At 37.8% G+C, this 72,089-nt stretch overlaps 1 protein-coding gene across 1 annotated transcript; it reads right to left on the minus strand.

Annotated features, from left to right (window-relative positions):
• Positions 1–32,506: 32,506 nt before the first annotated feature.
• LOC111901926 (7-deoxyloganetin glucosyltransferase) lies at positions 32,507–34,308 on the minus strand. The gene is made up of 2 exons (XM_023897783.3): positions 33,747–34,308; positions 32,507–33,628 (listed from the first exon to the last, which is right to left on the minus strand). The coding sequence occupies exons 1-2, from the start codon at positions 34,261–34,263 to the stop codon at positions 32,691–32,693; spliced, it is 1,455 nt and encodes a 484-aa protein (XP_023753551.1). The 5' UTR covers positions 34,264–34,308; the 3' UTR covers positions 32,507–32,690.
• Between the last annotated feature and the right edge of the window lie 37,781 nt (positions 34,309–72,089).

Here is a 72,089-nt window from a genome sequence, read left to right on the forward strand (position 1 = left end):
ACCACCTTTTTAAGATAGGTCATCATTTTTGTAGGGGTCTAGAATAGATAGTTAGATAGATTTTGTTTATCACACCTTGCATTGAGGTGCTTGATGAACTTTAAAGTGGGTCCCCAAATTCACATCTTTTGGGACCAAGTCTGTTTGTTTTTTTTTTGTTTTTTTTTTCTTTTTCCAGTAACACCCATTTTTGAGTCATATCCCACCCTTTTTAGTTGATCTTGGCACATTGTCAATGATTATTAGGTGTTCATGTTAGCCTCCATCCTATGTTACATGGTGAAATTCCTTAGACCTTCAAAGAAGAAAAAAAGTTGAAGAAAAATTGGAAAAAGTGAAGACAATAAAAGACAAGGAAGAAGATTCAAGAAAAACAACAAAAACAAAGAATAAAAATGAAGAAAAAGAACAACACAAAAAGAAGAACAAGACTCCAAGTTCAAGACTTCCCTTAAAAAAAAAACAAAAACAAAAAAAAGAATGTCAAGCAACAAAAGAGGTTGAAATCCAAATAACAGAAGTTCAAGATTGAAGATTTGAGTTGTTAGGTTTAGATTTAGGTTAAGTAGAATTTGTTTTATTTTATTTTATTTTTGATTTTTGGTGAGAAAAGGCCTTGACGATGAGACGATAGACTGTAAAGGACAGTACAAGGGAGAAGCCTCTGAAACCGGATGTTTGCCCGGAGGCCATGCTGCAAAGCCCTATTTCATTATTATACACTTTAGCCTGACAGGTGTAGGAATCATAGTGTATGTAGAGGCGCCTTTCCTTCATGCATTATGATCTGCATTGGTGATTTAAAGTGCCCCCACTGGGTGCATCTCTGTTTCCTTTGTCTTGCACACCGCGACTACATCCAACCGTGATCTATCCGCCCATCAAGTGGTTGAGAATGTGGTTTATGGCTCTAAAGCGGGGAACATTTTAAAGATGCGTAGGGTCCATGAATGACTAATTCTGACCATGTTGACTGATGTTGACCAAGTTCTATGTTATCTTTCTTTTTCTCTTTTTAGTTTAGCTCATCCCGAGCGCATTTTAGTCTTGTTCTAACTTGAGGACAAGTTAGGTTTAAGCTTGGGGTGATTTGATAGCCTATTTTATTTCCTTATTTTTATTAGTTTATTTTAGATTTTTAGCTCTTTTAATTGATAATGCATTGTATATTCTTTATTTTCTTTATTATGGATCATACTGGGTACTTTTTATTTTGCATAAGGTATTTTGCAGGTTTTCGGTGTTCGTTGCGGTTGCGGGTTGATTGGAGTCGGACTTAGTGGGCTCTCGAGGAATTATTGGGCTTGGCGGATCCATAAAAGAAGATTTGGGCCTTAAAAAGATAAAGGCTTGGATGAAGTGGGCTTGTGAAGATGGATCATGGATAATTAATTTGGGCTTGGAGCATCCATTTTTGTAGCTAAAAGATGATTGGCTAGTTTAAATCACATGGATATGGAGGGGACCAAGGGAATCTTTGGTAGTGGAAGGGTGGAGTGGAGGAATGAAGAGCCAATAGCATTACAACAACATTTGCGCGGGTGGAATTTTTGTCGCACGGGTACCTGCACAACTGCCCAGTTTGGGCATTTTGGTCATTTGGCACACCATAACCTTGGGGGATCAGATCCATCAGCTACACTCTCGATTTTTCACCATTGAAGACCTGTGGGAGGCGATTTTGGAGCTTGAAGACTCATTTCTTTTCATCTTTCCAAGATATTGGTAGTTTTTTTATGCAATTAGACTTCTGTGATTGTTTTTCTGTTGCCATGAGTGGCTAAACTCTCTATATTGGTTAACTTTGGTTAAAACCTTTGAATGTTTGTGGGTTTTTGAAGGTTAACCTTGTTTAATGCTTTGATCATGAGCTTGAGACTTGAATAAGCTATTGTTAGTTTATTTCTTTGGTTTGCATTGAATCATTGAATTAACTTAGAATAAGGGCTTTATAATGGTAAAAATCATCTCTAGTTTATGAATCATAGCTCCTTTATGGATGTGTAAGCATTGACATCCTCTAGGAATTGGGGATTCCTTCTTTCTTAAGGCTAATTAACTTTTTGGGTTCAATTGCTTCAATTAAACCCTTGATCTTGATTAAGAAGGTGTGTTGTGGGCTTCCCCAACCTCCATACTACCTAAGAGGAATCTTGGCATATCATGCTTCATGATTGCTATAACCAATTTGGGATGAATGATAAGCTTCATGTTGAATCCTAATGATAAACACACAAATGTTCATTGTGTTGAATTGCCTTAGTTAACCAATTCTCTCCAATATTTGAGCATCTTACTATCTTGCTTAATTGCAAGTTTTTAGTTATTCAAGTATTTTAGTTTTCAAGTAATCAAACACCCCTCTTTTAGTTTAATTGTAGTTAGTTAGTTTATTTACAATAGTTCTTTTAGATTGCATTGGTGATTGAATACAACCATTTCCCCGAGGACCGTTAACCCTTTTTACAATTATATTACGTTTTATTAGCAAACAAAAGGGTGTAATTTGCTTGGTGGGCTTGACATCCCATCACCATTCTAGGTATATCAATAATATACAAACCTAATTAAAAATTGAAAAATATCCATTAATCCATTTGATTTTTGGGATAAAGACTTAAAAAGGGTAATATATTTTTCAATTTATACACATTTGATCACTGAGTTTTTTTCGTCAATATTTACGCCTTCAACTTGTTAAACTGTACACATTCGGTCCTTATGACTGGTTACTCAAGGTTAGCCGGGAAAAATGACTTAATAAGGTAATATATTTCTCATTTTGTACACATTTAGTCCTTAATATTTTTTTGTTTCAAAATAAGTCCTTTTTTGTTTTTGTACTCATTCAGTATTTATGAATGATTTCTTTAGGTTTTCTCATGACATCTTACATTGGATAATCATTGACGACGTGTTTGGGGGGTTTTTGATGCTTATGTCCATCGCAATCTCAAATGCTTGATTATGTTGGTCATGTGGTTTGGCTTAGTGTTCTGAACGTCGTAACTTCTTCATACGATATTAGAATTTAACGATATTTTTATCCACGTGTTCATTTTTTGAGTCTACTACAACTCTCGTGAAGATTACTTTCGTTAAAATGTAATATATTTTTACTTATGATTTTATAAAAATATCCATACATGCATTCATAAAAAACGTATGGATATAAAGATATTAAGTAAAAATATATTACTTTTTAACGGGAGTAATCTAAACGAAAGTTATATTAGATTAACATACGAACGCATGGATATGAAGATTGTTAAAATCCAAGATCGTATGAAGAAGTTATGAAGTTCAGAACACATGACCTAAACAACCAAGTAGTCGATATCGCGATGGACATAACAATCAAAATGCCCAAATACCTCATTAATGATTGTCACAGGTAAGATGTCGTGAGAAAAACTACATAAATCATTTATAAGTATTGAATGAGTACAAAAACAAAAATAACTTATTTTGCAACAAAAAAATATTAATGACTAAATGTGTACAAAAATATTAAGAACTAATATAAAGTGAGAAATATATTACCCGATTAAGTTATTTTTACCGGCTAACCTGGAGTAGCCGGTCATAAAAACTGAATGTGTATAGTTTAACAAGTTGAAGGGGTAAATATGGACGAAAAAAAACTCAGTGACAAAATGTATAGAAATCAAAAAATATATTACACTTTTTAATCATTATCCCTTTGATTTTTATACATAACTAGGTGTGAAACCCATGTATTACACGGGTTGAGTTAAGAAAAGATTAAAAATTAAAATGTAAACAAAAAATATTTTTTAACGTACAACCTTAAAATAAAAAAAAAGAAACGTATTTATTGTAATTTAATATCATATATATATATATATATATATATATATATATATATATATATATATATATATATATATATATATATATATATATATATATATATAAGTATATGACTTTAATTTTAAAAGTTGAAACAAACCAAAAATTGACAAGTGTATAATATTTATTTCAAAAATACCACAAAATGACAAGTGTTAAAACTCATGAAAGATTGACTTATGGCAAAAAAAAAAACTTTCATTTATTAATTTATTAATGAGTATTAGGTTAGACGGAAAGCCTATGCTAAATTTTGAGAGGAATATCTAAATATGTAAATCCTTTGGAGAGGAATTCCTAAATATGGAAATCCTTTGGCAAACATTTTGTAAAACTGGTTGAGTTTTAAAATTTGGAAAAACATTTGCTAAGTTGGTTGAGTTTTGAAATTGAACCGGAACATGGAAGTCCATGTTTTATCTTTGAGATCTATATACATTTATATTTTGTTTGAATGTCATATTGACGAAAACATCTATGCTTTAGATTTGTAAATTGAAAACTTGTGCTTTTGAGTTTTGTAAATGTAAATACTTAATGACACGTCACATTTTTTGTGATTTTCTATCAACAAAGCATTATCAAAACCTCTATGCTTGAGTTTTGTAAATTGAAAACTTGTGTTTTTGAGTTTTGTAAATGTAAATACTTAATGACACGTCGCATTTTTTGTGATTTTCTATCAACAAAACATTATCAATTCAATGTTTATTAAGTTTATGTTCATCCATTGAGTTTATCACATTAGAGTCTTTTATGTATTGAATTACCGCAATAACATTCTTTTCTTTATTTTTAATATCAATGTAATTTCAATTTCCATATGATTTATTATTATTATCGTTAATCGATATTAACCATTAACCAAAACTATTAATCACCCAAATGATAAAATGTTGATTTGGGCAGCACTTCGTTTCTAGATATGACTTTCTTTGACGAAACAAGAGTTTTTAGTTGAAAACCAGGTTTTGTGCGGACAAAGTTTCAACTTGAAAAGATTATTTTATCTGGTCTTCAGAGCGTCGGGACATGCTTCGGGTGTCGGTGATGTTTCCTAGGCTTTGAGGGGTGTTAGGGTAAATTGAGAGATGAAAGAGGGTGTGAAAGTGTTAAAAATGTAAACAAAATTCGGAAGGTCTCACTTACACGAGTGCGCTGGGTGAACTTCGGTACACTGGGCGTACACCTTCGGACTAGCCTCGAAGTTTGTGCCCAAAACTTTCAAAATTTGTAACTTTCGCATACTAATTCCGTTTTTGACGTTCTTTATATCCTTTCGAAGGTGAAATTATGCTCTACAACTTTCGTTTAGACTCTGTCGGCTAATTTTGAGTTCATTTTTGAAGTTATATTTTTAACAGGTCGGGATAGGAAAAGTCCGTTAAAAATCCATAACTTCTTCATTGGACGTCCGTTCCGTCTGTCTTTTTATCGTTGTACTAATATTGACGATATTTTCAATTCTCGTTTAGGTTGCATCGGCTAAAAATCACTCGATCTTTATTTCGAGTTTCGGGTTGTGTACTACTATGCCGAATCTTAGAAAAATTATAACTTCCTCATACGAAGTTAGATTTGGACGTTCTTTTTATGAAAGTTGTCAGTTTAACGAAAACTACGACTTACATTTAGATTACAAAGGCTAAAATGTAGTTTATCGTAAACTCACTATTTACGTCATGTGGCATCGTGCTGGTTCTGTCGCGAAACTTCAATAAGTCATAACTTCTTCGTTATAACTCGGATTTTAGTGAGGTTTTCATCTAAATATTTCTAACGAAATAATCTACAACTTTCAGTAACATTATTTTTACTTATTTCTGTAACATCCCGAAATTCAGGTAAAATTATTTAACCTTTCTCTTTTGTCAAGTTGTCAAGTTTAGCCCTTGAGTGGAAATTGTAGCAAATGAGTACGCTGCGCGTACTCATGCACTTAATTTGGACGCGGACTCGCCTAGGTACGTTGGGCGTAGCGGGCCCATATGCAAACCCTAATATTTGGCTTGTGCACTATATAAGGGATGCTAAGGCTTATTCCTCAGCCACCATATCAGAGAGTGAAACCCTAAGAAAGCCTTCCTTCGTCCTTAAGGTTGTATGTGAGTGTTTTGAGCTGAAAGTGCCTTGGTGTGTTAGTGAAGAAGAAGGAGAAGAGCTTGTGGAGGCTAGGGCTTGAAGTGCAAGTTTGGATCTGAGATCTTCAGAGGAAGGAGCTTCATATGGAGGTATAAAGTTCAAAAGCTTCCTCTTTATTTTGGTTTGGTGTTGCATGGACCATTTCTAGGGTTAAAAGTCCCAAAGGTGGAGGCTTTATGAGTGTAAGGGACTCCATGGACCTAGATCTGTCCCATTTCAGTGATATTTGTGTTTTTGATCCAAAAAAATCCCAACTTGGCCGTTGTTATGGTGCCATGCTTGAGTTATGAGCTTTTCTAGGGTTGGAAATGGAATATTATGGGTGTTAGTGACTTGTCCAGCCATGCAAAGGCTTAAAGTCACCAACTTATAGATTAAGAGGCTTAGAAATGGTCAGATCTAGAAGTTGGACATGTGTCTTAACTGTTTAAGACCCCAAGAGCTAAGGAGTCTAAAACTGGGAGTTACGCGGGGCGTAATCCCAGTACGTGCGGCGTATGGGGTCGTGTTCTGCGTTTCTGTGAGGTCGCCGGGTACGCCCAACGTACAGGGTTGGTACACGCAGCGTAACCCGGAGAGTTGACTTTTGTTGACTTTTAGGGTTTGGTTAACTCTAGGGTCCTTGAGCCATGTGAGGGGTAAAATGGTCTTTTACCCTTCTAAGAGTACTAAGAGAGGGAATAGTCTAGCCTCGAGAGTTGTATTGATTAAGAGTGTTTATTTCATATGATTTGGTGGAGGCTAGATCAGATTTTTACCGAGTTTGAGATTACTGAGTTACCCGAGGTGAGTCTTCTCACTATACTTTACCAAAGAGTGGTAATTAGAGTTATGTGACAAAGTATCTTGTATGCTTTTGTATGATGTGATTTCTATGTGATTTGTGCTATGTATGATTTAGAGCTTACAAAGTTAGGACCGAAATGTCCACAGAGTTAGGACCAGAGGGTCCACAGAGATATGGGACTAGAGGGTCCCACTGAGACACATTAACCCGAGGGTCATACATAGTTATAGCCTCGAGTGGCTAATATGTGTTGTATGTGGTATTTTAGGGAACTCACAAAGCATTTATGTGTACAATGTTGTATTAAGTGTTTCAGGTACCAGTGAGGATCGCGGGAAGGTGCCGGCATGATCAGTACACACATGAGGAGTTTTTACACATTATGATCTTGGGTTGCGTTTCTAAGGATTGATATGTGATACAATGACATTTTATAATATTTATGAATGAAAGTGTGTTTTTAAAATGTGAAAAATTATTTGAAAATTTTGGGTGTTACAATTTCCATCTTTATATTTTTGTTAATTTTGATAATTGACTTTTGATTGGAATCTCATAAGACTTTCAATACTTCCTGAATGATTCTAAACATAGTTTTACTTCAATCTCATAAAACTATCTTGTTAGAACTCAACACTCAAATTCAGATATTATTTGATTATATTTACTTTTAAGCTATCAAGCTTACAAAACACGATAATTATACAAGGCTATTAACGTGTACAAATACCTCGTCTTTCTGAGGATTTCGTCCATGAAATTACAACGATTTAAACAAATGGGGATATTTCGCTCTTATCTCATTCTTATTTTCCCAAGTATAATTTGGGCTCGATGGTGTTTCCACTTGACAAGCACCAACTCCACTTCTTTATTACATAATTCCGTCGCTTTTTCGTTTACGATCTCTTCAAGCTCTTCTACATATCTTAATTTATTATCCAGTTTCACCTCGGATAATGGAACTGTTTCATCATATATGCTCAAACATTTACGCAGATAACTCACATGAAACACATCATGAATACCTGCCAAATCTTCAGGAAATTCCAAGCGGTATGCTTGTTTACCGATTCTCTAGATGATTTTGAAAGGACCAACAAATCTAGGATTCAATTTTCCTTTGTTTCCAAATCGCATAATGCCTTTCCATGGGGACACCTTCAACATTACAAAATATCCCACCTGGAATTCTATAGTTCGTTTTCTCTTTTCCACATAGGAGTTCTGTCGATCCTGGGCCGCTTTCATTCTTTCTCTTATAATTTGAATCTTGTCAGTGGTGTATTGAATCATTTCAGGGCCTCCAAGGATTTTCTGTCCTACATCACGCCAACATAATGGAGTACAACATTTACGACCATATAATGCTTCCTATGGTGGCATTTTGATTGAATTGTGGTAACTATTATTATACGAAAATTCGACACGAGGTAAGTACTTGTCCCAGTTACCACCAAATTCCAAGACACATGCATGAAGTATATCTTCCACTGTTTGGATTGTTCTCTCTGTCTGACCATCTGTCTGGGGATGATAAGCTGTGCTGAGAGCGATCCGAGATTCTAATTCACGTTGCATACTTGCCAAAAAATGAGAAGTGAAGCGAGTATCATGATCGGAAATAATCTTTAGTGGAACGCCATGTCTCGCAATAATTTCATCTAAGTATACTTGTGCATATGTTTCCATTGGAGCTGTTTCATGCATGGCAAGAAAATGTGCACTCTTAGTTAGTCAGTCGATAATTAGCCAAATGCTATCATTCTGTCTCACAGTCTTCGGAAATTTGCTAATAAAATCCATGGACAGCACCTCCCATTTCCACATGGGAACATTAATATTTTCTGGACTCCCGTATGACTTTTGGTGTTCCGCTTTGACTTGTAAGCATACTAAACATTCCTGTACGTATCTTCCAATGTCTCTCTTCAATCCAGGTCACCAATAATCAACTCGTACATCATACTACATTTTACTTGTACCAGGGTGTATTGATAACTTAGACTTATGGGCTTCATCTAAAATCTTTTGTCTTAATCCACCAATCTCTTAAATCCATAGCTGATTCTTAAATACTTTCAATCCACGTGGATCATCAAGTAATATATTAGCATAATGTACCATCCCTTCCATTTTCACATTTTCTGGCTTTAAGGTATCTACTTGCCATTTTTTAGTTCATCAAGAATAGTGAACTTTACGATAGTGTGGGTAATAACATAACACACACTATTATGATAAACCTTCCTGCTAAGTGCATCAGCAACTACACTGGCTTTTCATGGATGATACAAGATTTCATAGTCATAGTCTTTGATCAGCTCCATAGCTCGCTGTTGTCTCATATTCAAAGTTTGTTAACTGAATATATACTTGAGACTTTTGTGGTCAGTAAACAATTGGCATTTTGTACCAAAATGATAATGCCTCTAAAGTATTATGGCAAATACTACTGCAACGAGTTCGAGGTCATGGGTGGGATAATTCTTTTCATACTCTTTCAGTTGTCTTGAGGTATAGGCTATTACTCTACCATGATGCATCAACACACAACCGAGTCCCAATCTTGAAGCATTGCTATACACGGAAAAATCATTATCACCTTTTGCGAGTGATAAGATCGGAGCATGAGTCAAAAGAACTTTTAGAGTTGAGAAAGCGTTTTCTTGGGCTTTACCCCATTCGAACTTTACTTCGTTTCGTGTAAGACTCGTGAGAGGTACAACTATACGCGACAAATCTTTAATGAATCTCCAGTAATACCCCGCAAGACCCAAGAAACCGCGAAATTCAGAAGCATTATGGGGCGCTTCTCAATTCTGGATGGCTTCAATTTTGGTGGGATCTACTGATATACCGTTACCAGTAATCACATAGCCGAGAAATTGAATTTGGCGAAGCCAAAAATCACATTTGGAGAATTTAACATATAGTTTCTCCCTTTGAAGAAGTTTTAATATTTCACGAATATGAATGGCATGATTAGCTTCAGACTTGGAATATATTAGAATATCATCAATGAATACGATGACAAATTTATCGAGCATTGGACGGCATACCCGATTCATTGTATCCATGAATACGGTAGGAGCATTTGTCAAACCGAATGGCATGACAAGGAATTCATAATACCCATATCAAGTACGAAAAGCAGTCTTCGGTACATCCGTCTCGTGTACTTTCAACTGATGACAGCCAGATCTTAAATTAATCTTCGAGAAATAGCTAATACCCTGAAGTTCATCAAACAAATCATCAATGCGAGGTAGTGGGTACTTGTTCTTGATAATTACCTTATTTAGCTCACGGTAATCAATACACATTCACATCGAACCGTCATTCTTCTTGACAAACAGTACTGGAGCAACCCAAGGAGAGGTACTCGGTCGAATAAAGCCTTTGTCAAGTAATTCTTGCAATTGGATCAACATTTCCTTCATCTCAGCTAGTGCAAGACGATAAGGAGTCTTTGCAATTGGAGCAGCACCAGGTACAAGATCAATTCGAAATTCTACTTGCCTATCCGGAGGTAGTCCAGGCAAATCATCGGGGAAAACATTAGGATAGTCATTAACATCGAGAGCATCTTTTACAAGTTTCTTCCCCTTTTTTGAGATATCAACTGTATAGGCCAGATAAGTAGAACACTCCTTCGATATAAACTTGTGAGCTTTTAAGAAAGATATTATTTTAAAGATTTTAAGTCTTTGTTCACCGTAGACATAAATAGGATTGTCTCCTTCAATAGGAATGCATACTATCTTTTCATAGCGTAAGAGTTTTGCACGGTTCTTTGACAACCAATCCATGCCAAGAATAATGTCAAAGTTAGGCAAGGAGATAGGAATCAGGTTAGCAAGAAAATTATAACCTTCAATTTCTATGAGACAATCCCTATAGACTTTATCAGCAAGTAATGATATACTTCCCATAGTATCTACATGAAATGGTTGTGCGAGTGCATAACAAGCAATTTGAAAGGAATGCGCAAATTCACGAGACACAAGAGAATCTGAGTCACCAGAATAAAATAAGATATGACTAGGTCTAGAGTTGACGAGAAATGTACCGGTCACAACATTCGGGTCTTCACGTGCCTCCTCTAGTAATTTGGAATGCATGAGCTTTAGCTTTTTTCACTTCCTCCTTTTTAGTTGGAGTACTCTTTGGTTGTTGGACGGAAGCTTGGCATCCCGCCATTTGACTAGTAAGAGTAGGGCAGAAACGCTTCCTATGGCTAGTAACACCACAAGCAAAGCATGTAACATTCTTCATTGGGAAAACGAACTTCATGTGGCTTATTTCTCCATATACATAACAAACCACTGATCCTTTTTCTAATATGCATTCGCCCTGATCATTCTTTCCACAATTGCAACACAATGGCAACTGGAGAGAAAAAGATTGTGACCTACCACGGCGATGAGAGGTATAATGAGATTGCACTTGTTTACCAAGATCAGTTCGAATAGATTGAGCTTGTGGAATAGAGGAAACAGGAACAGTTCGATCAATACAAGGATGCTTCGGAACAGAAAGAGTGGCACCGCGTATCTCTAAGTCATGCTCGTGCTTTCGAACATACTCAACCGATTTATCAAATAACAGAACAACCCGATTAACCACGAAATTGTGGATTTCATTGCGTAGTCCTTCCATGAATAACTAAATTTTATCGTCTTCATGTAACGCCCGTGTTTCTGGGCTTGCCATTTTTAGCAATGTAATAGTCTAGGTTAACCTTTGTAACCCCTATTTGAAATAATAAAAATGTATTATTTGTGATTTATGTGTGTGTTCTTAATTATTATAATTTAATGAATTAAGAATAAGATAAGCGTCAAAATTAAAGTATTAGATATGCCCGATATCTTTGCATAAAGTTGTAGTGGTTGAAACAAGGATTCCGGAGATATAAGAAATGCCAAAATCCGAGTTATAACGAAGAAGTTATGACCTGTCGAAGTTTCGCGACAGAACCGGCACGACGCCGAGTGACGTAAAATATGAATTTAAGATAGAGCGATATTTAGCCTTAGCGATCTAAACGAAAGACGTAGATTTCGTTAAACCGAGAGCGTGCATAAAAGGAACGCCCAAATCTGACTTTTTATGAGGAAGTTATGATTTTTTGAAGTTTCGACGTGGCAGTATGCAGCCCGAATACTCGATTTGAGATCGAGCGGTTTTTAGCCGAAACAATCTAAATGAGAATCGAAGATCTCGTTGTTAGTAGCGAAACGATGAAAAGATAGGCGAGAACGGACGTCGGACGAAGAAGTTATGATTTTATAACGAAGTTTTTCTGTCCGAGCCTCCTAAAAATAATTAATAAAAATAAAAGTCAAAATGAGTCGACGGAGTCTAAACGAAAGTTGTAGAGCGTAGTCTCACCTTCGCGTGGATATAAAGAGCGTCGAAAACGGAGTTCGTATGAAGGAGATATGAATTTTTGAAGTTTAATAAATATTTAATATTTATTTTTATTTATCCTTCGATATTATCCGAAGAAGGGTTAGGCGGTCTATCCGAAGTACGCGCCGCGTACTGCTGTACGCCCCGCGTACAGCGAAGGGAACTCGAGTATTCCGAATTCGTATGCAATGACGTATGAGGGCCGATGACGTAAGCGCTGACGACCCCCGAGACGTACGCCCCGCGTAGCCTCGTACGCCCCGCGTACGTGCGAGGGTCCAACACTATAAAAGAGGATCCGAAGGAAGCTCATTTCTCATTCAAAATTTCTTCCTTCTCTCTAGTCCTTTGCCTCGTTTTGCGTGCCGATTGTATCCCGAAGCCCCGGTATTATTCCCGAGCCCCGAAGCGAGATCCGAAGCCCCGAGAATCTCGAAGAGCGTTATTCCCGAGCCGAAGCCCTGCCCGCGAGGAGCCCGGTTTTTGTGAAGATCTTCCAGATCTACGGAGAGACACTGCTTCTATAACCCGTAGTGCTGTCGGATCATCTTCTGATCAAGTGAGTGTGTAGTTACCTTCTTCCAACACATTATTATAAAGTATTTTATATAAAATACATGCTATGTGTATATATTTTGTTGTTATATGTGTGAATGTATATTCACTCTCTTCTATCTCATAGATCTGAGTTATTCTCTATGAAATATGTGTTATGTGTGTGTGCCTCATCTGTTATGTGAAATATGCATTGATCAAAGCATGCTATACATGTTTTTATCTATGTATAAAAATGTATATATTTATCTACTAATATGTTGGGTAGAACATGGGTAGATAGTTGGTGTGTAATAAACAGATGAGAGGCCTCGTTGTTGTTTGATTTAGTCATCTAGCGGAGTTTAGATGACGACCATTGGCTATTCTAGACAGTCTTGTGGAAACATTAGCAGGTTCGCCACCTGTAGGTGTTAATGAACTTGGGTGTTCATTCGCTGTACTCCATCCCCCTCATGGTTGCCTTATTTGACTTATATTGCCGAGGTACCCCCGAAGCATGTGTTGTCGCCCCGATGAAGTATTCTTAGACTAGGTCCCTTGTGTTAGTTGTTTTAGAGACATAAAGTGAGAATAACGGGAATGGGTAATTGGGTTATTGTTGGTTGGTGAAAATTAAATATGATTATTTATTGTGGGTTGAAAACCCTATATGCTCACCAGGCTCCCAAGCCTGACCCACTCAGTTTTATTTGTATTACAGGAAGTGGCGCGAGGGCATGAGATGGATGAACCATCAGTTGTTTTGATTGCAAGTCTGTATATGTTTATATTTGTTGAATGACTTGTAATTTATTCGTTTATGCTTATTGGTCTGTATCGGAACATGACACCCCGAGTTTTGATTATAATGAAAAATACATTTCTTTTAAGAAATGCTTTGGTAAACATTGTTTTATCATGTTTTGTTTTTGGGAACAAATTCCGCAACTCTTTCAAATCAAAAGGATTTACTCTGAAAATTATTTTAAAAGCATAAATGAAATCGGTGTTTTCTGGCCGAGATTTTGGGGATGTCACAGTTGGTATCAAAGAATTAGTTTAAGCGAATTAGGAATTTGTAGGATTTCTAGACTTAAACTTAAAATGCTAAGTGAAATGTTGAGATGTGTGTCTGTGATATTTTAGACACGAGCACTAGTTTATTTTAGGAAAATTGCCTAAAATGCTTTTATGTGCTAAATGTTATATGTTTGCCATATATGATATTATTTGTTCGGATCTATGGTCTGTTGCCGACCGGATCTGGAAACCTTATGTGTGTAGGATTCTAAGCGTACGTCTACGATATTAGAACTAGCATGTAAACGTTTCGGAGTGATAAGGATGATTTGATTATCTACCATGATTGGGGATCTAATTTCACCTTATTCGGTGTGTAGATCAAAATGGTGAGAACAAGAAGTGGAGTTGGAAATGCTGACGAAAACAGGAATCAACCACCAGTGATTGAACAAGTACCTGTCATAGCAGCAGCACCTGAGCCAATAACCATGGCTGGTGTGCAAATGATGATTCAGACGATGTTGGATCTTCAGATGGATGAAACTAGACGGTTGCTTCAACAAAATCGTGAAGAACTGTCAATTCGTGTGGAGGAGCCTGAATTAAATGAAGGGCACTCGGAAGGTGGAAACTTCAGTGGGTCTATTGGTCAAGCCAACCCACCGATAGTTAGGCAAAACAACCATGATGGAAGGAATGATGGAATGGGATGCAAGTACAAGGACTTTCTAACTTGAAAACCATCGACCTTCAATGGAAAGGAGGATCCGATTGGAGTTATGGATTGTATCTCCGAAATGGAGTTAGCCTTCATGACGTGTGGCTGCAGAGACAAGTTGCAGACTATCTATGCAGTGCGTTAGTTCCGAGGTGGAGCCGTTCGTTGGTGGAACACTCTAGGGAAGACGTTAAGCCCTAATGAGCCACTGCAATTGACATGGGCAGAATTCTTGGTGCAGTTCAAGCGCAAGTTCTGTTCGGCTCAAAATTTGTTGGAGTTGGAGAACAAGTTCCTGACATTGACGAAAGGAAGCATGTCAGTTGATGAATACACCAATAGCTTCACCGATAAGATGGAGTTTTCCTTGCGTATCGTCCCAGACGAGTTGACAAAGGTGGACCGGTATGTGAAGGGACTCCCATGGGAGTACGAGGTGCCAGTACGTCAGGCACTTACTCTAGAGGCAGCTATCTGGGCTGCTAAGTCTGTTGAGAACATGATCAAGGGAAGAACCGCCGACAAGGTTGAAGTTGGCGAGAAGAGAAAGTTTGAAGGAACTTCAGGTTCCAATAAGAAAAGTAAATTTTTGAAGTCAAATTCGAAGAAGTTTGGAGGAAAGGGAGGCGAAGCAAAATGGTGTGAGAAGTGCAAGAAAAAGCACTTTGGGAAATGTAGCGAGGATGTGACCTGCTACAAGTGTGGAAAGGTTGGACATTTTGCCAATGAATGTCCGAACAACAAAAGGATGTGTTTTAGTTGTAATGAAGAGGGGCATATTTTGAAAGACTGTCCAAAGAAGAAGGAGGCAGCTAGGCCCAACATTCCACCAAAGCCGAAGGCGAGAGCCTTCCAGATGACACTTGAGGCTGCTAAAGATTAAGCTGATGTCGCTTCAGGTACCTTTCTCATAAACGAATTACCTGCTCAAATTTTGTTTGATTCTGGAGCCAACTACTCCTTTATTTCGCATGAGTTTGGTAGAAAGCTAGCTTTGCCTATTGATAGACTAGATGATGCTTTATTAGTCGAAGTAGCTATTGGCAAGTTTGTACCTGTTAGCCATCGTATGAAAAACATCTTAATTGATCTGAATGGGAATAAGTTTCACGAGGAATTATTCCTTATAGAGCTTAATGGTTTCGACATCGTTTTGGGAATGGATTGGCTTAGCGCCAATGATGCCGAAATTTTATGCAAGAAGAAGATAGTTAAAGTAAACCCGCCTGGAAAAGATTCGTTTATGGTGTATGGGGACAAACGCAGAGTGAATTCTGGAATCATTTCTCTAATGAAAGCCAGAAAGTGTTTGACCAAGGGATGTACATCATATCTAGCATTCGTGATTGATGCTAAGAAGGAAAAGAAGGTGATGCAGAGTATTCCAGTGGTGTGTGATTATCCGGAAGTGTTTCCCGAAGACCTTCCTAGATTACCACCTGATAGACAAGTGGAGTTCAGAATAGACTTGTTACCAGGAACCACGCCAATAGCAAAAGCACCTTATCGATTAGCACCGACGGAGATGAAGGAGCTAATGATGCAACTTCAGGAGTTATTGGACAAAGGTTTCATTAGACCTAGTTCATCGCCCTGGGGAGGTCCGGTGTTATTTGTGAAGAAGAAAGATGGAAGTATGAGAATGTGCATCGATTACAGAGAGCTGAACAAGGCAACAATAAAGAATAGATATCCGTTGACGAGGATTGATGACCTATTTGATCAATTGCAAGGTTCGAGCTATTTCTCGAAGATCGATCTAAGGTCAGGATATCATCAGCTGAAAGTAAGAGAGCAAGATATCGAGAAGACTGCATTCAGAACTAGATATGGACACTACGAGTTCTTGGTTATGTCGTTTGGACTAACCAATGCTCCGGCAGTGTTCATGGATTTGATGAATAGGGTTTGTAATCCGTTCCTTGATAAATCCATGATAGTGTTCATAGACGACATTCTGATTTACTCGAAAAGCCAGGAGGAGCATGGCAGACACTTGCGAGAAGTGTTAGAAGTTTTGAAGCAGGAGAAGCTGTATGCGAAGTTCTCCAAATGTGATTTTTGAATTCGTGAAGTCCAATTCTTGGGTCACGTGGTCAACCAAGAGGGGATAATGGTTGATCCAGCGAAGATCGAAGCTGTGATGAAGTGGGAACAACCGAAAAGTCCCACGGAGATTCGAAGCTTTTTAGGATTAGCCGGATATTACGGAAGGTTTATCCAAGGTTTTTCCTCGATCGCTACTCCATTGACAGCTTTGACCCACAAAGGAGCTACTTATTCTTAGAGTGATAAGCATAAAGAAGCAATCGAGAGGTTAAAGAAGAAGCTATGCGAGGCACCGATACTTTCTTTACCCGATGGAGTTGAAGACTTCGCCGTTTATAGCGATGCGTTTGGGGTTGGATTGGGTTGTGTTTTGACCCAAAGAGAAAAGGTGATAGCATATGCGTCTCGACAGCTGAAAGAGCATGAAAAGAATTACCTGACTCATGATTTGGAGTTGGCAGCGGTAGTTTTCGCTCTGAAAATATGGAGGCATTACCTCTATGGCACGAAGTGCAAACTTTTTATTGATCATAAGAGTCTCCAATATCTCTTTAATCAGAAAGAATTGAATATGAGGCAACGACGCTGGCTAGAATTACTTAAAGACTACGACTGTGAGATACTTTACCACCCCGGTAAAGCTAATGTTGTTGCTGATGCTCTCAGTCGGAAAGTCAATCTTGAAAGGAAAAGGCCAAGAGCGTTGAGAATAGAAGTTGTCTCGACAATTGTGGAGAGTATAAAGAAAGCTCAAGAGGAAGCTTATGAGAAAAATGACCGAAAGGAGGAACGTTTGGGTAAAACGTTGGTATTTGGTACAAACGGTCATGGACTGAAGGTATTCCAAGATCGTATTTGGGTACCTAAGTCAGGAGGAATTAGGGATCTTCTGATGGAAGAAGCTCACAAAACCATGTACTCAATTCATCCTGGTAGCACTAAAATGTATAAGGACCTGAAACCCTACTATTGGTGGTCGACGATGAAGCTTGATGTTGCAAAGTATGTGGCTGAGTGTGTTACTTGTGCGAGAGTCAAGACACAACATCAGAAACCGTACGGGAGTTTAGAACCATTGCCTGTGCCTATGGGTAAGTGGGAAGACATTGCTATGGATTTTGTCACTAAACTGCCCAGAACAAAGAATGGTCACGACATGATTTGGGTGGTCGTTGATCGGCATGATTTACGTGAAGGAAATTGTGAGGCTTCACGGTGTTCCGTTAACGATTGTATCGGATCGTGATAGCCGTTTCACCTCAAGGTTTTGGAAAAGTCTACAAGAGGAAATGGGTACCAAGTTATGTTTAAGTACAACTTACCATCCGCAGACTGATGGTCAGAGTGAAAGAACAATACAAACACTTGAAGATATGCTTAGAGCATGTACCTTGGAATTCCTAGATAATTGGGATGAACATTTACCATTGGTAGAATTTTCCTATAATAATAGTTTTCACTCGAGCATTAAGATGGCACCTTATCAAGCTTTGTATGGACAGAAGTGTCGTACGCCGTCTTGTTGGCTTGAGGCTGGGGAAAAGCAGTTTATGGGACCGGAGATGGTCCATCAAACCGCTGAAAAGCTGAAAATAATTAGGGAAAGAATGTTAGCAGCTCAAGATCGTCAAAAGAGCTATGCTGACAAGAAGCGAAGACCGATGACTTTTGAGATTGGAGATTCGGTTTTGCTTAAAGTCTCGCCGTGGAAGGGACTTATAAGATTTGGTAAAAGGGGAAAGTTGAGTCCAAGGTTTATTGGACCGTTTAAAGTTCTTCAGAGGATTGGGAACCAAGCTTACAAGCTCGAATTACCCGAAGAACTGAATGGAATTCACAACACTTTTCATGTGTGTTATTTGAGGAAGTTCACGGGAGAAGTTCCCGACATAATTCCAATTTCTAAATTGAGAATTGATGAGAACAAAAGGTTGATTGAAGAACCAGAGGCAATTGTTGACCGAAAGACTAAGAAGTTGCGACGCAAAATGGTTGGGTTAGTGCTTGTCCGATGGAAACACACGAATGGGCCGAATCTCACCTGGGAGACGGAGAGTGACATGATGAGTCGCTATCCGCCTTTGTTTGCTGGTGTGTGATTCCGGGACGGAATCATTCTAAGGTGGAGAGAATTGTAACGCCCGTGTTTCTGGGCTTGCCATTTTTAGCAATGTAATAGTCTAGGTTAACTTTTGTAACCCCTATTTGAAATAATAAAAATGTATTATTTGTGATTTATGTGTGTGTTCTTAATTATTATAATTTAATGAATTAAGAATAAGATAAGCGTCAAAATTAAAGTATTAGATATGCCCGATATCTTTGCATAAAGTTGTAGTGGTTGAAACAAGGATTCCGGAGATATAAGAAATGCCAAAATCCGAGTTATAACGAAGAAGTTATGACCAGTCGAAGTTTCGCGACAGAACCGGCACGACGCCGAGTGACGTAAAATATGAATTTAAGATAGAGCGATATTTAGCCTTAGCGATCTAAACGAACGTCGTAGATTTCGTTAAACCGAGAGCGTGCATAAAAGGAACGCCCAAATCTGACTTCGTATGAGGAAGTTATGATTTTCTGAAGTTTCGACGTGGCAGTATGCAGCCCGAATACTCGATTTGAGATCGAGCGGTTTTTAGCCGAAACAATCTAAATGAGAATCGAAGATCTCGTTGTTAGTAGCGAAACGATGAAAAGATAGGCGAAAACGGACGTCGGACGAAGAAGTTATGATTTTATAACGAAGTTTTCTTGTCCGAGCCTCCTAAAAATAATTAATAAAAATAAAAGTCAAAATGAGTCGACGGAGTCTAAACGAAAGTTGTAGAGGGTAGTCTCACCTTCGCGTGGATATAAAGAACATCGAAAACGGAGTTCGTATGAAGGAGATATGAATTTTTGAAGTTTAATAAATATTTAATATTTATTTTTATTTATCCTCCGATATTATCCGAAGAAGGGTTAGGCGGTTTATCCGAAGTACGCGCCGCGTACTGCTGTACGCCCCGCGTACAGCGAAGGGCACTCGAGTATTCCGAAGTGGTATGCAATGACGTATGAGGGCCGATGACGTAAGCGCTGACGACCCCCGAGGCGTACGCCCCGCGTAGCCTCGTACGCCCCGCGTACGTGCGAGGGTCCAGCACTATAAAAGAGGATCCGAAGGCAGCTCATTTCTCATTCAAAATTTCTTCCTTCTCTCTTGTCCTTTGCCTCGTTTTGCGTGCCGATTGTACCCCGAAGCCTCGGTATTATTCCCGAGCCCCGAAGCGAGATCCGAAGCCCCGAGAATCCCGAAGAGCGTTATTCCCGAGCCGAAGCCCTGCCCGCGAGGAGCCCGGTTTTTGTGAAGATCTTCCAGATCTACGGAGAGATGCTGCTTCTATAAGCCGTAGTGCTGTCGGATCATCTTCTGATCAAGTGAGTGTGTAGTTACCTTCTTCCAACACATTATTATAAAGTATTTTATATAAAATACATGCTATGTGTATATATTTTGTTGTTATATGTGTGAATCTATATTCACTCTCTTCTATCTCATAGATCTGAGTTATTCTCTATGAAATATGTGTTATGTGTGTGTGCCTCATCTGTTATGTGAAATATGCGTTGATCAAAGCATGCTATACAGGTTTTTATCTATGTATAAAAATGTATATATTTATCTACTAATATATTGGGTAGAACATGGGTAGATAGTTGGTGTGTAATAAACAGATGAGAGGCCTCGTTGTTGTTTGATTTAGTCATCTAGCGGAGTTTAGATGACGACCACTGGCTATTCTAGACAGTCTTGTGGAAACATTAGCAGGTTCGCCACCTGTAGGTGTTAATGAACTTGGGTGTTCATTCGCTGTACTCCATCCCCCTCATGGTTGCCTTATTTGACTTATATTGCTGAGGTACCCCCGAAGCATGTGTTGTCGCCCCGATGAAATATTCTTAGACTAGGTCCCTTGTGTTAGTTGTTTTAGGGACATAAAGTGAGAATAACGGGAATGGGTAATTGGGTTGTTGTTGGTTGGTGAAAATTAAATATGATTATTTATTGTGGGTTGAAAACCCTATATGCTCACCAGGCTCCCAAGCCTGACCCACTCAGTTTTATTTGTATTACAGGAAGTGGCGCGAGGGCATGAGATGGATGAACCATCAGTTGTTTTGATTGCAAGTCTGTATATGTTTATATTTGTTGAATGACTTGTAATTTATTCGTTTATGCTTATTGGTCTGTATCGGAACATGACACCCCGAGTTTTGATTATAATGAAAAATATATTTCTTTTAAGAAATGCTTTGGTAAACATTGTTTTATCATGTTTTGTTTTTGGGAACAAATTCCGCAACTCTTTCAAATCAAAAGGATTTACTCTGAAAATTATTTTAAAAGCATAAATGAAATCGGTCTTTTCTGGCCGAGATTTTGGGGATGTCACACTTCAGTTGTAATATACTTTGCAAAAAATGGTGCTTTTTGATTGAATTAAGTCTCATAATCATTCACAGTCGTTCCTCCCTGTTTAAGCTCGAGGAATTCTTTCTCCAATCTTCTCCTTATGTCTAGAGGACAATACTTTCCTAGCAGACAAGTTTTGAACATTTCCCAAGATAAATTATCCTGGTCATACTCATTGAGAGCTTTAAATGTTGCTTCCCACCAGACTAAGGCTTCTACGATGAGCATTGTAGAAGCATAATTAGCTTTGTCTTCATCAACCACATGAGAGATACAAAATACTTTTTATGTGTTTTGGATCAATGTAAGAACAACAATGGGATTAAGAACACCTAAAAACTTCGTAGCACCATTACTCTTGAAAGTTTTGATTGAGGGACGTTTCACCTCCCCTTTTGAAGATTCTTCGGTGGCTTTCTCTTTACCTTTATCACTATTCTTTTTGTGTTCTTTGAGAGTCTGCCGAATAACACCAGTGAGTTTATCCATAAGTCGCTCTTTACGAGGGGATACTGGAGTATTTATTTCATTGGGATGAGGATCTCCAACCACATCTGGTGTATGGCTACTCACCTGTTCAACCATTGTTATGAAAATTTGGAGTAATATAGTATTTTAGAATATTAGGATTTATAATTACCTAATACTTTACTTAATTCTTTCGTATGTTTTGTATCCATATACTTACAATGAATCCATTCATATATTAAACTTCTGACGGTTTAAGTATAAATACCAATCCGTGATATTTAGTTCACTTAAACTACTGCTCTGATACCGTGATTGAGAGAACCACTACTTCTCTAAATCTTACCACATTATAACTCCAAACATGCTACATGCATATTCATAATATAATTTACAAAAGAGTGGATACAAACCAACTATGAAGATTTTTATAGATTTTATATATTACATAACTTCCCAGGAAATTATACACTAAGTACAAAAGTGATAATATTAAGTATTCTACATCTTCTTACAGTACATAACTATACCCGCTTATCGCCTGCAATAATTAAACACTAAGAGGGATAAGCATGTAATGCTTAGTGAGTTCAATAACATTTATAATATAACATTATTTCATATACGTATCAATATGACAGAAGCAAAGAGGGACAAAGAACAACAAAGGCATAAGTGTATCATAAGACATGCTTTCTATATCAACCAATGATTTGATTCAAAGATTTACGATCAATGAGACACAATGATTTGAAGTTGATACACTTCAATAAAACTTCAGCCCAAGTGGCCTAGCCACAATCATTACCATAGCAGGAGGAGACGAACACTTGGTCCCGAGGGACCAGAATATCGTCCACGCTATAACCCAATGTCAAGCCATCAGTTCTCCCCAGTAGCAGGAACGTCACAAATCCTGCTTTTTGCTCAACAACCTCCGATGTTCAACGCCTATTTCCAACAGTCGTACGTATTAGACCATCAAGCACGGCCATCGCAAGAGCCTAGCCAGAACTCATCTATAACACAAAAACTCAACACCTTCGCTCAACAGCCTTAAGGGGAAATTCCGAACATGCTCCAGTAGCTAGAGAAAAGCTCACAACTACAACAAAGCACACAATCGATCTCCCAGCAGCAACCATACATCATGTAAGCAACAATTTTTAATAAAGCATATAGGAACCCGTCTTACGCTCAATAATTTACGATATTCAGTGGTTTTCCATACTCTCACCTCGAAAAACCAGTGAGAAGCACCAGTTCTGCCTTTTTCTAGGAGCTTTTGTAGTATGAGATCCCACACTCGGCGATAATACCAAATATCCCCAAGTATGATGGAACAACTGACCCCGACGAGCACATCGAGACCTATAAGTGGACAATGACATCACTGAGGATGGATATGCGGTTCATGTGTACGTATTTCCCTGTTACATTATCCAGAAACGCCAGAATATGGTTCAAGGCGTTGCAACTGGGCAACATCATGAGTTTTGAACAACTAAGATACATTTTCCTCAACAACTTCATGTAACTAAGGAAAGGCAAGGGAGATGCAAACTCCATAATTTCATGCATGGAAAAAGAAGGAGAGTCGATATGGGAATATTATGATAGATTCATGTTGGAGATACTTAATGTACCAGGACATGAAGAGTTCCTTGTAACCGGTGACGTCGCCCTTGGTCTACTCCTCGACCCTTTGTCAAAAAAGATGTAGGAGATGGTACCTCAGTCGAGAGACGAGCTCAAATATAGAGTCGAGAAATACCTCCGGGATCGAAGGTGAGGAATGGTAGAAAGCCAATTTAAAGGCCGTCACCAATGTGTATATAAAAAAATAAGAAGCAAACTCCCACGTAATCCCCAATCATTGAGATCACTGATGGGATGTCAAGCCCACCAAGCAAATTACACCCTTTGATTGCTAAATAAACGTAATATAATGGTAAAAAGGGGTATCGATCCTCGGGGAAATGGTTGTATTCAATCACCAATGCAATTCAATAGAACTAGTGAAATTAAACTAATTAACGACAATTAAACTAAAGGGGGGGGGGGTTTGATTACTTGAAAACTAAAATATTTGAATATCTAAAAACCTTGCAATTAAGCAAGTTGATGAGATGCTCAAAGGTTGGGAATAATTGGTTAACTAAGGCAATTCAACACAATGAACATTTGTGTGTTTACCATTAGGATCTAATACAAAGCTTATCCTTCATCCCAAATTGGTTATAGCAATCATGAAGCATGATATGCCAAGATTCCTCATAGGTAGTATGGAGGTTGGGGAAGCCCACAACACACCTTCTTAATTAAGATCAAGGGTCAATTGAAGCAATTAATCCCAAGAAATCAATTAGCCTTAAGAATGAAGGAATCCCCAATTCCTAGAGGATGTCAAATGCTTACACATCCATAAAGGAGATATGATTCATAAGCTAGAGATGATTTCTACCGTCATAAAGCCTTTGTTCTAGATAAATTCAATGATCTAATGTAGAATCAATGAAATAAATCAACTATTGCTCAATGAAATACTAAGCTCGTGATCAAAGCATCAAATAAGCATAAGAATTGCAAACTAGAATCATAAACATGGAATAAATTGATAATCAACATAAATCCTTCAAAACCCACAAACATTCATTGGTTTTCAGCCAAAGTTAACCAAATAAGAGTATTAGCCACTCATGGCAACAAAGTAACAAGAACTATAATTTAATTGCATAAAGAAACTACCTAAGATTTGGAAAGATGAAAGGAAATGATTTAGCTCCCAAAATCGCCTCTTGCAGGTCTCCAATGGTGGAAAATCGTGAATGAGCCTCTAGATCTGATCCCTAAGAGTTATGGTGTGCCAAATGACTAAAATGCCCAAACTGGGCAGTTGCGCGGGTACCCGCGCGACGAAAATTCCACCCGCACAAATGTTGCTGTAATGCTATTGGTCCACCAAGCCACTCCACCCTTCCACTAACAAAGATTCCTTTGGTCCCCCTCCTTGTCCAGGTAATTTGAAATGCACCAATCATCATTTAGCCACCAAATGGATACTCCAAGTCCAAAATTTGAATTTTATGATCCATCTTCACAAGCCCAAATAATCCAAGTCAATAACTTTCAAAGCCCAATTCTTCCTCTTTGATTCCTCCAGGCCCAATAATGCCTCGGGAGCCCACTATGCCCGTCTCCAATCAACCCGCCACCGCAACAAGCACTGAAAAACCTACAAAATATCTCATGCAACATAACAAGCACCCGGTACGATCCATACTAAAGAAAAATAAATAAAATACAATGCATTAATGATAAAAAGATCTAAAAATCTAAAATATACTAATAAAAATAAGGAAATAAAATAAGCTATCAATCACCACAACAGAAGCCACGACAAGCACAACCGTCACTCGAGACACGCTTCTCACAAATTTCTCCCTTTTGGCAAAGATGATCCCCGTAGCCACCGAGATGAGGTGCATGTAGTTGAGAAAACACCCTCAAAGGTGAAGAAAGAGAAAGGGAAATATTGTGCGTACCACAAGAGCAAAACCCACGATACTGGAGAGTGAACAATCCCGAACAAGTAAGTGGATGAAAACACTTAATGGTTGACCTCACAACAATTGCAAAGGACTTGAAGTGTAAGTTCGAAGCTTACAAGAGGAATTCCTGAGATTGAAAAGTTGCCGACAAACGTCAAGTTAAGGAGGAGATTCTTACCATCGGGAAACTTCACGAGTGGAGTGAGTGCGAAGAGGCAGACGACACTATCGAGGTACTACTGAAAAACATCCTCAATATCAGCTTCTCATTAAAAGACCCATGAGTGCCTAGCTAGAATCCTAGGGATCAACTCGTGATAATGCCATACATGCATCAAAATCAAATTCATGAAGTGCTAATTGATAACGATAGTAGCACCGACATTCTTTACGAATACTATTTCCACCAACTCCTAGCCCCTAGGGAGAAGGCCTAAAACCTTCAACCAGGGGTCCACTCATCGGGATGACGGGACATCAGCTATGGACGATGGGCACCATTAACCTCCCACTTACCTTGGTCAGCCATGACTATAAAGAAACAACCACAAGCGTAATAGAGTTCTTAGTAGTACGTCACTTAACCGACGATGACACGCTCCTCGGACGACTATCGCTTTTTCAGCTCTAGGCTATACCATGAACAAATTACGGCAAGGTAAAGTTTAGCACAAGCACATGGTCAGCCACAATCGTTGCACTCAACCTAACAAAATGCCGCCAAACTATCTCTACATTAGAAACAGTAAACATTCCAAAGAAACGAACAACGAGTCATCACTTGAAGAAGAATCTGATCATGATGACTACCACATGAGACCAAGATGACAGGAAAAAGAATGCCTTGATTAAAGAAAATCTCAGGAAGGGGGGGGGGGGGGGGGGGAGGGCGTGGTAGCAGCAACACGACCACGTCGAAAATCGTAAAGGCAATTAGCATGAGCACTCACCCACCATCCGACAATAAGAAACCACTGTGGGTGCAAACAGGAGTGTATCGTTCATTCCATCTCGAGCGAGGATGTGCCACCCAACAATACCAAAAAGACCCCTCAGCCACTAGATAAAACACATAACAAGGTCTGGAGACATCGAGGCACAGAGCAAACAGTGACACGTACACTTAAAGATCCTATGGTCGAGCATGATCCCCAAGAGGAAACTACGAACACCGACACGACATCGTTCGGCAAGAAAATAAAAAAAGAGGTCAACCCACAACAAATCACCGAAGCCCCGGAAACCTTCGACAGGTTCAAATCGTGCTTAGATCTCCATCTATACAAGCTACTCCCTATCAATTCCCCAAATAACGGTGCATGGGGAGGCCTGAGAGTTGTGATAAGGTGAATAGGAAGCAAAAACCACTCGCCCCCATAGAGGAACCAGGCAAACAGAACCAAGGGGCGAAGGGATCTGAGAATCGTCTTCAAAAGGACAACTCAACGAGGAATGCTAAACCAAAAAGACCCCTCAGCCACTAGATAAAACACATAACAAGGTCTGGAGACATCGAGGTACAGAGAAAATAGTGACACGTACACTTAAAGATCCTATGGTCGAGCATGATCCCCAAGAGGAAACTACGAACACCGACACAACATCGTTCTGCAAGAAAATAAAAAAAGAGGTCAACCCACAACAAATCACCGAAGCCCCGAAAACCTTCGACATGTTCAAATCGTGCTTAGATCTCCATCTATACAAGCTGCTCCCTATCAATTCCCCAAATAACGGTGCACAGGGAGGCCTGGGAGTTGTGATAAGGTGAATAGGAAACAAAAACCACTCGCCCCCAGAGAGGAACCAGGCAAACAGAACCAAGGGGCGAAGGGATCTGAGAATCGTCTTCAAAAGGACAACTCAATGAGGAATGCTAAACCCCAACACGCGCAGAAACATAATTAAACCCCAGGGAAGCATGCCTGTGGAATATCCATGGTGCCAGGGCACATGCACCATAGGACCACCCCCATCGGAGACGTGCCTTACAACTTGAAAAGAGACATAAAACAATGTCACCACTTGGGTTTTCAAGCAGGTCGTTGCGAAAACCAAACTTTTGGTGATAACACCAACAGGACGAGATAACATTCGGACATGAGCAGGTTCAATAAGAAGGATGTTCCCAGGGAGTGTATGAGCAGGATTGTAGATGCACATCAAAGAGGAGTTCATGCCCCAAGAGCAAGGAGAAAAGCCCATACAAAACACGTTCGGGACAAGGGCAATGTAATCAAACTCCAAGCGAATAATCACATCCTAGTGGGCTAGCCTAAGACCCATGCCTTAGTTTATGTTATGATGTAGTCATCTCTTTTTATTTACTCACCAAACAATGTAGCTGTTTCCAAAACACTATTAATGAAGTGAAGGAAGTTGATTATAAAAAAACTATTAGAACGTTTTTTACTACTCAAACTTGATATCATTTACATAAGAGGTTGTGAACATTTACCAAATGGTAACAAGGACTAATCATATACATCATTTAAGTGAAACTGTTACGAGAATGAAATTATAGGGTTCAAAGGCTCATAACCTTTCCCTAAAACATGCCAACTAATCCCAAAGAGCCATAGCTCCTGATAATGACATGAATAAAGGCTTCAAAGGATCATAACCTTTCCATTGACACAAATATTACCAAATTCCCAAATGCCTCGAGGTGATGATTTTGGCTTGACTTAGAAGTTTAAGACTCGAGTGCGACCCTCTAAGACTCGGGACTTAGAACAAAGTTCCAAAAATGGTAGTTAGTAAACTTTAGCTAAAAAGGGATACCCTAACAAAGAAAACTGAATAGAAAGATCCAGTATAGAAATAATGATCTATGACCCAAAGAAAGGACAAAACCCAAGATCATAACATGATCTCCCATAATAGATCCAAAGGACCCTAAGTAAACACGGGTCCTAGAGTCATAAGCTGGGAAAATCTAGTAACATGGCTATATCGTCTACCCAAAAACTGCTTGTTGAGCAAAAACACCTAATTCCTTATGAAACAAGAAAATAATTATCTTGAGTCGACCCTCAACGCCAACATAAACCCGTGGGGAAGAATTGCCTCAGCAAGGAAAAATAAGGGCACATATTCACCAGTGACCAACATAAACGACCTGGGGATAGAAAAAAAACATTGCAGAAATAGAAATGACCATGTTATCAAAAGACAAAAATACTTGTCCTGCCAGACAACCCCCAAAATTGAAAACTTGTCCTCTTGAGGATATGTTAAGAGCCCATGTTATCGATTTTAATGGGAGTTGGGACTCCTGCCTTCCTCTGGTTGAGTTTTCTTACAACAACAACTATCACTCCAGTATCAGTGCCCCATCATTTAAGCTTCTTTATTGGAGGAAGTGTCGTATATTGTTAGGGACAGTTCGGTGATAGGGTCATGGAAAAGACCAATGTAGTACTCCATACGACAAAGCTTATCCAGTAGATTAGGTAGAGGTTACATATAGCTCAGTTTCGATAGAAGAGTTATGCCAACAAACGTTGCTCCAAGTTGTTATCACCCTAGAAGGGTGTAATACACTTTAAGAAGAGGGGTAAGTAGGGGCCCCGATATATTGGGCTGTTTCGAGTATTAACGATGGTAGGCAGGGTAGCATATCGATTGGATCTGCCTCAGGAGTTCAATCATATTCAAAATACCTTCCATGTTTTTAAACTTCAGAAGTGTGTGGCTGATGATTCAATAATTGTTCCTTTAGATGATATTCAGGTTGATGATGACCTGAATTATGGTAAGATGCAAGTGACGATTGTAGTTTGGAAGACAAAGGCCTTTCACAACAAGGTAGTATCAATGGTCAAAGTTTAGTGGCAGCTTCAGAAAGGTTCTGAATGAACTTGGGAACCTGAGGCAGAGATGCGAGAGCACTGCCCTAAGTTATTCGTAACATCGAACTTTGAGGACGAAGTCTGATTCAAGTGGGGGAGAATTATAACACCTCGATACCATGTATTTTCCATATCTACCCCTTAGTATGAAATTTCTTGCAAAATTTGTCTTATAGCTCACTTAATGAAGAGCTCGTGTTTATGTTAGTACGTTGGGCGTACTCAAGTGTACAGCGGGCGTACGTGCCTAGGGGTGGGGAAACCCTAATTTTTAGGGTTTGAGCTATATTTAAGCATCTTTATCTCCTCGACACCCTTTCCTTCACCAGCCTCTATCTCCCAAATCGACCCTTGCTAACCTTAATCCATTGTATTAGCATTTTGAGTTTAAGAGTGTGTATTTCGTGTTCTTGGAGGAAGGAGAAGATAGTGGAATCATCATGGAAGCTTAAGGTAACCTATATCCATAAGTATCTCACCCTCAAGCATCTATTGAAGGTATAAAGTTTGAAACTTGATGAGTTATTTGCTTAGATCTTGCTAGCCTAGAGTTTGTGTTCATTTTTGGTCCCTTAAGCTTGGTGTTCATGAGTATGGCTTACTTTAACCATAAGCGTTGTCCTTTCAGACGTTTTTAGGTGCTAGAAATTATTAAAAGGTGATCTTGGTCCCTTTCTGTTCTTTATGCATGATTTATGAGGTTTTAGTTTTGTACTAAGTTAAGGTTTGGTTGTTGGACTCATTCTAGCCAAGCAAAGTCATAAAGTTGAAAACTTTATGACTTAGAATATTATTTGGGACTAGATCTGAGATTTGGACGTTAAGTCTTAATGAATTAAGCACTTAACATAAAAGAGTAAATTCAGGCCGAGTAGGGTAGGCGTACCAGGGGGTACGATACACGTACTAGCCAAGAACCTCGTAATCTGGATGGATCGTGACTATGCTTAACATAGTGACTGAGTACACAGGGCGTACATAGTCTATGTTGACTTTCATTGACCTTTGACTTTTTAACATTGACCTTGAACACGATTTTGACCAAGTTTGACTTAGGGCAGTTTGGGTAAACAGAGTAGTAGATTGAGTTTAGGTCATTGCTTATTGTATAGGTGACCGGTAGAGCCAGCGGTTGGAGCAGTGATCTGTTCAACTATATTTCAAACTGTGCAATGAGTTTATCCCCATCGTACTCATGGGTCGAAGGCACCAATGCCAACCCCCTAGGCTATGTATCTTGGTATATAGGATAATGTTATGCTGATTATATGTTTGGTTGGTAGATCTGTATGATTACATGTACTTGCTAGTTATATGTTTATATGTCCCATATGTTGACATAGTATGACTGGGTTGAGGCTGTATTGCTTTGTGCAGTCGACCAACAAAGACGGGCAATCCAATCGGGAGATTGTGTGCCAGTGGTAATCCAATCAGGAGATTGTGGGTCAGAGTTGCAATCAAATCGGGAGATTGTGGCTAGGGTAATCCAATCGGGAGACTGTTAACCCAACATGCAATATGTATATTTTTTGGTTGTGTGTAGTATTGTGGGGGAACTCACTAAGCTTTGGCTTATAGTTTAAGTATTATGTTTCAGGTACTTCAGATGACCGGGACAAGACGAAGGCTTGATCGTACACATCCTTCAGATTTTATGAGATTTGATTTTGGGATACTTTGATTTGTGATTTTAACTTTTGGAAAGTATGTTTTGTAAACATTATGATTTTTGGTTTGGTTTTAAAAAATAAAAATTTTAACTTTATTTTTGGGATGTTACACATTAGAAAATTCATGATGTCCTTTTTTTCTTGTTATGTTGCCATCAATTTTGATAGCGAGATCAGAAAGACTGATAATGATGTTTTAACGCAAAAAGAAGTTCCTATGTCTTGAATAGTACTTCATTTAATATGAAAGATAACTACAATCCATACCAACAACATGACTTTTGTCTAATGGTATGGTGAGATATCATCATGTGTTGAGTGTTTAAGTCCCTTCTAAGACATAGGAGTATTTAAGTGGTAGTTTAAGAGTAGATTAAAGTATATATCGCCATTAAAAAAATCCATATTAATATCTTACATTAGTTGAAGGACCGGTTGTGTTATCTTGACATACATCATGGCATAAATCATAAATATACATGTAAGTTAAAATTTAATGCAAAAGTGGTCGTATGGTCACATTAATTAGTGTATGCTTATTCTAACTAGGATGGTACTTAAAAGGTCAAGCTGTATGCGTTTTATGCTTGACACCTCTCATATTATAGATTTGGGAATTAGCATTTCGGCTAACTTGACCTTAAATGATTTGGAATTTCTTACATTAGGCTATGGGGAGTGGGACTCAGCACTACTCGACAATAATGACATGAACATGAGGAACACCGCCCCTGAACTCGGCATGCCGAGCTCGAAAGGGTAAATCGACATCTCTTCGCTAAGTCTCTTTCTTCATTATCTCTTATTCCCTCCTTTCTTCTTCTCACTCTGCAACCCACCCCTTTCTTCTGGATTCTTCCCCTTGGTGGAGCTGATATGGAGTTCGCATGACTCCTTTCAGCCTTATTACTCACTAGCAATAGCCTGTGGGAACCACGGTTACAAAAATAATTATTTTTTTGTAGTAAAAACTCATAATTCTCAATCGATTATTTTCAATAAATTATTAATTAAACATGATTTTGTAGAATTTTTAATACAAAAATACAATTTATTATTGATAATCATAATTAGAACTTATTCAAGACAAATTTAATTTTCTCTTAAAAATCAGTGATCAAATAAATAATTACTTAATTTATTATCAAAATCAATACTTTTTTAAAAATAAAAATAATGAGAAAATGACAAGTGTCATTTTTATAGAGCATTTGAAAAGAAAATATAAATTATGAAAAAAATGACAAGTGAAATTAATAACTATTCTTTTATTAGTATAGGAAGATTTTGTAAAGACCTAATAACATTTATTCTAAAGTATTAATTTTAAGGTTTTCATTAAATAATGTTTAATTTGTTGATTACATCGAGAGCCTGTAAAATCTATACTTGAAAGTTATAGTTAACGTCTAAGAAAAGACATCGTTCTTTCTACCGGAGTTTGTTTGAGAGGGGCGCGTTCGACTTTTCTTCCTCAAAGTTTTATTTTAAATCATGAGTGAACATTGTTCTTTTTTATTTAGATACTAGTTTATAACCCGTGGAAAACAAAATTACAAAATTAATTAAAGTAAAAACCCAAGATTATGAATCAGTTATTTAAAAAATAAATAAATAAATTATTAATTAAGAGATATTTGGATGGTTATAATCGTTGATTTAAATAAATATATGACTTTATAATATTTATTAATTTCATTTTAATTTTTTTTAATGTAATTAAAGTAGGGAATTTAAAATTTTAAATTTAAAATAAATAATCAATAGGTTTATAAGTAAATGACATTAATTAAAAGCTTTAATATATAACACATGATAAAAAAAATTAAACTTATTTTTTCATTAGAATAACAAAATATTTTATTATAATAAGCACTCGGATCCATTTATGATTCCTCACATAGATGATATAATGAGACTGTGGACTTCACTCTTGTACACGAGGATCAGGACACACATCTTGAACATTGTTCCTATATTGTTTACAAAAAAAAAAAATGTCACATCAACCCTAAGAACATGAACGATTTCCAAATTAAGGCAAAATAATAAAATTACATCTACAACACAACATCGATCACTTTGAGCAATCAAATGGTCTATAATATGATAAACACACATGCATCATAGATAATGAGTTATTTTGTAGATGCATGTAGCAGCTGAATCACTTTATCCAAATTAACAATCGATGAACCAAAAGGAGAGGCACATGCTTTTTCGGCATTGTTCTTCAAGTCGATTGCATTCTTCCTCAACTCGTTCCCTCTTTCTCCATTCATCAACTCAATGACAAGCTTCGCAACTTCCTCTCTCTTTACATCATTGTCAATCTCCATGGCAACCTCCCACTTGTTGCAACACGACCAACAATTTGTTTGTTGGTCACCAAGATATGGCCAACAAATCATTGGGACTCCACCGGATATACTTTCAATTGTCGAATTCCATCCACTATGTGTTAAAAACCCTCCGATTGCTGGGTGATTTAGAACTTGTTCTTGTTGGCACCAACTAGCCAACATCCCTCTACTGTTTGTCTCTTCCAAAAACTCTGCTGGAAGAACGGAAGAGTCCCCCTTCACGAGGTCTGGACGTATTATCCATAAAAACGAATAATTGCTCTTTGCAAGTCCCCAACAAAACTCGACTAAGTGTTCATATGTCATCACTGTGAGGCTACCGAAGTTCACATAAATAACTGAAGATGGTTGTTTAGATTCTAGCCATTTCAAACATTTGTCTTCTTCTTTCCAGAGACTTGAACTGAGTGATGCTACAGATTCATCAACAATTGTCTTCTCTAGTAAATTTAAAGGACCGATTTCATAACATGGAGGAAATATCGAACAAAGCATCTCCAAAAGGTCATGGTCTAGTTCATGAAAGGTGTTGATGATGATAGCTGAAGCTCTTTTTGCTCTCTCTACTTGTAAGCACAAAAACTCACCCATGTATTCGTCAAAAGAGCTGGCGTTTCTGAAATATGAAGGCATGTCTTTTAGTCGTAAACCAGACATGGTGGGTGCACAATCTATCACGGTATCTAAATACCCATTTACTAAAGTACTCGAATCTGTAGAAAACTGATGAAATTAGAAACTAAAGTGCATACGCACATGAATGTATATATGTATAAACGCATACATCCATACATATATCTGATGTTCGAAGAAAATTGAGTGTATAATTACCTTTACGTGGCATTAAACCTCTCTCTAAAAGACTGGGATACTCATGAATACATATTAGACAACCAACACCGCTGGTCCATAGAACTATCTCGGGGATATCAAATTCGCTGGCCACATCATGGGTGAAGCCCATAACAGCGTCAGCCACTATACAAGTCACCGGAGAAGATGAAGCATTCAGTTTGGTAAGGAGACTTTTAAAGGGACCCATAAAATTTTTATCGAAGGACTTGCATAAGGATTCAACATCTTGCGTGGCATCAGGGTTCTGTGACGGAGGAAGGCCATCGGGAATCGTCTCGAAGCAGAAGGTAGGGAGGCCATGTAGGGCGTCGGAGCCCTGAGATTTGAGGAGCCGTTGATGGTTGAACTCGGTGTTAACGAAGGTTATATGAAAGCCTTTGGAATGGAGGATTTTAGCAACTTTTAGCATGGGGTTTATATGGCCTTGTGCTGGGGCTGGTAAGCACAAGGCATGTGGTTTCTTTTGTAAAGAACCCATGGAAGCCTTCTCCATTTTTTTCAAAATTCTGTTGACAGTATGCAGTTAATACATAATATCTTTCTATTTTTATAGCCACGTGGAAGAAGCAAAACACAATTTTTCTTTGATATAAATTATCAATCATTACTTAAAGCGACAGTTTTCTTCTATGTCAATTTTGTGGATTTTTTTGCAAAAATAGAGCACTTAAGTCTTATCCATTCATTTTCCCATAGAGTGCAGGGATAGTGTTATGGGCCACCAATTCAATAATGATTAGATGAATTTACATTAAGGCCCCTTTTAAGTTTCACTTTTACCACTTTAACTTATCTATAATTATATAATATTTGTTCATGAGCTATTAGTTTGTTTGAAATTATTAGAATTTAGAACAAGGTTTTTAGGGGAGGTGATAATCAGAAAATAATATTTAATTAGGTTGTTTGGGATGTGGTTATTAAACCGGATGTGGCCAACCTTATTATTCTCTCGAAAATGATCACGGAGACTAATATATGAAGACGGTTCCTTTTGGTTCTCTTGCGTTAAATTCATTCATAATCTTAAGCTTGATGGAACCTTGCCTAAAAAAACTTTAAAAGGTGTTTGGTTCAACATTTCTTAAATTTAGATTGAGTTTGAAGATAGAGAAATTAATTGGGTGAATACTTTCAAAAGACTAGTGGGAAAGGGAGAAAACATTTTTTTTAAATGATGGCTGGTGTGGTGCATTCTTTGAAAGATAGATGTCCTAATCTTTATGTCATTAAATTAATAAAGATTGCTTAATCATGGATATTGTGATTTTCAGTCCCAGTATGGAAGCTCAACGGAATTGGTTTTGGTTGAGGCAACCGATGAGGGGTCGAGAAGCTAACCAACCTTCCGATTTGATAAATCGTCTTGTGAATTTCCATTTTTCAGGTTGCGCGGACAGTTGTACATGGAGAGATGACAGTAGAGGCGGTTTTGCTGTCAAGTATGTGAGATTGTTGTTGGATACAGATGGAATAACAATTTGTGCTCTTTCAATTGGGTTAAGTGGATTCTTATTAAAATCAATTGTTCTGTGTGAAGATTATTAGAAGAAAGGATTCCCACAATGGTTGTCGGTGCCAACAAACTAAATAACCCTAGATATTACACACAAGATAACGTATAATGGAAAGTGGATCGAATCCACGGAGACTAGTTCCGTTTGCAACTTAATAAAAATCTTTCGTATAAATATTTATAAAATAACAATATAACTAAAGAGAGGGGTTTTTAATACTTTTTTTTGATTTAAGAAACCTAAGTTATATTCAACACTTGAAAATTACAATTCAACAAAAATGAGAGTTCGATAGAAATCAGTAAGACTTCCCATTTTTCAAAACAATTTTTTTTATTTTTAACTAAGGATAAAATATTGTTTCCCAAAAACAATGTCATGAAAAACATAAGTATCAAATACAATCATCCCAAAATATGAGAGTATCAAAGCACGCAGAATCACAGAAACTGTAGGTGAATGTGTACAATCAAACATTTGTCTTCCCGCGATCATCTGAAGTACATGAAACACAGTAAATCAACATCTGTATGAACGAATCTTAGTGAGTTCCTGCAAAATACCACATACAACATATATAACAATACAAAGATGTATCGGGTCTGTATCAACCCCGATTCCATATTAACTTCGAGCCTAGATCGATTCCATCTGGTCTGCCTCAACCCCGAGTCCGTAATGACTCCGGACACAGATCAGCTCTGTTGGGTGTTAGGTGTTGCATCATTGGGCTGTTTTGTATTTAGTCCAATATGTATACGATTTGGACATGTCCAACCATCTTATTAATTAGGGTTTATGTATTTATAGTGCATGCATGCACCGTACGAGGTTAACACTTTTATCTTTGTAAATCATTGTAAACCCTAATCACGCCTCTACAGTTGAAATTCTTCATCAAGTGAAACTCAGGTGTGACTTTTAATGATTCGATATATGTTTGATTATCATTGTGTTTTTGCATTACCTATTTGAATCTTATCGATATTTTAAATTTTAATCTCATCAACTGGTATCAGAGCAGGAGACTATGTAATCTATACGCATTCTTTTGTCAAAAGAAGTTATTAGGGTTTCCGATAATATTGGATCTTGTTCGGTCGTCATCTCTGTGTTCTTGACGTTGTCATTGTAATATCAATATTACCCTAAGTTTTTAGACGTCTGATTCTTGAACAGGTTTCGAAAATCTTGTTAAAATGTCGCACGACGATTCTCAAATCAATTCCATCAACAGTACTGGATCAACAACAAGGATTCCCATTCTCTTTCCCAGCGACTATGAAGTCTGGGCACTTCACTTTGAAGATTATGTTCTAGGTTTAGAAGATAATGGTTACTTCATCTGGCAAGCTATTACTATTAGAAGTTTTGTTCACTCTGGAACAAGAAGGGAGATTAAAACTCAGACCGACCTTAATCGACTTCTTCTTGATGTCAAAGAAGTTCCTCAAGATGAGAGAGACAAGCTGCAGAGCAACATCAAAGCAATGAGAATCATTAGATTCGCATTGCAGTCTAATACGTTTCCTCTTGTTAGTTCTTGTGATACAGCCAAAGCCATATGGGATAGGCTTAAAGAGCTTTATTCAACAAATGCAGATCTAGAGCATTCTACTCAAACGCTCTTGTTGTCTGAATTTGGTGCTTTCGCACAAAATGCTGATGAAAATCTGAGTTAAACGTTCAATCGCTACAATCATCTTTTGAGAATGATGATTAAGCATAGGATTGGACGAGAAACCATCGATCATAAGGTAACATTCGTGAATGGATTAAGGTTGGAATGGATGTCAGTGGTTTCAATGGTGAAAGCTCACGAGCAGTTCATAAATTATACGTTAGCAAAGCTAGTAGGGATCGTGAAATCACACGAAAGTGCAGTGAATAAAGAAACAAAATTTGTGTCTAGCATGGGTACATTGGCTCTAGTTGCAAAGGGGAAACAAGTTGTTGAGGATGATGCTGAGTCTAACCTTTCTGACTGTGAACTGACGAATGAAGAGTTCGCTCTAATGGTGTCGAATCCTAAAAGATCCGCAAAGAAAAAGTTTCCTTTAAAAATCGAAACTAGCAGGGAAGCTACAGTTCAGAAAAGGTAAAAGAGGATAAAGTGAATAGTTTTTATAAAGAAGAAGATAAGAAAGAGAAAAAGCTTGCAGGTGATTTAGTCTATGATTGCAACTATTGTCACGACAAGAATCACTTGGCTAAGGAATGCATGCTGAGAAGAATGAACGAGAAGAAGGAGGGAGAATATGATGAGGCGTAGCATCTTCGCAAGCTTGAGGAAATCAAGCAGAAAAAGAAAGCTTATAACGCTATGCCTGCTTTTAGTCTGCCCCAATTGAAAATGTAGATGAAACCGTAGGTCTCTCTAAAAAGACTTACTGGAGAGTTAAAGGAAGTTATGTAGTTGAACCTTTGAATAAGGTTAATGCCACCTACGAAAAGGGAAGTTCCAGTGGTACCAAGGATAATCCCACTGACAATTCCTCAGTTCATGAAGACACTCATGTGAGAAAGACAAGGGCCAAAATGAATGTTCACAAATCTACTGAATAGTTTGTAGCCCAAAAACATCAACGAAATGCCAGGTACAAGAAAAATCTACGGGAACGAAAGCAATTCTGGAGGTTAAGGAATCCTAACTATGTTCATCATGAAAAGCGTTTCCATCCTCAGACGAATGTTGGATCAGATGCCAATTCCAAAAGCCGAAAGGCCAATTCGCACGCAAATCCGAAAGCGCCTCACCTCGTCAGTCTAACAGCCCTGAGGATCTGAAGCACACAGTTCATCATAGATCCACTGTCTTAAAAACTACTTCTCATTCAAATCATAAATCATCTCCCAAAACCACCTTCGTTTCTAAACCAGGAGTTTCGCACTCTTCCAAATTCTCGCGACAAGATAAAGGGAAGGCAAAGGTTGCTTCAGAGTCTCACATTACTTTAAAATCTAAGGAGGAAGAGAAAAAGTTTGTTTTGAATCAAATAAGAATAAAAAAACTAATTTGAAAGATGATCATATTAAGGCCTTCACAATAAAGAAGAAATAGCAAACAACCTTAATAAAAACGAACTTATATGATTGAGCTCTCTATTGCTTATCCAGTTACTAAAAAAGGCTCACGAGGATGCAAACACCTTTGGGTTCCTAAATCTGCTTAATTTTTGTAGATTATATGTGACTAATAGTTTGATACATAATGGTATATCGACAATGATTGTTTGCGTCACATGACAGGAAGAAAGGAGCAGCTGAGAGAATACAGAGAACTGAAGAATGGTGGTCTTGTAAAGTTTGGTAATAATGTACTTGGAGAAATTAAAGTTTATGGCATGATAACTAATGGGAAATTCTCTATTCACAAAGTGGCATATGTTGAGGGGCTACAAAACACCTTAATAAGTGTTTCATAATTGGTTGTTGGTACACGATTAAAGGTATCGTTTGACGATGAAGCTTCTGAATTTATCGAAAAGAAGACGAAAACAGTTCTGCTTAAATCAAAATGCAAAGGCGAGGTGTATCCATTGAACATCAGTCTAATACGAGGGAAGCCTTCTATTTGTCTACTTAGTAAGGCTGCCATAGACGATAGTTTGTTGTGGCATAAGAGACTTTCTGTAACGCTCGTGTTTCTAGGCTAGAAATTAATATTGGCAAAATGGTCTAGGTTAACCTTTTTAACTCATTTAGAAGAAATGAAAAGGAATTATGTGAATTTTATGTGAATTATGTGTTTTATGCTTAATTATTAGGGTTTAATTAAATAAGAATAAAAATAAGCGTCAAAATTAAAGTGTGAGATAAGCCCGATATCTTTACATAAAGTTGTAGTGGTCAAAACAAGGATTTCAGGGATATAAAGAATGCCAAAATCCGAGTTATAACGAAGAAGTTATGACCTGTCGAAGTTTTGCGACAAAACCGACACGATGCTGAATGTCGTAAAAAAAGTGAGTTTTTGATAAGCTACTTTTTAGCCTTAGTAATCTAAACAAAAGTCGTAGTATTCGTTAAACCTAGAAGTTCGATAAAAAGAACGCCCAAATCTGACTTCGTATGAGGAAGTTATGATTTTCGAAGTTTCAGCTTAGCAGTAGACACCTAAAAACTCGAATTTTAGATCGAGCGATTTTTAGCCGACACAACCTAAACGAGAATTGAAGGTCTCGTCATTAGGAGCACAACGGTAAAAAGTCTGACAAAAACGGATGTCAGATGAAGAAGTTATGAATTTTTAATGGATTTCCTGTCCCGGTCTGTTAAAAATAATAATATAAAATTTAAAGTCAAAATTAGCCGACGAATTCTAAACGGAAGTTGTAGAGCGTAATTTTAGCTACGTGTGCATAAAAAGAACGTCAAAAATGAAGCTCGTATGCGAAAGTTACGAATTTTAGAAGATTTTGGCACAAAATTCGAGAAATTTCGCATAGATAAGCTTCATCCGGATGTGCCACGTCACCCTCGCCTCGCATGTGCCACATATCCGAAATATGCTGAGTCACCGAAGCCACCTGGCGAGACGTGTCTCCTTCCCTCGCATCCGAAGTCCGGTCCACTAGAGGTCCGACGCGTGTTCCATTCCTCGTGTCCGAGCCTCGTAGAGGGAGCCACGTACGAAGCCTCAGACTAGACCGCAGTCCAATCAGGAGGCGACAACGAGCCCCTCGCAGGTGCGAGCCATGCGCAGCCCACGTGCGAGCCCTCCCTGCGAGCCTTTGGATCTGCGACGCATGTCCTCTTTCTAGCCGTTGGATCAGAAGCCTCGCCCCTATAAATAGAAGCGTGCGAGACCTCCCGGGTAACTTTGAAAATTTGCCACTTTTAAACCCTTTTCCCATATTTTCTTCATATTAACATCCCGCAAAGCCCCGGTATCGATTGTAAAGCCCGGAATACGCCACGAAGTGCCCGAGAAGCCCGAAAAATTTATTTTTTCGGTTTCGAAGCCCGACTTTTGCAAAGCCTGGTTTCTCAATAAAACTCCCGGTTTTATTAGAAACGATCGTTTTAGGAAATGAATTGCTGCCCGATTATCACCAAATCATGTGAGGGTATAGTCACTTTAATTTTACACATAGATATGAAGTATTTACCTTATAATACGTGCTATGTGTAAATATATTAATTGTTTATTTGAGGTGACTGTTGAGTTGACGGTTTATACAAGTTTTAAAATGTATAAGTATTTTTATCTACAAATATGTTGGGTAGAACATGGGTAGATAGTGATGTGTGATAAAATAAAATTGTGGAGAGGCCTCGATGTGTTTTGAGATCCAGTTATCTAGCGGAGTTTGGATGACGACCACGGACTTTGTAGACAGTCCAGTGGGAAACATTAGCAGGTCCGCAACCTATAGGTGTTAATGAACTGAGAGTGTTCATTCGCTGTACTCCATCTCCATCATGGTTGCCTTTAGGACATGTATGGCTGGGGAAACCCCTTAGCGGTAGTGTCCATCCCGATGATATTCTTTAGGCTAGGTCCCTTGTGATAAGTGTTTAGGGACATAAAGTAAGGATAACGGGAACGGGTAATCAGGGTTATTGTTGATTGATGAACTTAGTAAGTTTATTATTATTGTGGGTTGAAAACCCTATATGCTCACCAGGCTCCCAAGCCTGACCCACTTAGCTTTTTATGTTACAGGAAGTGGACCCCGAGCATAGTCGGAGGACGACGAGAGATTTTTGGATTATAGGCCAGTAGTTGTAAATAACTGTTGAAAGGCTTATAATGTCTTGTTTATGCTTTTGATCTGTATCGGAACATGACATCCTGAGGTTTTGATATATATGGAAAATATATACCTTCTTAATGAAGGATTTTGATAAACTTTTATCATATGTTGTTTGGGGACCAATTCCGCAACATCTTTTAAAAAGATTTCTCTGATTTTATTTTAAAAAACATAAATTAAATTGGTCTTTTTTGGCCGAGAAATTAGGGGATGTCACAGTTGGTATCAGAGTATTCGTTTAAGCGAACTAAGAAATTGTAGGATTTGTAGACTTAAACTTAGAATGCTAAGTGATTATTGTGAGATGAGTGTCTACCGTATTTTAGACTCGAGCACTAGTTTATTTTAGGAAAGATGCCTAAAATGCCCTTATGTGCTAAATGTTATATGTTTGCCATATATGCCATTATTTGTTCGGATCTATGGTATGTTGCCGACCGGATCTGGGAACCTTATGTGTGTAGGATTCTAACCGTACGATTACGAGATTAGAACTAACATGTAAAAGTTTCGGAGTGATAAGGGAAGTAATATGTCTAACAAGGATAAAGACCTAAATTCGCCTTATATGGTATATAGATTGTAATGGCAAGAACTCGTAGTGGAGTTGCAAATGCAAACAGAAACAGGGATCAACAGCCTCAACCTCAAGTAGTTGAGCAAGTACCTGTTGTAAGAGCTGCACCTGAGCCAATGACGATGGCTGGGGTACAACCAATGATCCAGATGATGTTAGATCGCCAGATGGAGGAGACAAGGCGATTAGTACAACAACATAGGGAAGAGACTATGATGCCTGTTGAGCAGCCCGTATTGAATGAAGGGCAATCAGTAGGAGGGAACTATAGTGGGACTCTTGGTCAAGCCAACCCACCGATAGTTAGACAAAACAACCAGGATGGAGGAGTTGATGGACGCGGGTGCAAATACAATGATTTCATGGCATCTAAGCCGCCGTGTCTATCTGGGAGTCCGACACCGGTGGAAGTCATGAATTGGATCTCCGAAATGGAGACGATGTTTGAAAGTTGCGAGTACAGCAACAAACAAAAGACCGCACTTGCAATTCCTCTATTAAAGTCTGGTGTGTTGAACTCGTGGAAGTTACTAGCTAATTCGATGCCCAAGGGAGAAGCTAGTAAGATGTCTTGGGAAGACTTTGTACTACAACTAAAAATGCAATACTGCTCTGAGCAGGATCTTCTGGAAATTAATAATGAGTTCCAGAATTTAAAGAAGGGAAAGATGAGTGTTACTGAATACGTTGCTAGTTTTACTGAAAAGATGAAGCTTGTTCCTTACCTGGTTCCAACTGAACTCTCTAAGATCAACAAGTTTGCCCTCGGATTACCAACGGACTTTGGTCCGATGGTTAAGAAAGCAACCACTTTGAAAGCCGCCATCTGGGCTGCTAAGAACGTTGAGGTTCAAATCAGAGAGAAGGGTCTGGAGAGGGCGGAAGTTGGTGAAAAGAGAAAATTTGAAGGAACTTCATGTTCCAGCAAGAGAAGCAAATTTTCTAAGTTTAAGAAGTTTGTTGGAGGAGGAGGTGAAGTGAAATGGTGTGAGAAGTGCAAGAAAAAGCACTCTGGGAGATGTAGTGAGGAGGTGACTTGCTTCAAATGTGGAAAGACTGGGCATTATGCCAACGTGTGTCCATCCGACAAGAGGGTATGTTTTGAGTGCCATGAAGAAGGGCATGTTTATAAAGACTGTCCAAAGAGGAAGGATGCTGCAAAGCCCAATCTACCACCAAAGCCGAAGGCGAGAGCCTTTTAGATGACACTTAAGGCTGCAAAAGAAGAAGATCAAGTTATAAAGTAGTAATGTGATTAGTAACAAGTGGTTAGGCCTATTAGACGCATAGTATAGGGTAAACTTGAACCTTTGTGTAATCGTTTCAAGGAAATAATATAAACCCTAGTTTTGTCATATGATGAATTGAATGACTATGTGAAATTCTTGTATGGCGATTTGGAGAAACTGCGAGACAATACTTGGGACGAGTATGAGTAGGTGCGAATGGTAGTAGAGGCCTATACTACCGGAAGCACAGGACTCGTACTTGGACCAGGGAAAGTCACAAGGTTACCAAGGAGCTAGTATTTGATTCCGTCTTGTTCTAGTCTGTTGTTACCATCATTTCGGTAATGACTAAGAAGATGATTGTTATTCCGACCTTAGAGGTTATATTGAATCGAGTCCGACTAAGATGGGTATGTTACATGGTTCAGAGAACCAAGTTCGATGTAGCATGTGACTTAAGCCAGAAGATTGAGGTGAAAGATGATTAAAGTGATCAACAGAAGCATCGCACGCATTGTTAAAGAAGTTGATATTTAGGAATGATACATGTTGAACTGTGATTGTATCACATTAGAACATGAAGGAAGGTGTAGTTTGTTCCGAAAATTATACCAAGGAGATTTGAGTCTAAGTAGTGCAATATACAATGAGAGATCACTAGAGCATGACCCACCAGTCTGTTACAATAAATGAAGGAAAGTACTTATTCCAAGAAAAAGAAGGAGTCCTCAATAAGGATTTATTTTGTAACTCGAAGGTTAAAACTGAAAGTCCTATGGAGATCTGAAGCTTTTTAGGATTAGCTGGATATTATCACTGAATTATCCAAGGCTTTTCTTCGATCGCGACTCAATTGACAGCTTTGACCCACAAAGGAGCTGTCTATGCTTAGAATGAGAAGCATAAGGAAGCCTTTGAGAAGTTGAAGAAGAGATTGTGTGAAGCACCGATTCTTTCGTTGCCTGAAGGAGTTGATGACTTCGCAGTTTATAGCGATGCATCTAGAGTTGCGTTAGGTTGTGTTTTGACCCAAAGGGATAAAGTGATAGCGTATGCATCAAGGCAATTGAAGGAACATGAAAAGAACTACCCCACTCACGATTTGGAGTTGGCAGCAGTAGTATTCGCCCTAAAGATATGGAGGCATTATCTTTATGGCACAAAGTGTAAACTTTTCGCTGATCATAAGAGTCTTCAATATTTCTTTAATCAGAAGGAATTAAACATGAGGCAACGACGCTGGATAGAGTTACTCAAGGACTACGACTGTGAGATACTTTACCACCCTGGTAAAGCAAATGTTGATGTTGATGCTCTCAGTCGGAAGGTGAACCTCGAAAAGAAAAGGCCAAGAGCGTTGAGAATTGAAGTTGTCTCTACAATTGTGGAAAGTATAAAGAAAGCTCAAGAGGAAGCTTTAGAGAAAAATGACCGGAAGGAGGAATGTTTGAGTAAAACGTTGGTGTTTGATATAAACGGTCAGGGATTGAAGATATTCAAAGATAGGATTTGGGTACCTAAGACAGGATGAGTAAGAGATCTTCTGATGGAAGAAGCTCACAAGACCTTGTACTCGATTCATCCCGGCAGTACGAAAATATATAGGGACCTAAAACCCTATTACTAGTGGCCGACGATGAAGCTCGATGTTGCTAAGTATGTGGCCGAGTGTGTAACTTGTGCTAGGGTTAAGACACAACATCAGAAACCGTATGGGAGTTTAGAACCTTTTTTCGTACCCAGGGGTAAATGGGAAGACATCACCATGGATTTTGTGACTACACTGCCCAGAACAAGGAACGGTCACGACATAATTTGGGTGGTCGTTGATCTCTTCACTAAGAGTGTGCATTTCATAGCAGCCAAAGAGAAATGGTCTATGGATAAACTTGCGAATTCTTACGTGAAGGAAATTGTGAGGCTTCAAGGTGTTCCGCTAACGACTATATCCGATCATGACAATCGTTTTACCTCAAGGTGTTGGAGGAGTCTATAAGAGGAATTGGGTACCAAGTTGTGTTTCAATACAACTTACCATCTGCAAACCGATGGTCAGAGCGAATGAACGATTCAAACGTTGGAGGATATGTTGAGAGCATGTACCCTAGAATTTCAAGGTAACTGGGATGAACATTTACATTTAGTAGAATTCTCCTATAATAATAGTTTCCACTCAAACATTAGGATGGCACCTTATCACGCCTTGTGTGGGGAAAAGTGTTGAACGCCATCATGTTGGCTGGAAACTAGAGAAAAGCAGTTTATGGGACCTGAAATAGTCCATGAGACTGCTGAAAAGTTGAAAGTGATAAGGGAAAGGATGTTAGCTGCTCAAGATCGACAAAAGAGTTATGCTGACAAGAAAAGACAACCGATATCCTTCGATGTTGGAGATTCGGTTTTACTTAAAGTCTCGCCGTGGAAGGGACTTATAAGATTCGGGAAACGAGGAAAGTTGAGTCCAAGGTTTATTGGACCATTTAAAGTTCTTCAGAGGATCGAGAATCAAGCTTACAAGCTAAAATTACCAGAAGAACTAGAGAGTATTCATAACACCTTTCATGTGTGTTATTTGAGAAAATTCACGGGAGGTGTGCCCGACATAATTCCCATTTTTGAATTAAGGTTGGATGAAAACAAGAGGTTAATTGGAGAACCTTACGCAATCGTTAACCGTAAGACTAAGAAGTTGTAACGTAAGATAGTCAATTTAGTGCCTGTACGTTGGAAACATATAAATGGGCCAAATCCCACCTGGGAAACGGAGAGTGACATAGTGAGTTGCTACCCGTAGTTGTTTGTCGCTGTGTGATTTCGGGGACAGAATCATCCTAAGGGGGAGAGAGTTGTAACGCTCGTGTTTCTAGGTTAGGCATTAATATTGGCATAATGGTCTAGGTTAACCTTTGTAACTCATTTAGAAGAAATGAAAAAGGAATTATGTGAATTTTATGTGAATTATGTGTTTTATGCTTAATTATTAGGGTTTAATTAATTAAGAATAAAAATAAGCGTCAAAATTAAAGTGTGAGATAAGCCCGATATATTTACATAAAGTTGTAGTGGTCTAAACAAGGATTTTAGGGATATAAAGAATGCCGAAATCCGAGTTATAACGAAGAAGTTATGACATGTCGAAGTTTTGCGACAAAACCGGCACGGTGCTGAATGATGTAAAAAAGTGAGTTTTCAATAAACTACTTTTTAGCCTTAGTAGTCTAAATGAAAGTCGTAGTAGTCGTTAAACCGAGAAGTACGATATAAAGAACCCCCAAATCTGACTTCGTATGAGGAAGTTATGATTTTTCGAAGTTTCAGCTTAGTAGTAGACAGCTAAAAACTCGAATTTTAGATCGAGCGATTTTTAGCCGACACAACCTAAACGAGAATTAAAGGTCTCATCATTAGGAGCACAACGGTAAAAAGTCTGACGAAAACGGATGTCGGATGAAGAAGTTATGAATTTTTAACGGATTTCCTGTTCCGGTCTGTTAAAAATAATAATATAAAATTTAAAATCAAAATTAGCCGACGAAGTCTAAACGGAAGTTGTAGAGCGTAATTTTAGCTACGCGTGCATAAAAAGAACGTCAAAAACGGAGCTCGTATGCGAAAGTTATGAATTTTAGAAGATTTTGGCACAAAATTCGAGAAATTTCGCATAGATACGCTTCATCCGGATGTGCCACGTCACCCTCGCCTCGCATGTGCCACGTATCTGAAATATGCTGTGTCACCGAAGCCACCTGGCGAGACGTGTCGCCTGCCCTCGCATCCGAAGTCCGATCCACTAGAGGTCCGACGCGTGTTCCATTCCTCGTGTCCGAGCCTCCCAGAAGGAGCCACGTACGAAGCCTCAGACTAGACCGCGGTCCAATCAGGAGGCGACAGCGAGCCCCTCGCAGGTGCGAGCCATGTGCAGCCCACGTGCGAGCCCTCCCTGTGAGCCTTCGGATCTGCGACGCGTGTCCTCTTTCTAGCCGTTGGATCAGAAGCCTCACCCCTATAAATAGAAGGGTGCAAGACCTCCCGGGTAACTTTGAAAATTTGCCACTTTTAAACCCTTTCCCCATATTTTCTTCATATTAAGATCCCGCAAAGCCCCGGTATCGATTGTAAAGCCCGGAATACGCCACGAAGTGGCCGAGAAGACCGGAAAATTTATTTTTTCGGTTTCGAAGCCCGACTTTTGCAAAGCCCGGTTTCTGAATAAAACTCCCGATTTTATTAGAAACGATCGTTTTAGGAAATGAATTGCAGCTCGATTATCACCAAATCATGTGAGTGTATAGTCACTTTCATTTTACACATAGATATGAAGTATTTACCTTATAATACGTGCTATGTGTAAATATATTAATTGTTTATTTGAGGTGACTGTTGAGTTGACGGTTTATACAAGTTTTAAACTGTATAAGTATTTTTATCTACAAATATGTTGGGTAGAACATGGGTAGATAGTGATGTGTGATAAAATAAAATTGTGGAGAGGCCTCGATGTGTTTTGAGATCCAGTTATCTAGCGGAGTTTGGATGACGACCACGGACTTTGTAGACAGTCCAGTGGGAAACATTAGCAGGTCCGCAACCTATAGGTGTTAATGAACTGAGAGTGTTCATTCGCTGTACTCCATCTCCATCATGGTTGCCTTTAGGACATGTATGGCTGGGGAAACCCCTTAGCGGTAGTGTCCATCCCGATGATATTCTTTAGGCTAGGTCCCTTGTGATAAGTGTTTAGGGACATAAAGTAAGGGTAACGGGAACGGGTAATCAGGGTTATTGTTGATTGATGAACTTAGTAAGTTTATTATTATTGTGGGTTGAAAACCCTATATGCTCACCAGGCTCCCAAGCCTGACCCACTTAGCTTTTTATGTTACAGGAAGTGGACCCCGAGCATAGTCGGAGGACGACGAGAGATTTTTGGATTATAGGCCAGTAGTTGTAAATAACTGTTGAAAGGCTTATAATGTCTTGTTTATGCTTTTGATCTGTATCGGAACATGACATCCTGAGGTTTTGATATATATGGAAAATATATACCTTCTTAATGAAGGATTTTGATAAACTTTTATCATATGTTGTTTGGGGACCAATTCCGCAACATCTTTTAAAAAGATTTCTCTGATTTTATTTTAAAAAACATAAATTAAATTGGTCTTTTTGGCCGAGAAATTAGGGGATGTCACAGTTGGTATCAGAGTATTCGTTTAAGCGAACTAAGAAATTGTAGGATTTGTAGACTTAAACTTAGAATGCTAAGTGATTATTGTGAGATGAGTGTCTACCGTATTTTAGACTTGAGCACTAGTTTATTTTAGGAAAGATGCCTAAAATGCCCTTATGTGCTAAATGTTATATGTTTGCCATATATGCCATTATTTGTTCGGATCTATGGTATGTTGCCGACCGGATCTGGAAACCTTATGTGTGTAGGATTCTAACCGTACGATTACGAGATTAGAACTAACATGTAAAAGTTTCGGAGTGATAAGGGAAGTAATATGTCTAACAAGGACAAAGACCTAAATTCGCCTTATATGGTATATAGATTGTAATTGCAAGAACTCGTAGTGGAGTTGCAAATGCAAACAGAAACAGGGATCAACAGCCTCAACCTCAAGTAGTTGAGCAAGTACCTGTTGTAAGAGCTGCACCTGAGCCAATGACGATGGCTGGGGTACAACCAATGATCCAGATGATGTTAGATCGCCAGATGGAGGAGACAAGGCGATTAGTACAACAACATAGGGAAGAGACTATGATGCCTGTTGAGCAGCCCGTATTGAATGAAGGGCAATCAGTAGGAGGGAACTATAGTGGGACTCTTGGTCAAGCCAACCCACCGATAGTTAGACAAAACAACCAGGATGGAGGAGTTGATGGACGCGGGTGCAAATACAATGATTTCATGGCATCTAAGCCGCCGTGTCTATCTGGGAGTCCGACACCGGTGGAAGTCATGAATTGGATCTCCGAAATGGAGACGATGTTTGAAAGTTGCGAGTACAGCAACAAACAAAAGACCGCACTTGCAATTCCTCTATTAAAGTCTGGTGTGTTGAACTCGTGGAAGTTACTAGCTAATTCGATGCCCAAGGGAGAAGCTAGTAAGATGTCTTGGGAAGAATTTGTACTACAACTAAAAATGCAATACTGCTCTGAGCAGGATCTTCTGGAAATTAATAATGAGTTCCAGAATTTAAAGAAGGGAAAGATGAGTGTTACTGAATACGTTGCTAGTTTTACTGAAAAGATGAAGCTTGTTCCTTACCTGGTTCCAACTGAACTCTCTAAGATCAACAAGTTTGCCCTCGGATTACCAACGGACTTTGGTCCGATGGTTAAGAAAGCAACCACTTTGAAAGCCGCCATCTGGGCTGCTAAGAACGTTGAGGTTCAAATCAGAGAGAAGGGTCTGGAGAGGGCGGAAGTTGGTGAAAAGAGAAAATTTGAAGGAACTTCATGTTCCAGCAAGAGAAGCAAATTTTCTAAGTTTAAGAAGTTTGTTGGAGGAGGAGGTGAAGTGAAATGGTGTGAGAAGTGCAAGAAAAAGCACTCTGGGAGATGTAGTGAGGAGGTGACTTGCTTCAAATGTGGAAAGACTGGGCATTATGCCAACGTGTGTCCATCCGACAAGAGGGTATGTTTTGAGTGCCATGAAGAAGGGCATGTTTATAAAGACTGTCCAAAGAGGAAGGATGCTGCAAAGCCCAATCTACCACCAAAGCCGAAGGCGAGAGCCTTTTAGATGACACTTAAGGCTGCAAAAGAAGAAGATCAAGTTATAAAGTAGTAATGTGATTAGTAACAAGTGGTTAGGCCTATTAGACGCATAGTATAGGGTAAACTTGAACCTTTGTGTAATCGTTTCAAGGAAATAATATAAACCCTAGTTTTGTCATATGATGAATTGAATGACTATGTGAAATTCTTGTATGGCGATTTGGAGAAACTGCGAGACAATACTTGGGACGAGTATGAGTAGGTGCGAATGGTAGTAGAGGCCTATACTACCGGAAGCACAGGACTCGTACTTGGACCAGGGAAAGTCACAAGGTTACCAAGGAGCTAGTATTTGATTCCGTCTTGTTCTAGTCTGTTGTTACCATCATTTCGGTAATGACTAAGAAGATGATTGTTATTCCGACCTTAGAGGTTATATTGAATCGAGTCCGACTAAGATGGGTATGTTACATGGTTCAGAGAACCAAGTTCGATGTAGCATGTGACTTAAGCCAGAAGATTGAGGTGAAAGATGATTAAAGTGATCAACAGAAGCATCGCACGCATTGTTAAAGAAGTTGATATTTAGGAATGATACATGTTGAACTGTGATTGTATCACATTAGAACATGAAGGAAGGTGTAGTTTGTTCCGAAAATTATACCAAGGAGATTTGAGTCTAAGTAGTGCAATATACAATGAGAGATCACTAGAGCATGACCCACCAGTCTGTTACAATAAATGAAGGAAAGTACTTATTCCAAGAAAAAGAAGGAGTCCTCAATAAGGATTTATTTTGTAACTCGAAGGTTAAAACTGAAAGTCCTATGGAGATCTGAAGCTTTTTAGGATTAGCTGGATATTATCACTGAATTATCCAAGGCTTTTCTTCGATCGCGACTCAATTGACAGCTTTGACCCACAAAGGAGCTGTCTATGCTTAGAATGAGAAGCATAAGGAAGCCTTTGAGAAGTTGAAGAAGAGATTGTGTGAAGCACCGATTCTTTCGTTGCCTGAAGGAGTTGATGACTTCGCAGTTTATAGCGATGCATCTAGAGTTGCGTTAGGTTGTGTTTTGACCCAAAGGGATAAAGTGATAGCGTATGCATCAAGGCAATTGAAGGAACATGAAAAGAACTACCCCACTCACGATTTGGAGTTGGCAGCAGTAGTATTCGCCCTAAAGATATGGAGGCATTATCTTTATGGCACAAAGTGTAAACTTTTCGCTGATCATAAGAGTCTTCAATATTTCTTTAATCAGAAGGAATTAAACATGAGGCAACGACGCTGGATAGAGTTACTCAAGGACTACGACTGTGAGATACTTTACCACCCTGGTAAAGCAAATGTTGATGTTGATGCTCTCAGTCGGAAGGTGAACCTCGAAAAGAAAAGGCCAAGAGCGTTGAGAATTGAAGTTGTCTCTACAATTGTGGAAAGTATAAAGAAAGCTCAAGAGGAAGCTTTAGAGAAAAATGACCGGAAGGAGGAATGTTTGAGTAAAACGTTGGTGTTTGATATAAACGGTCAGGGATTGAAGGTATTCAAAGATAGGATTTGGGTACCTAAGACGGGATGAGTAAGAGATCTTCTGATGGAAGAAGCTCACAAGACCTTGTACTCGATTCATCCCGGCAGTACGAAAATATATAGGGACCTAAAACCCTATTACTAGTGGCCGACGATGAAGCTCGATGTTGCTAAGTATGTGGCCGAGTGTGTAACTTGTGCTAGGGTTAAGACACAACATCAGAAACCGTATGGGAGTTTAGAACCTTTTTTCGTACCCAGGGGTAAATGGGAAGACATCACCATGGATTTTGTGACTACACTGCCCAGAACAAGGAACGGTCACGACATAATTTGGGTGGTCGTTGATCTCTTCACTAAGAGTGTGCATTTCATAGCAGCCAAAGAGAAATGGTCTATGGATAAACTTGCGAATTCTTACGTGAAGGAAATTGTGAGGCTTCAAGGTGTTCCGCTAACGACTATATCCGATCATGACAATCGTTTTACCTCAAGGTGTTGGAGGAGTCTATAAGAGGAATTGGGTACCAAGTTGTGTTTCAATACAACTTACCATCTGCAAACCGATGGTCAGAGCGAATGAACGATTCAAACGTTGGAGGATATGTTGAGAGCATGTACCCTAGAATTTCAAGGTAACTGGGATGAACATTTACATTTAGTAGAATTCTCCTATAATAAAAGTTTCCACTCAAGCATTAGGATGGCACCTTATCACGCCTTGTGTGGGGAAAAGTGTTGAACGCCATCATGTTGGCTGGAAACTGGAGAAAAGCAGTTTATGGGACCTGAAATAGTCCATGAGACTGCTGAAAAGTTGAAAGTGATAAGGGAAAGGATGTTAGCTGCTCAAGATCGACAAAAGAGTTATGCTGACAAGAAAAGACAACCGATATCCTTCGATGTTGGAGATTCGGTTTTACTTAAAGTCTCGCCGTGGAAGGGACTTATAAGATTCGGGAAACGAGGAAAGTTGAGTCCAAGGTTTATTGGACCATTTAAAGTTCTTCAGAGGATCGAGAATCAAGCTTACAAGCTAAAATTACCAGAAGAACTAGAGAGTATTCATAACACCTTTCATGTGTGTTATTTGAGAAAATTCACGGGAGGTGTGCCCGACATAATTCCCATTTTTGAATTAAGGTTGGATGAAAACAAGAGGTTAATTGGAGAACCTTACGCAATCGTTAACCGTAAGACTAAGAAGTTGTAACGTAAGATAGTCAATTTAGTGCCTGTACGTTGGAAACATATAAATGGGCCAAATCCCACCTGGGAAACGGAGAGTGACATAGTGAGTCGCTACCTGTAGTTGTTTGTCGCTGTGTGATTTCGGGGACAGAATCATCCTAAGGGGGAGAGAGTTGTAACGCTCGTGTTTCTAGGTTAGGCATTAATATTGGCATAATGGTCTAGGTTAACCTTTGTAACTCATTTAGAAGAAATGAAAAGGAATTATGTGAATTTTATGTGAATTATGTGTTTTATGCTTAATTATTAGGGTTTAATTAATTAAGAATAAAAATAAGCGTCAAAATTAAAGTGTGAGATAAGCCCGATATATTTACATAAAGTTGTAGTGGTCTAAACAAGGATTTTAGGGATATAAAGAATGCCGAAATCCGAGTTATAACGCAGAAGTTATGACATGTCGAAGTTTTGCGACAAAACCGGCACGGTGCTGAATGATGTAAAAAAGTGAGTTTTCAATAATCTACTTTTTAGCCTTAGTAGTCTAAATGAAAGTCGTAGTAGTCGTTAAACCGAGAAGTACGATATAAAGAACCCCCAAATCTGACTTCGTATGAGGAAGTTATGATTTTTCGAAGTTTCAGCTTAGTAGTAGACAGCTAAAAACTCGAATTTTAGATTGAGCGATTTTTAGCCGACACAACCTAAACGAGAATTAAAGGTCTCATCATTAGGAGCACAACGGTAAAAAGTCTGACGAAAACGGATGTCGGATGAAGAAGTTATGAATTTTTAACGGATTTCCTGTTCCGGTCTGTTAAAAATAATAATATAAAATTTAAAATCAAAATTAGCCGACGAAGTCTAAACGGAAGTTGTAGAGCGTAATTTTAGCTACGCGTGCATCAAAAGAACGTCAAAAACGGAGCTCGTATGCGAAAGTTATGAATTTTAGAAGATTTTGGCACAAAATTCGAGAAATTTCGCATAGATAAGCTTCATCCGGATGTGCCACGTCACCCTCGCCTCGCATGTGCCACGTATCTGAAATATGCTGTGTCACCGAAGCCACCTGGCGAGACGTGTCGCCTGCCCTCGCATCCGAAGTCCGATCCACTAGAGGTCCGACGCGTGTTCCATTCCTCGTGTCCGAGCCTCGCAGAAGGAGCCACGGACGAAGCCTCAGACTAGACCGCGGTCCAATCAGGAGGCGACAGCGAGCCCCTCGCAGGTGCGAGCCATGTGCAGCCCACGTGCGAGCCCTCCCTGTGAGCCTTCGGATCTGCGACGCGTGTCCTCTTTCTAGCCGTTGGATCAGAAGCCTCACCCCTATAAATAGAAGGGTGCGAGACCTCCCGGGTAACTTTGAAAATTTGCCACTTTTAAACCCTTTCCCCATATTTTCTTCATATTAACATCCCGCAAAGCCCCGGTATCGATTGTAAAGCCCGGAATACGCCACGAAGTGCCCGAGAAGCCCGGAAAATTTATTTTTTCGGTTTCGAAGTCCGACTTTTGCAAAGCCCGGTTTCTGAATAAAACTCCCGATTTTATTAGAAACGATCGTTTTAGGAAATGAATTGCAGCTCGATTATCACCAAATCATGTGAGTGTATAGTCACTTTCATTTTACACATAGATATGAAGTATTTACCTTATAATACGTGCTATGTGTAAATATATTAATTGTTTATTTGAGGTGACTGTTGAGTTGACGGTTTATACAAGTTTTAAACTGTATAAGTATTTTTATCTACAAATATGTTGGGTAGAACATGGGTAGATAGTGATGTGTGATAAAATAAAATGGAGGAGAGGCCTCGATGTGTTTTGAGATCCAGTCATCTAGCGGAGTTTGGATGACGACCACGGACTTTGTAGACAGTCCAGTGGGAAACATTAGAAGGTCTGCAACCTGTAGGTGTTAATGAACTGAGAGTGTTCATTCGCTGTACTCCATCCCCCTCATGGTTGCCTTTAGGACATGTATGGCTGGGGAAACCCCTTAGCAGTAGTGTCCATCCCGATGATATTGTTTACGCTAGGTCCCTTGTGATAAGTGTTTAGGGACATAAAGTAAGGATAACGGGAACGGGTAATCAGGGTTATTGTTGATTGATGAACTTAGTAAGTTTATTATTATTGTGGGTTGAAAACCCTATATGCTCACCAGGCTCCCAAGCCTGACCCACTCAGCTTTTTATGTTATAGGAAGTGGACCCCGAGCATAGTCGGAGGACGACGAGAGATTTTTGGATTATAGGCCAGCAGTTGTAAATAATTGTTGAAAGGCTTATAATGTCTTGTTTATGCTTTTGATTTGTATCGGAACATGACATCCCGAGGTTTTGATATATATATATATATATATATATATATATATATATATATATATATATATATATATATATATATATATATATATATATATATATATATATATATATATATATATATATATATATATATATATATATGGAAAATATATACCTTCTTAATGAAGGATTTTGATAAACTTTTATCATATGTTTTTTGGGGACCAATTCCGCAACATCTTTTAAAAAGATTTGTCTGATTTTATTTTAAAAAGCATAAATTAAATCGGTCTTTTCTGGCCGAGAAATTAGGGGATGTCACACTTTCACACCTCAATTTCAAAGATGTCAACAATCTAGTTCTTGGTGATCATGTGCGAGGTCTTCCCCTCTTGAAATATGAAAAGGATCATTTATGTGCCGCCTATGAATTGGGAAAGCAAAGCAGGAAAAGTCATCCAAATATAGTGACCATGAAGGTTATTGAGTCACTAGAACTACTTTACATTGATCTTTGTGGCCCATCTGCAATCGAAAGTATACGTGGTAATAAGTATATTCTCGTAATTGTAGATGATTTTTCTCGTTTCACTTGGGTGTTCTTTCTAAAGGGGAAGTCTGAAGCAACTCCTAAGCTTAAATATTTTATCAAGAAAATTGAGTTACAACTGTGAAAGGTGGCTCGCAATGTTCGAAGTGACAATGGTCTAGAGTTCAAGAACCAAGCATTCAAAAAATTTCTTAATGATAAGGGAGTCTCTCACAATTTATCTGCTCCCTATACTCCACAGCAAAACGGGGTCGTTGAAATACGAAACCTTTCACTATGTGAAGCTGCTAGGACCATGCTTTCATCCGCAAACCTGCCTTTATGCTTATAGGTTGATGCTGTTGCCACTGCTTGTTTTACTCCAAACAGATCTCTTCTTAATATAAGATTTTCTGTAACTCCCTATGAAATCATCAATAAACAAAAACCTAACGTCAAATTCTTTCATGTTTTCGGTTGCAGGTGTTTTATTTTTAATTCCAAGGAAAAACGAAACAAGTTTGTTGAGAAGGCTAACGAAGACATTTTTCTGGGATATTCGCTAAAATCAAAAGCATATATGGTTCTAAACAAACGATCCAAAAGGATTGAAGAAAACTATTATGTCACATTCGATGATAATTACTTGAAGAAAACTCAAGCGAATGATTGTCAAGCAAAATAGATCTTTCCTCAAACGAACCAAGTGACCATTCCATTGGCTAATCTTTATGAAGAATCCATGCTTCTATTTGATGAACCTGAGAAGGCTATCTCTTCTGAACCAAAAGCAGCTGACAAAAAGGCCGATGAATTGAAGAAGATAATTGATGAAGCTACGAAAGACATGGACCATCAGCCATCAACTATGAATGTGCCTCAAGACACGAGCACTACATTCCAGGGGGATAATTCTAACTCCAATGCAAGTCCTTGGGAGGAACCTTTTGCACCAAAAAAATCCAGTGATCCTTTCTAGGGAGAGGATTCACCTTCAAACGTTGCACATGAATGTGCAGTCGAGGGGGAAGAAGCAAATCCAACCTTTGAGACTCATTCATCATTTAAGGGGGAGAATACAGGTGCGAATGATGATACATACATTCAATCAGAATTTGAAGACTTGAATGTTGAACTGGATCCATCTTATGATCCGAACTACCCTCCACTAACGAAATGGACCAAAGATCATTCAAAAGCACAAGTGATTGGTGAATCGTCTGCAAGAGTTCTTACAAGATCTCAACTAGCAAAACATACTGCTTTATTCTCTCAAGTGAATACTGCATGTTTAATTTGTTTGTCTCTAAGATAGAACCTAAAACTATCAATACTGCTCTCGATCACTCTGATTGGGTACTGGTAATGCAAGACGAGCTCAATGAGTTCGAAAGAAACAAGGTTTGGAGATTGATTATCACTACACTAGATGCATCTTTGGTTGTTTTGAAATGGGTGTTTCGCAACAAACCAGACAAAGAGGGCAATGTTATAAGGAACAAGGCGAGACTCGTGGTTAAGGGTTACTGCCAAGAAGAGGGTATCGACTATGAAGAAACCTTCGCACCTGTTGCAAGGTTGGAATCAGTTTTCATATTCCTAGCATATGTAGCACATAAGAATTTCAGGGTGTTCCAGATGGAGGTTAGATGTGTTGGATTAGTGTCTAAGTCCATAACTATTTTGGTATGTACTTGACCCGATGGTGCATGGTCCTTTTGGGTTTCCTTCACCAAAGCAACTTGATAGGATGAATAATGGAGAGAAATGATTAAATATGATTTATTAATATATTATGAGAATAATATATTAAAGGAGAAATCATATTGTTTAATTAATATTAGTCAAGAATTAATAAGAATTAAGTTTGTGACTAAAAGACATTAATTAAACTAAGGGACTAGAACTATCAATTGTATGATAGTTGAATATTGAGCTAATGGACTCCATATTAAAGAGGTGGATGAATTCTATTGGGAAACCCATTAGAAATCGTCCAAGGCCTTTAAGGAAGGAGCCCATGGGTTGCTTAGGGCTTAAGCATCCAAATTAGGGTTTCCTTGTTAGATAACCCTAATAGCCTCACTATTTAAAGAACCCTTATGCCCCAAAAATGTGGCTAAGCTTCCTTCTAGGGTTTTCACACGTTTTGGGCAGCCTCCTTCTCTTCTCTTCTTCATCCTCTTGCTCTTGGTGTTTGTGAACCATTAGAGGAGTGACATTTGTGACTCTAAGCTTTCTAAAGTCAATACAAGAAGGATTTGAGATTGTTATTGCTACATAACAATAAAGGTATGATCTAAGACCTAATTTATATGTTATATTGATCATCATATGCTAGATCTAGGGTTTATAGTCTTGGATGAATTGCATGTACAATAGAGAAACCTAGATCCAAGCATTAGGGTTTGCATGAGCACATAGGATGTTCTTATGGCTAAAACCCATCAGTGGTATCAGAGCCTTGATTGGTTTCTATTGTATTGATGCCTTGTGTGTTTATTCAAGCTACAAAATCAATTTTTGGCCAACCTTCCTAATGAACTCGGCGAGTACCACAGTGTACTCGACGCGTAGGCCTCAACTCGGCGAGTCCAGTGTGGTACTCGGCGAGTTCGAGCGTCAGAAAGAGGGGATTTCGTTATTTCTTGCTGTTTTTCTCATGGATACTTGCCTTATCTGTTTTAGATCATTAAAATCCGATTTTATACATATTTATGAGTATATCCTTGATTAAACAAAAGATAATTACCAATTGATTAGATAATAACTTCCTTATATGATTAAAGTTGGATTATTTGTATTAATTGAGTAACTTATTTTGCAAGAAATTGAAATTAGGTCAAATATAAATAATGATGAAATTAATTGTTTAATTTATATTATTTGTTATTTGATCCTTGTGTTATGAAAAGTTTCAATTTCCCCCCTTTAGGTTTTATAGTTTAAATTTGAACTCAAAAGTTTTGTTTTGAAATTTAAATAGTTGAAACCCTAATGTTTTGAAAAGGTTTCAAAACTTGCCCTCAAGTTTTGGAATTTAAATTTTGATTAAAAGTTTAATTTTGATGTACATTTAAATTCCAAACCCTAATGTTTTGAAATATTTCAAAACTTTACCTCAAGTTTTGGAATTTAAAAGTTGATTAAAAGTTTAATTTAGGAATGTTAAATTCTAAAACCCTAGTATTGTTTTGAAAAGTTCAAATCCCCTCTCATGGTTTTATTAATTAATTAAGGTGTATAATTAAAAGAGGTTTAATAATTCCATAAATTTTTGGTTTACAATTTAATTGAATTAAAAGTATAATTGTTAAATTTGACCACATAATATTTTAAAAGTGTAAAATACATCCTATACTATATATAACATTAAAAGTCTAACATTATATATATGTATGAGTAAAAGTCTGTCTTACCGTTAGTAGGCCTCATTCACGAAGCTAGTCTATAAGGGGTGTTTAAGGAAATTGCCTATAAAATGACGATTGAATGGGTATCTACTCTTACCCACCGCACTCTTGACTAGTGGAGGGTCGTTAGCCGAACAGGTAGGATAGGACAGAAACCTTCCATTATAAGTATAATGAAGTACAAAAGTAACTAAATGTTTTACAAATTCCCAATCTTAGTTACTTTAGGCAAAAGTGAATTGATGCAATTCCATGAAATTACACTTTGTACCCTTGTGAAGACGTTAGTGGAGCGTGTGTGGTTTACCGGCACACTAAATGGTTCTAAGCAAAGGTAGCAAAGGGTGACTCAATGTTTGTCATAGTTCGGTGGAGCATGTGTGGTTTACCGGCACATCGAATAGGTGACTGTAACATGTGAGGGCACCATGTAAGTTTGAATGGTTATTCACTCCCGCTTTGTGATCCTCGGCATCCCAGTCACAAACTAGAGGGGCATATCGAGATTTAAACATGCCGTTGAAATGTTCAATGAATCTCCAAGGATCTAGGAGTTTTCATAGATTTAAAACTTAAATTGCTTTTCGTTTTTCGTTGGTGGAAATTAGTGAATCGTAATTCACTTACCTTCAAATATTCCGCAACTAGATTATGGCATCCCTTTTCTAGGTTGTAGTGTATTGTGTTGGGTCCTAGGCTTAATATCTCATTTGGGTGACTTATTAAGGACTCAATCAATCAACTAACTTGAATTATTTTTCTCCTGTTTTGTAGATGTGAAAGTACAACAACTATGATCTTCCCAAATCCTGTGGAACAAGCATTCCACATGAAGATGATATTCCACGATTCGATCGAGGAACAAGAAATCATACTTCACTTCCTCCACCTCCTCCAATTATTCTCCCTAACCCACAAGATCGAAGAATTGAAAGGTTCAATGTCACTAAAGCCCTATTGGAAATGAAACATGAAGATGGTAAACCCGTGTGTGCCCACGTTCTAGGAATGAAATCACACATCGATAGGTTGATAATGTTGGGTGCGTCATTCCCTGATAAGTTGGCTGTGAACTGGGTTCTGCAGTCACTTCCTGAATCATATAATGAGTTCAAAAGAAAGTATTATATGATGGATCATGACGATAACCTCATTGACCTAACTTACATGCTCATTGCTGCTGAATCAGAAATGATTTGACAAAGCAATGGAGCATATTTGTTGGGAAAGTCAACCAACCATGATTCCGAGGACGTTCTAGGAGAACCGACCTGCGTTTGCTGTCAAGAGAAAGGGTGTTGGATACAAGTCTGCCCTAAGAGCCTGAAGAGTCCAAAAGATGGGAGAGTCAAAGAGTATGATTGTGCTTCAGGTAAAATCCACTATCTAACTCCATTAAGTTCCTATTCGTTGATTCTTAATACATGATGTGATAAGATTGCATTTGAATGTTATGCAGGATCAGTGAAAAGAGAGGAAGCTTGATGAAAGAGCAAGATAAGTCTAATCACGAAGAAATGGATCTCGATCGCATGGATTTGAAGATTAGATTTTGAGCTTAGAAAGTTATGATAGAGTTGTTAGGAATTTTTCTTTTGGCTACATAGTTTTTCAGTTGATTTTGCATTGTAAGGACAAATGTTTTCCGCTGCTTTTATGAATAAAATAAATTTTGGTTTGACTCATTTATTTATTTATTTATTTTCCTTCCAATGAAATCATTATGAAAAATTGATGTTCATATATTTCTACGAGTGGATGTGATACTTAATTATGATAATTGTGGAAATGTCAAGAATTTACCAAATAGGGAGAGTTTCTCATCACCCAAGTTTCAATTGGACAGAAACTTGGAATCATGCAACTCGGTTGCACGATGAATGAGAAATTTCACATTTGTAAATTAGATTAATTCATTGACCAAGTGTCAAGTGAAGGACTAAGAGATCGAGTACACAAAGTTGTGTGTTGATCAAGTCCACCACAAGGGTAACAAAGATATTCATCATGATTTACTAAAGAATTAGTAAACATGATTATACTTATAAGATTAAGTGTAATTCAGAATTGATTGAAAAAGGTTTAAATCAATAGCAGAACGAATAAGAAGAATCAAGTAGGCAGAAAGATAAAAGTTTCTCTATTCTAAGAAGAAGGGAGAGTACCTTTTATGCTTTATGATATGTCTTAATGATTAAGAACCATATCTCATTTGATCCTCTAAGTGAGTCTTAGTACAATTGTATGTCTAAGAAGAGGGATCAAGAATTGAAGAAATGGTTAAATCAAGAAGTCAATCATACTTCATTACAAAACAAGTCTTAGAGTTAAGATTGTAATATTGAGTGACAAGTCTTAAGAAGGTTTATAACATTCATCAAATGTAGAATTTGGAAAAAAGGTTTTCCTATTCTCGCACATTTGAAATTGGAAAGTTGTGATGTCTTGGATAAGACAAAGACCAACTAGGACCAATTTTATGAAATGTTTTGTCTTGATAAAGGCTACACTAACTCTTGAATATTTGTTTGTCAAGAAATGTTTATTGACAAGAGAATCTTATATGTCAAGGAGTCAGTGGGAGTCTTAATGGTCTTGAAAGGTTTCAAGAACAAATCAAGAATAAACCTTATCGATCATCACTAGCACACGAGTAGAGGTTTACAACCTATCGTGTTGACATTACCTTGTTTCTATGCCGTTCCAATTGAGTTAATTATGCATGTGAGCCATATGAGTTCTCATTTGAATGAATAAAAGGCAAGGACCTTGATCAATTGAAAGTACATTGATAGGAAAGGGTGAGCTGCTTAACTACTTGGAAGACATGGTGGGCAGCCGTGTTACCATAAGGCAAGAAATCAAGATTGAGAAGGTTCGGTCCATATGAGTTTGGATTTGTCGCAAACTTTGGTTTTGAAAAATTCACATGGATAGGAACACATACACCATTAAAATCTAAGTGTCATAAGATTCCCTCCTTCATGAAAATGAATCTGAGGAAATGCTTTCAGTAAGGAAGATTTTAAGAAGATAGTGATTGTGAAAATTGTATTCTCGAATTCGATTATGGTTACGGTATCCCTTTCCATGATTCGATTTATCAGATTTGGAAATTAGTCTAAATTGTTTAAGACACACATATAAACTACCTAAGGCAAAGGTGTATAAGTTTAAGAAGCCTTGATAAAATATTATCAAAGCATTGGGTATTAGAAATATGAACTTAAAGAAATTCAATAGGCATTGTTTTTCTGAAAGTTAAGCTGTTTCTGAATACATGTCAAAGCTAGTGGGAGCATAAGTGTTATGTTTGTAATAATCATCGTGATAGTGGGAGCATAAATGTTATGATTGCATGATTATTAAGGCAAGTATTGCAAGTTAGCAATATTAATTATAGAAAACAAGAGTCATACTTTGCAAAGTTGTAAGGGTTGAATAGTTGTTTTGCTATAATTAAGGGAGAGAATATTATGCTTCATTTCAAATCTAAAGGCTTAGGTTGTGGAATATTAATAATATTAGTCAAAGGATACATAGTGTGTTCTTAAATTTCGATTATGATTACGACATTCTTCTTCATATTTCGAATTGAGAGAACGTAGCACATAAAATATTATGGCAGAATATTGATAAAGTATTGAATCTTTATGTAAGACATTATGCATCGTGTCCCATACGCTTCGGGTATAGGATCGATTGCAAATGCTATAATATTTGACCATTCTAAAATTTTCCAAATATCTAGTGCATTTAGAGGGAAAAGGATAAGAATCGGTTTTGACTAAGATAATTAGACAACTATCAAAGGACAATCCAAAGTTCGCCGAGGATTGGTCGCTTGTGAGTAGTTGGAAGTATAGTATTGGATGGACCACATCGACATTATTATGAATAGAAAAGATTCTATTAAGAATGAGTTGTCATATGGAAAATATGGAAACGTTTCCATATTGGGAATTGGATATTGAGAATCAATGTCTAGATTAGAAACTTTTATGCAAAAGGATGTTCAAAGGAATGTACTTTGAGTGAGAGACATCATATCTAAGGAATTGTCTTGTAACAATCTTCGATAGAGGACTTTGTAATTCCATTGGAAATAGTCACTGTGACTTTTGTGCTATGGCATTACGAAAGGATCATTGCATAAAATGTTAGAATCTAACATATTCTATAAGTGGAAAGAATTTGATATTCTTTCACTTATGAAAAAAGGATTAGGACTTGTGAGATGAGTATGATTGGGAATGTGCTCATTTGATCTATTTCACAAAGTAAGAACCATAGATAAGCATTGTGTGCATGCTAAGAGCATGGGACAAGTGTAGTAGTAATTCAAGTAAGATGTTGATTACCCGAAAGAACAAATAATGAGTAATCGATATGGTGATAAATAAAAGGTGTTTTATTTATACTCAAAGGTTTGAGGCCATATGGGATTAGTATTATTCTTGTGTTTCACTTTGCATGTTTTGACTTCCTGAATAATTTAATTGGTTCAGAACAGTTAAATTATTCAAACGGGCCATAGTCGTTCATATGTTAGAAGTAGATATGAATGAAGATTGTCGTGAATTGGTGTGTGGATTGTCTAAAGAGCATTATACATAAGCAAATGTTTGCTGCAACATTCATGAGTGCTTATGAATATGATTTGAGCATTAGATTAAACCCACGCTCACTTGGATCACTTCATGGATTTTATCATGAGTTATTGGTGAGACGATAACATCTTATATTCTTGAAACCGAGATGTGTGAGTTGTATCTTACGAATCGGTTGCACATTGATAATATGTAAACGCACCAGTAACTTGGTGTTATAAAACATATTGTTGTGTGTGATTTGGTAAGTGAGTGCAAGCGAGCATTGAGTCAAAGTTTATTCATTCCTTTTATCCAAAGTAGGGTGAAAGCGATATCTGTGGGCCCCTCGATGATTTAGTGATGGTACCTAAGCGCTTGGCCAAGCCGAGACTAAATTGATGTGTTCAATTGTAGTTTGTTGTCAGTCATCATAAATCTGAATTTGGGAAACAGCACATAGACAAAGAAAATGATTTAGATCCATGTCTCAGTCTATACGATATCTAGAATGGAGGAATATATGATCCCTTATCTAAAGGACATGCGTATCTAATATGATCAGAGTTGACAACGGCTTTGGAAAGCTACGATTGCAGATCAGGATCTGAAGTCATACGCATAATAGTTATTAGACTTATCCAAGTGGGAGACTGTTGGATTAGTGTCTAAGTCCATAACTATTTTGGTATGTACTTGACCCGATGGTGCATGGTCCTTTTGGGTTGCCTTCACCAAAGTAACTTGATATGATGAATAATGGAGAGAAAGGATTAAATATGATTTATTAATATATTATGAGAATAATATATTAAATGAGAAATCATATTGTTTAATTAATATTAGTCAAGAATTAATAAGAATTAAGTTTGTGACTAAAAGACATTAATTAAACTAAGGGACTAGAACTGTCAATTGTATGATAGTTGAATATTGAGCTAATAGACTCCATATTAAAGAGGTGGACGAATTCTATGGGGAAACCCATTAGAAATCGTCCAAGGCCTTTAAGGAAGGAGCCCATGGGTTGCTTAGGGCTTAAGCATCCAAATTAGGGTTTCCTTGTTAGATAACCCTCATTGCCTTACTATTTAAAGAACCCTTATGCCCCCAAAAACGTGGCTAAGCTTCCTTCTAGGGTTTCCAAACGTTTTGGGCAGCCTCCTTCTCTTCTCTTCTTCATCCTCTTGCTCTTGGTGTTTGTGAACCATTAGAGGAGTGACATTTGTGACTCTAAGCTTTCTAAAGTCAATACAAGAAGGATTTGAGATTGTTATTGCTACATAACAATCAAGGTATGATCTAAAGCCTAATTTATATGTTATATTGATCATCATATGCTAGATCTAGGGTTTATAGTCTTGGATGAATTGCATGTACAATAGAGAAACCTAGATCCAAGCATTAGGGTTTGCCTGAACACATAGGATGTTCTTATGGCTAAAACCCATCAAGATGTGTTTTCCTGAATGGAGAATTAGAAGAGACTATATACATGAAACAACCACCTGGATTCCTTAAAATGTATGGTATGAAACTCTTACTCGTTTCCTTAAAATGTCTAAATTTAAACAAGGTTTGGTTGACCCAACCTTCTTTCACAAGAAAGAGGGTGAACACTTGATGATCGTCCAAATTTATGTTGATGACATCATCTTCGGCTTTACTAATCCTAGCTTCACAGCTGAATTCCAAAAATTGATGTAAACTAAATTTGAGATGAGCCCTATGGGTCCAATTAACTTTTTCCTTGGATTTAATATAAGATAGGGACCAGAAGGCATTTTCATAAATCAGGAAGCATGCATGAAGACCTTACTGTCCATGTTCAACATGATGGGAGACTCCAAAGTGAAGGTTCCAATGGCATTCAGAATGAAACTAACACCCTCTATGGAAAAACCAGCTGCTGATATGACCCTTTATAGCCAAATGATAGGATCCTTAATGTATCTAACAGCTAGTAGGCCAAATATTATGTTTTATATGTGTTATTGTGCTAGGTTACAAGCAAATCCATGCGAACCTCATATGGTGGCAGTCAAGAATATTTTCAGATATCTGAAACAAACCTCATCACTCGGTATATGGTATCCTGCGAAATCAGGTTTCTTTGTATAAGCGTTTTCAGATATTGATCTTGGAGGATGCGGCTCAGATAGAAAATTCACAACTGGAGGATGCCAATTTCTCGATGGCAAACTTCTCAGCTGGCAGTCTAAGAAACAAACATGTGTCTCTTTGTCAACAGCCGAAGTTGAGTACATTGCTGCTGCATGTTGTACTTCTCATGTCATATGGAATCAAAGTCAATTATGAGACTATGGCCTAAAAATGAAGCGAATCCCACTCTATTCTGATTCTGAAAGGACGATCCATATCTATCACAACCCAGTGCAACACTCGAAGACAAAACACATAGCACTGAGGTACCGTTTCATCAAGGACCATGTAGAAGACGGCAACGTAGATATACATTTCATACGATCTGCAGACCAATTGGCAGACATTTTCACAAAAGCCTTGTTTGAAGCAATCTTTAATAGAATACTTTAAGGCCTAGGAATGATGGAAGCTGAATCAGTTCCAAAACTACTTTCGCTTTTGCAGTAATCCTTTCACTTTCCTTTTTATTTTAAGACACACGAAGTGGTACAAACGCTCGCTCTAATTCGATTCTGAATTCTTGGACATGAATTGAGAGAAACGCTCATCCTATCTCGTGTCTCAAATTTTTCTTTAGAGCGAATGCTCTTAGTCTAATCTTTTTGTATATTTTGTATATTAGACTTTCTTCTTTTGTTTTACTTTTCTCTAAAATTTCAAAATACAAAAATATTTTATTTTTGTTTCTTTTTCAGAAAAATTTCAAAATACAAAAATATTTTATTTCTATTTTTGTTTCTCTTTCAGAAAAATTTCAAAATACGTAAATATTTTATTTCTTTTTCAGAAAAATTTCAAAATACAAAAATTATTTCCTTTTTAATTTTGTTATTTCCTTGAGAAGCATTGCAGGTTAGCATGCAAAAACAAATGATATGGAATGTTGGTGAGTTCATAAGCAGGTTTGATGTGAAATTGTTTTGTGTAGTTTGAAAGAAAACAACCCAAAAAATCCGATATTTTCTGAAAACGTCTATAATTGAAAAACTTTGAATTAAAAGTACCAGTGAAAAATGTTGAACTTCCCCGGAAAACCCGATGTTTTCCGAAAATAAAAATATCATATAATGGTTCAAATTGTTATCCCATCACGTGAGTGATTTTGACTTACCTTGATTACTTGATTTATATTGGATTCATTTATGAGAGTCGTTATAACCACTCATGATAATGACTAGTTCGTCTGTCTTGACACTCTGGTGAACGCTGGAATTGATCTTAAGATTTTGTCACCCTAGACTGGCCGAGTCTAACTATAGCGAACAGCTGAGGTGTGGGGGAGTCACCCCCATATAGATCTATACACAAACTCTCGCTCTCCCTCCAGGAGACTTTGATTATAAATGCAGACTACGACCGACATACGTTGGTGCCACCCGTTATTACTCACTAAATCCCAATTGACTTTGATTACTATTGATTATCGACCTGTATTTGCTTACTTGGATTAACGATATGCCTAATAAACGAGGAGAAGAGAATTACAAGATCCTACTATTCCCGCGTATTATGTATGGCTATTGATTATATGAAGGACACGCTGACCCATTTCGCATTTGATTTACTTGGACCATACTAGCAGTGCTAACGGGCCACTAAGGCCCAATAGCATTTAAAAGCCATTGAGGGTCCCTTAAATATGAAATTGGGTCATAGAAGGCCCAATAACATTTATAATTATCCCTTGGGCCCAAAAATCATGTTAATGGGTCACAAAGGCCCAATAAGCATGTTTGGAACTTTCAAGCCCAAAGAATTTAATGTTTACTTGTTTTAGGAATTGTATAATTGTTGGAAGGTTTGATTGAACGATTGTTATTTTTTGTATCGACACGAGACCGGTCGATTTGTTTATAACGATATTTGGATTATACGTATATTCATCTCTCTATTTTCATGAGTTATGAGTTTTGGTATTTTTGACTCAAAGATCTTAGAAATAGAATAATTGGTTCAAAATGTTGGTTTGACCCCTTTTAGCCCTTTTTAATAAAAATTACCTTTTTTGGTCCTTTATACAAAAAAAAAGACGTTTTAAGCCCTTAAAGCATTTTCTTGACACATTTGACCTATAGGCTTACTCAATTGATATTTTTAGCTCAAAAATTATTCTTTGGAAGTTTCAACCCTTCCAGAAAAGTGATTTTCAGTTAAAGCCCAAACTTTTGCAACTCTTACAATTTTGGCCTAAAATCCAAAAAAAGTTTACATTTTTTATCCTTGTTTGGAAAATACATCATTTTGACCCCTGAAATAGTTTTGTTTACCCTTTTTACCCCCTATTTTGAGAAGTTTATCATTTCACCCCCTTGAAAGTTGAAATTTTCGCAAGTCATGGCCTAATGGGCCGAAAAGCCCAAAAATTTGGCCAATTAAGCTACAATTTACACTTCTAGCCCTTAAAAGAGTATGATATCCATAAAAACATTTATTTTTTCTGATTTGACTCTTTTTGTCCTTAAGAAAAATCGTAAATGGCAATTTTAACCCAAACTTTTTTTATTTGACAATTTAAGCCCAAAACTTGTTTTATGTTGCAATATGTTGATTTAAATCTTAGGGGATACTTCTCTAGACTTGTTTAGTGTAGTATAGTATACATTAGATCATGTTTGATTTCCTTTTTATGTCATAGATCTCGATATTTCTTTCCTTTTTGTTTACATATATATTCAACAGATAAGCACATAAATTCAAACATACATACATGAAACCATATATAGCATACACATACACATAGATCTACACATTTAAATTGTATTCTCCCTGATAAAACTTGTAAAAACGAAAAAGAGAAGGGTATGAACTCACCTTGCTTAGTTTTTCTCGGTTTGAAGAAGAAATGGGAAGAGTTTGATGCTATTTTTCGGCCCTATGAAGCTTTCTTGGGTTGATTTCGAACTTAAGAGCTTCTAAAGAGTAGATCATGAGAATTGTTTGTGTTAGGAAGAAGTTTTGATGAAGGAAAGAGTCTAGGTTATGGATCTAAACAATAACTGTCACACCCCAAAACCACGAACGGCGGAAACGTTCAGGGGTGGAGGACGTCATGTGCAGTATCACAACAGTGTAATATAATAAACAAGCAACAACATCATCCATTGCATTATAAGTAAAGTTTAATACATGTGTGCTCTTTCATTGTAATAAGACACCAAAAATATACAATCAAAATAAACGACGAGACTTGTCTGCTCCGTCTTCTCAAAACCAGGCCTCCGTACCTGTCTACGGATGACCTGAGAATACAAGTTATTTTGAAAGCGAGTATCAACTTTAAAGCTGGTGAATTCATAAGTATATAAGTGTCATTGCCTTGTTTGTGAAAATCTGTTATGAAAGCCATGTAAACCTTTAAATGAAAATGTTGAGGTAAGTATGAAATCCCTAGAAAAACCCTTATTTTCTATAAGTATGAAATGTAGTCTTCTACCAACACCCGAATGTTCTGTACGTATGAAATGTAGTCTTCTACCAAGACCCGAATGTTTTGTAAGTATGAAGTGTAGTCTTCTACCAAGACCCGAATGTTTTGTGAGTATGAAGTGTAGTCTTCTACCAAGACCCGAATGTTTTGTAAGTATGAAGTGTAGTCTTCTACCAAGACCCGAATGTTTTGTAAGTATGAAGTGTAGTCTTCTACCAAGACCCGAATGTTTTGTAAGTATGAAGTGTAGTCTTCTACCAAGACCCGAATGTTTTGTAAAATGATAGTTTTCCCTTTGTATTGACTAATACTAAAAGTGCTTAGTCTAACTCATCGATTATGTGAAGGTATCACAAAATAAAGTAAACAGGAAAAATGTACTACTGTAAGTGTTGTCACTGGGTACTAGGACCAACACAACATCGCATTAAGCGAAATTGATAACCTAATGAACATCCGAAGATTATCCAAAACAAGTATTAATGTAAGTGTCATCGCTGGGTACTAGGACTGACACAGCATCGCATTAAGCGAAAGGTATAACTTAATGAACATCCGAAGATTATCCAAAACAAGTATTAATGTAAGTGTCATCGCTGGGTACTAGGACTGACACAACATCGCATTAAGTGAAAGGTATAACCTAATGAACATCCGAAGATTATCCAAAACAAGTATTAATGTAAGTGTCATCGCTGGGTACTAGGACTGACACAACATCGCATTAAGCGAAAGGTATAACCTAATGAACATCCGAAGATTGTCCAATTGTCCTCTGTAGCAACAGCAGGTGGGTGGAAGGGTTAGTCCCAAATCGATCTTCCTAATATAAGTAGTAACCTTAGACCTCCGTAGATGGTCATCGACCACTGGTGCTAATCAGTGGGGTTTGGAATGGTAAGTCCCGCCTAGCTATCCCATTGAACCGAGATAGGAAAGACAATTTACACAGTAAGTACTAATAAATCATCCTCGTAGTTCTAAGTACAAGTATCCAGGTAAGTGAATACAGGATAATGCACCTATGTAAAAGTGTTCCTGTATGGTATTCATGTATGTGTGTCCATGTAACAGGTAAGTATATGTAAACATATTCATGTATCAGGTAAACATCTGTAAGTACTCATGTATCAGGTAATGTACTAGTATAGACTCATGAATGAACTGACTCTTGTGTGATTCCTTGTAATAGAAGTAATGTTTGATATCTTCAAATTATCCCTATGATAATTTACTATAATATAACTAGTTGATCATGTAGGTTTGTACACTCTTACTACTCAAGGGTGTGGGAAACTAAATGAAAGATGTAAGCTATAACATCAATACATATATAAGAATATAAGTGTATATGCATAGTTTAGTTCAAGAATGAAAAATGGTTTTTGTAAGACATCTTATGGGTTTTGAACAATAATTAACAATGACTAGATGTCATTTTAATAAACATTTCAAAGGTAAAACATTTGGTAACAATGTGTTTTTAAGATGTAAAACCATTTCATGCATCACATTTTGTAGCATGTGAAATATGTTAAATGACAAACACAGTTATAAAATACATATCAATGATTAAATAACATGTTTGTTTCAACTTGTATCCCCCCCCCATTAAAGCATTTAAAATCATTTAAAATATTGATTAGGGGTATGAACTCACCTGTAGTTGGTGATTGGAATGAACTGAACGGTATAGGATGGCTAGGTGTCAAGCGAGGACTTGTGCACACACTACGATCCTAATGAACATATAATCACACATATATGCACTCAATTAGACTCAAATGACTAATTGATAATGTTAAGACATCCTAGACACAATAAACACTTTATATAAGTGTTTTAAGCCCTAAGGATTGCATCTAAGCTATTGTGGGACAAGGTATTTGTGTTTAGGGTTCCAAAGGACCCTATATGAGAGTTTACTCCCCATAAACCATCACACATGGAGTTTCCGGTTGTAAACTCTTGAGTTTACGGCCTTAAACTCCCAAACATGTGTGTTTGGTGTGTTTTGAAGTCCCAATTGCTTTCTAGAATTATTGCAACTTGGTGGCTAAGTCCTTGGAAGGGTTTAAGGTCTAGAAATACTCCAAATAGGAGTTTATGGCCTCAAGGCCATTCCCCTTGGAGTTTACGGCCGTAAACTCCCTTGGGGTGTTGTTTTTGTTGTTTTCAAGTCTCTTGCTTTTGAAGGACATGTTCTAGACAATTGTTTAAGGCAAATGAGGACCCTAGGCACACTTTGGTGCCATTCTTTCATGTTTACGGCCCAAGAGCATTCTCTTGGCCGTAAACTCACTTTGCTAAGTGATTTGGATGAGTTTTGGCCCTTCAATTAAGTGGAAACAATTCCTTGTAAAGGTCTAGGGCTTTAGGTGTCATGAAAACACCCCTTTTGTCCATTTTTATGGAGTTTACGGCCTAAGATACACTTGGGCCGTAAACTCTCATTTGTTTGTGTTCTTTGATGTGTTTAATGCCTTACACTAAATGGGATCTAGTCTAGATAAAAGCCTTAAAGTGTTAGAGTCCTTAAAACACCATTTTGAGTGTGAAAAGGGAGTTTACGGCCAATGAATCTCTTTGGCCGTGAACTCCCCAAACATGGGTGTTTTATGGATGTTTTCTTGTTCCTAACATGTATACATAAGAGTCCTAAGCAGTTGTATAATACAAAGGTCGATTTTGGCTTCATTTCGGGAGTTTACCGCCCAAGAACACCTTGGGGAGTAAACTCCTAGATCTAATGATTTAGCCATCTAAATCATGTTATAAGCATCTAATAAGCATTCTAATCACTACTAGAAAGAGTTACTCACGTTTTGGTATAAAAACCTGAAGATCCGTGAGAGAGAAAATGGCTTTTCTCTAGTTGGAAATGTGAATAATGAATGAATTTGGTTCAGAAATGTATTTATAGTCCTGAAATGTTTTTGGCAGAAATATTTTTATTCCTGAAATGATCTCTAATATAATAGAGTGTTGGAATAACAGTGTTGCACAAAACCCTAGTGCACCCACTCTCCTGATATTTCCTGAAGTGTAAACCTTGAATTACTCAAACTTATGTGAAAAAGTCTAAAAATTAACAGTGACCACTATAACTTCTATTGAAGTGATATAGATTGTACAGAATGGAAATTTCGGGTTGTCACATCATCCCCCCGTTAGAAGGAATTTCGTCCCGAAATTAGAATTTAAGCAAGTAAGAATTTACAAATAACTAAGCAAAAAGGTGAGGGTATTTCAGTTTCATCTGATCCTCACGTTCCCAAGTGAATTCCGGTCCACACTTTGCGTTCCAGCACACCTTCACTATTGGGATACGGCTCTGCTTTGTA

This window comes from Lactuca sativa, chromosome 6 (genome assembly GCF_002870075.4).
Source record: "Lactuca sativa cultivar Salinas chromosome 6, Lsat_Salinas_v11, whole genome shotgun sequence".
Classification (NCBI taxonomy): Eukaryota; Viridiplantae; Streptophyta; class Magnoliopsida; order Asterales; family Asteraceae; genus Lactuca; species Lactuca sativa.

Coding starts and splice junctions, on each gene's coding strand:
- LOC111901926 (XM_023897783.3), bottom strand. CDS start 34,263: ATGGAGAAGGCTTCCATGGGTTCTTTACAAAAGAAACCACATGCCTTG. Junction 33,629..33,746: donor AGGTTTAATGCCACGTAAAG/GTAATTATACAC, acceptor AGTTTTCTACAG/ATTCGAGTACTTTAGTAAAT.